This window comes from Coffea arabica, chromosome 10c (assembly GCF_036785885.1).
Source record: "Coffea arabica cultivar ET-39 chromosome 10c, Coffea Arabica ET-39 HiFi, whole genome shotgun sequence".
NCBI lineage: Eukaryota > Viridiplantae > Streptophyta > Magnoliopsida > Gentianales > Rubiaceae > Coffea > Coffea arabica.
This window is the reverse complement of record NC_092329.1, coordinates 20,953,304-21,025,392: the sequence shown is the minus strand read 5'-3', so window position 1 is coordinate 21,025,392 and position 72,089 is coordinate 20,953,304. Positions and strand designations below refer to the sequence as shown.

Below are 72,089 nucleotides of genomic sequence, written 5' to 3'. Positions count from 1 at the left end.
CTTCATGGATTCACACCAAATTTGAACTACACTTAGCTTGTCACTTGGAGAGATCATCTAGCTAGTAAAAGGAGGAGTTTCTCACGGTTTCTTGGAGCATCTTGAGGACCGAAATTTCTGGTTTAAAGCAACAAGGAGGTATAACCTCATCCTACACCTTAAACTTGGATTATGATAGTAGAAATGCATCTTTAAGCTATTGCATGTGTATGGGTGTCTTGATATTGTTGGAAAATTTGAAAAGTGGGCTCTATGGATTCCCACACTTGGGTTGTTGCAGATTTGATGATTGATGGTGGTTATATTGTTGGTTTAGTGGTTAAAATGATGGATTAATGGTGTGAAATTGATAGAAACTTCATTGGGTGCAAGAAGCAAAAGTTTTCGATTTTACCCCTGTTTTGTTCGGCCATTTTAAGACCAGTTTTAAATGATCTAATGGCTTGGATTGGATGCTTATATGATGTATTATATGTGTGAAAAATTTCAATGAAAAATAATAAGGTTTGGATGGGCAAATGAATATTTTTGTGGAACTAGCAAATCTGGAAACTGTTCGCGTATGGCTCTGACCAGCGGTGGTGTTTCGGCAATAACTCTGTCCTCGGATGTCGAAACCATGTGCCGTCAGTGGCGTTTGAAACTAGACATCCCAGGCTTTAATTTGAGATAAAATGCACATTCTGATTCTCTGTGAGTGAGCCGAACCAAACATTTTAAGATCACTGTCCTGTCTCTCGGATCTGCTGGAATGGTTTGTAGAGGCAGTAACTTGATGCTCAATTTCGAGCTGGTTGCTTACCAAATTTCAGAACACTTCCTTCCGTGAACTTTTATTCCTATGAATGTATTTTCCAACGCCATAAACCATGCTCAATTCCAAGTTAAAGTGACTGAGTTGTGACCAAAATAAGAGGACTGCCCTGTTTTAGAAAAACGTAATATTTGGACTGGTTTCGGACAAAACCCGTGAGTGATCTTTTTAATTGAAATTTTGATGCTAAACCATTACCAAAGGTATCATGGCTGTATCTTGGACTTTTATTTCACATATGAACCATGGTTGGATAGCTTTCTTGGTAAAACGATTTGAATTTGGGAAATGAAAGTCAAAAAGGCAGATTGCCTTAGAAATTTTCCGAAACTTTGGATGATTAGTTAACTACCTTCCCGAGGGTATTTTTCCCTGAAATTTGATAGAGAGATACCTTCCATATATTATTGAAATACTGCCAATTTTGGTATCAATCCAAGTTCGTTTCGATACCTAATTAAATTTCTAGTGTTGGAGGTTCAAATCTGGAAAATTCTTCTCCAGTCTTGAATTTCCCCAACTTTGAGCTACCGTATCTCGGTACTCGAAACTCCGATTCTTGATCCGCTTGCTTTTCTATAAACCTCACTTGCAACTCTAATTGAGCTACAAATTCCAGAGGCCGGTTTGCAACGTGTAAATCGTGGCAAATTTTCAAAGTTGGCCGAAAACCAACTTAATTCTGCCTTGTAATCTGAGTCTGCCCCTTCACGCTCATTTTTGAGCACTTTCCACTTCGATTCATGGAAAAGTGTCTTCTAGGAACTTATAGTACTTTCTAAGAGGTTTCCAATGGTATACAGTTTTCCAATTTTGGACTTATATCGAGAGAGATACGAATTTTCAAAGATTCATAACAAAATTGAATTTTTCAATTTTCAAGGCAAAGGAGTTTTTCCAAAAACTCTTAATTCTCTTAACATTATTCAAACGTTTTGCCCTCGATTTTCATGATAAAATCTCAAATAATATTGTACTTAATAAAAGGCAAGTTGAACCTCGATTTACGAGTAATTGAGGTTCATCTTTGTGAAATATTCTTTAGACTGTACTAGTGTACAATCTTCCTTGATAATTGGTTTATTGAGTGATTATCCACTATTAATTGCCAGGCGCACAAGGAGACATTCAAGAGGATTTTACAGTGGACACTTGAACTTCCAGAAATAATTCTTATTGAATTGCTCAGTGAGTGTCAAGTGTGTGAATCCTTGATACTTGCTTATTTGTGCTAATTGTTGGAGATTTTAAAAAAATAAGGGCGGGTGTGTACTTTATCACACTTGTTCTAATTTCAAATGAATGATTGAAATTTATTGAATGAATGAAATGCAATGGTATGTTATGACTACATACGTCGTTGGAGTAAATCTCCTCGACTTTCAAATGAATGGGGGACGCCCAAACTCATAGGCCGACCCTGGGACTCGAGCCGGCAATGGGCTTGGTCGGGGACTTGGGCGAGCCATGAGATATAAATAAGCTCGACCTAATAAGAGGTCTTGTTTGGCATACTCGTAGAGTATCGCCCTATAAATGACTTGTGGGCCCTTGAGGTGTACGGTGGACGGAGGGAAGTAAGTGGTGATCTACGGAAATGGAAATACCAACCCGGTTGACAGGAGGGTCATCGCGGGAAGGTATACGAATGATATCGGCAGAGCGAGTGGAACTTAGCTCCTGAGAGCTACTATATCCTTGAATTGTTTTTGATTACTTTTCCTGCTCGAATGATTGATTATTGAAATATCACGGTTTCATGTAATAAATTTGGGATTGCTATTTGAACAATGTGCTTGCATGCGTGTTCTTGGCCTCACGAGCGTTTTTGCTCACCCTATAGATTTGTTTTCCTTAACAGGTTGGAACTCGGAGGTGTACTGGAGAAACTCTCCTGATGGGCTTTTGTTTAGGACTCTATTATATTTTTGGCTATGCCTTGGCTTTGGGTTGTACTTTTAGAGTTGAAATGTAACTTTTTGGACATGATGTATATTTGGGAATTATGATGTACTTTGAACACCCGACATGCGAGCTGGATAATGAGTAACTATTGTTAAGCTTGAACGCTTCCACATTTGTTGTATTTAAGTTATATACGTGTGTTGTGTAGGTGGATAATAAGCTTGAATTGAATTGCTTGAGTTCTGGCGAGAGCTAGGCAGGCGTCCCGCGGATACCCTCTGGTTCGCCTTAGGGAGAAGTGGGGGCGTCACACTACTGACGTACCTACCGACGCTCCTGTGGTCGAGCCATATCTAGAGGGGCCCGTATGCCACGTGATTACATACCAGGAGATCCCCGGTGGGCTAGTGCAGCAGTGGTCCCCAGTGCGCAAGATCCGACGCTGCGATTGCTGGAAGACCTACTCCTACCCTGACCGAGTAGTGCTCGCAGTGGATGACGAGCAGAGACGATTGGGTAGCACCAATCGTAGGTGCTATGTGGAGATAGAGCGTCTTCGGGCTACACTCCGAGATCAGGGAGCCCGGATCCGAAAGTTGGAGGCCTCGGTTCTGGTGGAGCAGCAGCGGACCGATGCTTTCTGCGAGCAGGCTCAGGCGACGGCTGGACGTCTGATGCGAGTAGTTGGAGATATACGAGACCGAACCGACCACATCCTGACCGAGTGCGAGGCACTTGTAGAGGATGTGATACAGGACTTGGCCGAGGAAGATCAAGCGCCTGTAGTCCCTGAGGTTCCTGGTACTCCTGAGGAGGACCCAGAGGAGGAGCTGAGTGCATCCTCGGAGTCGGTTGGGTCGGCGTCTAGCCAGACCACTTGTTAGGATTGGGGTTTGGGGAGATTTTTGTGAGATAGTTAGGAACATAGTGGGACGACACGTCTCCTTTTGTTTTTGATTTTGACGTGTCATGGTGGATGTAAATACCTTTTGTTCTATGTTCCTTGGCTGTTATAGCCTCTGACTATGTGACTTGTTGGCTTGTATATATGACTTGTTTGCTATGTGTATAAAATATTTGTTTATTATGTGCTCGATTGCCTCTATTTATTCTTTTGCAACGTGTTATACGAGTCATACCTTACTTTGTCTGTATATTTATAGCTGGTTAAATCCAAAACATGAAGGGTAGAAGAAGTCAAATCAAGGGAACTAACCGAGGACGCGGTCCTAGTCGAGGCCGTGGGGATAGACGCGCTCAAGAACCTGTGCAAGAACCGAGGGAAGAGAGAGAGAGACCACGATTGAGCCACAACCTGAACCCCAAGCTGCAGGGGGAGATCAAGTGGCAACTGCTATCCAGCAAATGACCAATATTTTGGCTCGTTTAGTGGAACAACAGCCCCTGTAAATCAGCCTAGGGATCCCGAAATGAGACAAGATAGAGCTTTAGAGAGATTCCAAAAGTTCTCTCTACCCAAGTTCTTGGGAGGACCAGACCCGGAAGGAGCCGGTAAATGGCTAGAGGCCATGATCAACATCTTTGCCGCCTTAAACTATACAGAGGATAGGCAAATGCAGTTCGCTGTTTTCCAGTTTGAAGGGCCAGCTAGGGCATGATGGAATGTAATTAGGGCCAAGTGAGAAAGAGAAGAAACTGCGTGGATCTGGTTAAACTTTGTACAGGAGTTTAACGAGAAATACCTTCCACCTATCATCCAAGAGAAGCAAGAGGACGATTTTATTAAGCTTCGACAGGGCACTTCTAGTGTATCTGAGTATGAGACTCATTTTACAAAATTGTCAAAATTTGCTCCTGAGTTCATTGCTACGGAGCCAAGAAAAGTACGAAGATTCGTGCAAGGGCTCAATGTGGAAATACAGGAAGCTTTGGCGGCAGCCCAGATTAATACATTTACGGAGGTTTTGGAGAAGGCCCTAAGAATAGAGACTGCCAGGGCACAAGTGAAAAATTTCCACGCCAAACGGAAAGGAGGACCTAGTGGAGCCCAAGGGTCAGTACGGAGTGATCAAAACGCGCCACCTGCCAAGTCCGGTCGTGGGGCTGGAGGTGGACGGTTTTCAAGTGCGTCTAGAGAAGGTGCTCCGAGAGGAGGTACTCAAAAAGAGGTACTCAGAGGGGAGGCCAAAGTGGTAGGGGGCAAGGTAGAGGAATTCCACAAGGAGGCCAGATCTCTACTCCCCGAGTGACGTACGGATATTGTGGAAAACCGAATCATACAGAGGATGAATGCTGGAGAAAGGCTCGAAAGTGCCTAAGGTGTGGGAGTACGGAACACCAAATAATCAACTGCCCGTTGATCAGTGATACCCAGTAGACTGCCAGGTCAAACCCAAAACCGACCAATGCCGGAGGGACTAGGTCGAGAGTTCCGGCCAGAGTATGTTCACTGGACCAACAATCCGTGCCTGAACCAACGGAAATAGTTGAAGGTACGATCCCTGTCTTTCACCAGTTAGCAAAAATTTTGATAGATCCTGGTGCTACTCATTCTTTCGTTAACCCTACATTTATGCTTGGAATTGACATGAAAGTTGAAAAGCTACCTTATGACCTAGAAGTAAGAACACCTACGGGTAACCAAGTTTTACTTGTGAATGAAGTGTATAGAAAGTGCGATATTTGGGTTGGTGAACGAAAGTTAGTAGTCGACCTCATTAGTCTAGCCATAAAAGGGTACGATGTCATTCTAGGTATGGATTGGCTAGCTCACTACCATGCTCGGGTAGATTGTAGAATGAAGGTAGTGGAGTTCTGCATACCAGGTGAGGCAACTTTGAAGTTGGACGTGAGGGGTATGTTAGCCTCATTTGCGCTTATTTCAGGAATAAGGGCTAGGAAGTTGCTTAGTCGTGGGGCACGAGATTACTTAGCTTTTCTGATTAACACTCCGGGAGAAAAGATTAAGTTGGAAGACATACCAGTAATCAATGAATACCCGGACGTATTTCCGGAGGAGTTGGAGTCTCTGTCACCCGAAAGGGAGATTGAATTTAAAGTTGACTTAGTACCCGGAATTACTCCTATTTCGAAAACTCCTTATCGTATGGCACCTGCTGAACTTAAGGAGTTAAAGGTGCAATTGCAGGACCTGCTAGAACGAGGGTTTATTCATGAGAGTGAGTCCCCGTGGGGAGTTCCAGTGTTATTTGTTAAGAAGAAGGACAGGAGCTTAAGGTTGTGCATTGACTATCGAGGGTTAAATGCAGTAACTGTTAAGAATAAATATCCTTTGCCCCACATTGATGAGTTGTTTGATCAGTTACAAGGGGTTGTGGTGTTTTCTAAATTGCATCTGCGACAAGGGTATTATCAATTGAGAATTAGAAAGGAGTATGTGTCAAAAACGGCGTTTAACACTCGATATGGGCATTTTGAGTTTGCGGTAATGCCTTTTGGTTTAACCAATGCTCCAGCGGCATTCATGGATTTAATGCATCGAGTGTTTAAACCTTACTTGGATAGGTTTGTAGTGGTGTTCATTGATGATATCCTAGTATATTCAAAGTCAAGAGAGGAGCATGAACAACACTTGCGGATAGTGCTGCAAACCTTAAGAGAGCGCCAATTGTTCGCTAAATTCAGCAAGTGTGAATTTTGGCTGGAAGAAGTAGCGTTCTTAAGTCATGTAATCTCAAAGGATGGACTTGCTGTAGACCCGGCAAAAGTGGAGGCTGTAGCCAAATGGAAGCGACCAGAGAATTCCATTGAGGTACGAAGTTTTCTAGGTTTAGCAGGGTACTACTGCCGATTTATAAAGAACTTCTCGAGAATTGCGGGACCCTTAACTAACTTGACCAAGAAACAAGGAAAGTATATTTGGGATGTTAAGTGCGAAAGTAGTTTCCAAGAGCTTAAGAAGCAGTTAACTATGGCTCCAGTTTTAGCTTTGCCCAATGGGAACGATAGCTACACAGTTTATACCGATGCTTCAAAAGAAGGGCTAGGGTGCGTGTTGATGCAAAATAGGAATGTGATTGCCTATGCATCTCGGAAGTTAAAACCTCATGAGCAGAATTATCCGACTCATGACTTGGAGCTTGCAGCTGTAGTGTTCGTTTTGAAGAAATGGCGACATTATCTCTATGGTGTAACTTTCGAGATTTATACGGATCATAAGAGCCTTAAGTATCTATTTTCTCAGAAGGAGCTAAATCTAAGACAACGCCGGTGGGTAGAGTTCTTAGAAGATTATGACTGTACATTAACTACCATCCTGGAAAAGCTAACGTTGTAGCAGATGCTTTAAGTCGAAAGGCTCAACTAGCAAGTTCCATAGTGGGAGAGTGGAGCCTGTTAGAAGATGTCTGTGAGTGGAAACCTCGTTTGGAACCGGAGAAGGTGATTTTTGGAAATATTGAGGTGAGGTCGGCATTGATGGAGCGAATCAAAGAGGGCTAAGTAAAGGATCCAATAGTGCAAAAGTGGGTGGAAAAGTGAAGAAAGGGGAGTTGCCTAACTTTAACATAGGTCCTGATGGAATCTTGAAGTTCCGAAATCGTGTCGTTGTACCTAAGGATGAGGAATTAAGGAGGGAGATTTTGAAGGAATCACACCGCTCTAGGTATACGGTGCACCCAGGGAATAATAAGATGTACCAAGATATTAAAGGCCTGTATTGGTGAGAGAATATGAAGGCGGAAATTGCCCAGTTTGTACAAAAGTGTCTTACGTGTCAACAAGTGAAGACTGGGCATAAAAAACCGTCAGGTTTGTTACAGCCTTTAGAGATCCTTGAATGGAAATGGGAGCACATAACGATGAATTTTGTATCAGGGTTGCCACGAACACAAAAGGGGCATGATACAATTTGGGTAATAGTGGACCGATTAACTAAGACTGCACATTTTCTGCCAGTAAACATGAAATATCCTTTGGAGAAACTTGCTAAACTTTATATGGATGAGGTAGTGAGACTACATGGGGTACCAGTGAGTATTGTATCGGATAGAGACCCTAGATTTGTATCTCGATTTTGGCAAAAATTGCAAGAGGCTCTAGGAACTAAGTTGAACTATAGTACAGCGTATCATCCACAAACTGATGGACAATTTGAGAGAACCATCCAAACTCTTGAGGATATGCTGAGAGCCTGTGTTGTGGATTTTGGAGGAAGTTGGAGTCAATACTTAACATTGGTTGAGTTCGCTTATAATAATAGTTATCATTCCTCTATTCAAATGGCCCCATATGAAGCCTTGTATGGATGACGATGTCGATCTCCAATCCATTGGGAAGAATTAGGAAAAAAAAAGATTATAGATCCGGCTATAATACCATGGGTTGAGGAAGCCTACGAGAAGGTAAAGGTGATCCGCCAGAGACTTCAAACAGCCCAAAGTCGACAGAAAAGTTATACCGATCATAGGAGAAAGGATTTGGAATTTGAAATAGGAGACAATGTGTTTCTTCGAATTACCCCGTTGAAAGGGAAAATTAGAGCAGGAAAAGGGAAAAAGTTGCAACCACGATACATAGGACCTTTCAATATACTCCAACGAATAGGGAAGGTGGCTTATCGACTTGAGTTGCCCTCTAGTTTGTCTCGGATCCATGACGTTTTCCATATTTCTTTACTTAAGAAATATCATCCAGATCCAACTCACATTTTGCCACCAGAAGATGTTGAACTAAACGAGTTCTTGACCTATGAAGAACAACCTATTCAAATATTGGATCGGAAAGTGAAGGACCTGAGAAACAAGTAGATTCCATTAGTAAAGGTTCTATGGAAGCATCATGAAGTGGAAGAAGCAACTTGGGAGCTAGAAAAGGACATGCAATAGAAATATCCCGACCTGTTCACGACGAAAGGTAAGAATTTCGAGGTCGAAATTCTTTTAAGGGGGAGAGAATGTGAAGACTCGCAAATTTCTTATATTTTTCCTCAAAATTCCCTTTTATTTGAAAAGTATTTGGTAATTATTATTTCATGCCATCCTATAGTTCAACCACCCTAGAAAAGTGCAAAAAGTTATAAGAAATTAGGGTTTTCCTATTCGTTTTCAATTCAAGGTGAAATAAGAATTTTTTGTGTATCCGCAGTGTAATTATCCGGTACAGAGTACGGATCAAATTTGGTGCTTAAGAGTGATTTTTAAGTGAGAAATAATATGTGATTAGAAACAATGAATAAAAGTTAGTGAAAAGAAATTAAAAACCCTAGTACGGGTAATTTAAGGAAAAACGACGCGAACCAACGCGTACCGTGTACTACCGATTTAACCACCACCTGATCACCACTTTCTTACCCTAATTGAGCATTACTAATTGAGCAAAATATCCCCCCCTCATGGTCATCTCTTGGCCGAAAATTGGACAAAAAAATGCACGGAAAGAAAAGAAAATTTTGTGGTGAAAGTTGAGCCAAGTGTTGGCCCAACTTGTGGTTACAATTAGTCCTAATCCTCTTATCTTCTTATAAGACAAACTAAGCTCTTTCTCCCTCATTTTTTCTTGCTTAGGGCCGAGACAAGAGAGAGAGAAAAGAAGAGCAAGAGAAACAAATTTCCTTCTTGATTTGCTTCAACCAAGTGAGAAATTTTAATTCTAAACCGATTAAAGTGTGGGTTGTGAGTTGGGAAGCTTGAGGAACTAAGAAATTTCAAAGGGGGTGAAGTATCACTCTTCCAAGCCTTGTCTTTGAGGTATAAAAATCTGATCATGATCCTTGTTCCTTTAAATTTTGGTTTAAGATGTTATTTAGATCATGTTTTAGCTTGATTACAAGATAAGCAAGTTGTTGTGATGATTCTTGGATGATATACGCAAGCTAGGGTTTGATTAATTTCTGCCTAACCTTGTTTTATATTTAGTATATGTTGTATGTAAGAGTAGATAAGGGGCTTTGGTAGAATTGGAAGCAAGAAAATGGAAGGATTGACTTGAGATTTAAAAAATTCCAAATTTCTAGAATTTCAGGATTACATTCTGCCCGGTTTTAGTGCTCATAGTTAGAGGCCGAATTAGGCTTGGTCTAAAACATGAAAGTTGTAGAGAATGGTATTTTATATGTGACTACAAAATTTCAGCTCAATCGGAGCAATGTACCTTGTGAAAAGATGAAAATACCCTCACTGTTCTAGGTTACATTCCAGAGTTCTGCGTGGACAGTTTAGTCTATTTGGTTGTGTTTATTCACTATAATCCGTTCGGATTTAGCCATTTTCCAAAACATAAAAGTTTTATTACTCTGTCTTAGATTTTCAACGCTGCCAAGAACGTCCTAAACGGACCTTGTTAGACTGAGATATGGCCATTTGAATGCAGTACGGTTGATTAGCCGAATAGTTGAAACCAGATTATATGAATTGGGAATTTGATTAGGTTACACTGAAAATTAGACTAAGTGCTCTTCATGAAAATTGTAGCCCTGTATCTTAGCTTCGAAATTGTATAAGTTACGCCTCAATCCGGTAAGCGTAGCCTCGGATGTGTTCTTTCCGCAACCACACGTCAAATCTGTCTTTGCTAGGTTACATTTCCGCACTTGTTATCACTTTGATTTTTGTTCTTATGTTGTTATGAGCCTATGGAACAGTTATTTACTTGAATTTATGATATATATGACTTTGGGATTGGCTGATGGAAAATAATGAAGCCATATATGGCTGGAAAATTTGGTAAACACAAAGGGCATTCTGCCCAAATTTACGCTCGAGGACTAGAAAACTATACTTGCAACTTGAGTAACGGTTAGAAGTGATTATCACTTGAACTATCGAGGACCTTTGCTACTTTGTTTATCGAGGGTTATACGTTAGGACTTGGCCGAACTTGTACCCTTAGGAAAACGATATGAATCACTATGAAACTGTTTTACTTGCACTTTCGACTCAAAAGTCATCTCCAAGCAAACATGTTATCAAAAATTTTCCTTTTGAAAAACGAGCAACTATTTCACGACTATTTCTCAAATGAATTTCAATTTTTTGATTCTTATTGAACGAAACGCTTAAGTTTCGAACTTTAGTCGATTTTCAAAGTTCTCAAGTCCACTTTTATTGCAGATTTGGACTCCAAACCCGGAGTACCACCCAGACACGAGCACTAGAGGCACTACTTTTGGTGAGTGCTTCCAAATATCTGATTGAACTTGATATTTGCTATTTATCTCTGATCCATGTGAATACGTGAGATATATGTGATGTGATAGAGCAAGGGTGTACTTTATCGCCCTTGCCCTATCCAAATTTATTCTTGTTTATCAATTTCACTTGACTTGCTTTACATGCACATGAATTATATCATGCCTGGAATTCCAGAAACCCTATGGCTAGTTAATCGAATCGAACCGGTAAGGGCCTGGTCGATTAGATAACAAACCCTGGGTCACTAGTAAAGTCGAGTGGAGTGTTACCTCCTCGGCAAATCGATATACTCGAGTATTACCACCCGTGTTTCATGTGACGTTCGGGCCCGGTTGGGGGTTGATTGGTGGACGGAGACTGGCGAGAAGTGGAGTTTTCTTTCTGGACTAGTTATTACTTGAAAGTTGACGGAGTGTCAACTACTATTCGATCAAGCTGGAATGGAGCTGAGACATGAGCAACTGTATCCTTACTTGTGAACATGATCCATACATCTCTTGACTATTTGAAGTGTTATCTCTTTACTTGAACTTGTTTGCTCGCTATTTCACTATTACATTGTTATAATCTTGTTTGCTGGACAATTTGATATCTGGAACATCACTGAGCTTTGGCTCACCCTATTAGTTTTGTTTTCCTTACAGGGGTACGAGTGACGCGTGAGACGTATAAAGGCTAGTGTAGTCTAGTTATTTTGACTTTTGACTTATACTCGCGCTATTCCTTGACTAGAATATTTTGTAATGGGATTTTATACACTTTGAACCAATTTGGGTTTATCGAGACTTTGTACCTTGATTTTGTATCAATGTAAATTATAAGTTTGAACTGCGATATTATTTATGGTCCATGGATGTACGCATGTAATTCGTGTGAGTGAGTCCTGGCAAGAGTTGGACAGGCGATCCGCTGAACCCTCTGGTACGCCTTAGGAGGAGGTGAGGTCGTCACAGATACACTAGGACTTGCTCTAGGGAGAGGTAGGGGCGTCACACATATGGATTCATAGAACAAAAATGTTTGTTGGTTAATAATTTGTGTACACAACTAAGCATAAATATACATGAATAAGTAGAAGGAAAAATCGTTTCACTAAAATAGTCCGAATATTTATTTAGATTTATAGTGAGGTACTGCTGGAATTTAAAGTTAATACATTTTTAGCTAAAAATTGGTGAATTCTTCTCCTATCTTACTCTATTGCTTGTTTGGCATGAGAATAAAGTTCAGCATTTTTCATAAAGTGTAGAAACATAGGATATGATGATTCGAATATATCATACTTTATAGGAGAGAAAAAGTACTGCTGAGATCTAAAGCTACTTTAGAAGTGTAGAAGCATAGGGTGTGATGATTTGAATTTATTGTACTTCATCGGAGAGAAAAAATACTGCTAAGATATAGAGCTACTTTAGCTAGAACTTGGGAAATTCTTTTTGAATCTCACTCCATTTCTTGTTTAACATGAGAATCAAGTTTACTATTTTTCATGAAGTGTAGAATAGAGTGTGACCATAGGTATATATTATGCTTCGCAGGACAAAAAGGGAAATACTAAACTAAATATAAAGGCATCTTCATTGTACACAACAACATTGATCCAATTGTGATTATAGCAGCTTGAAAAAAAGTGATTGGGTTCTTAGATTTAGTTGACTATGAGTTAATTGAGCTAAACAGTAAAATTAAAATACAATGGGTACAGTCTTTGAATTCCTTTTCAGATGAATCGGATAACAATAAAAGAGTTCTAAGGTTGTGGAATATAAAGGAATATCTCGCTGGCACAAAGAGTGTGGTCAACAACCAAGCTGCATCAATTCTAGTGGAAAGTCATTTGGCTCGTACCAATGGTATAGGTTATATACCCACTTGTACAAATTATTGTCAGTGTCTTCTCATTAAGTCTAGACAAGCTGGCCTGCTCATGCATGCAGTCTACAGATATTAAAAAAGGGCAAAAACATTAGTGATTATCAGTATAGTAACCATGGTATATACGTTCCAAGTCGAAGCTATTACTTTGAGGCTCAAGCAACCAGTTTAGTGCTTGGTAGCATAATCAAAGTGAGCATCCATGTCATCAAAATATTTGACTGTGAAGTGCAAAAAGGCATAGAGGGCTTGGTAGCTCAAATTTCCATTTGTTTCGCAAGAAAAGCATGTTATTCTTACGAATCAAATTGTTAATACACTATGAACTTCACCCTTCTTGAAAACATTTATCCTTGATGTTTATTTCCCAGCTGCGAATGCCTTGATATAATTTAATTGTCATGCCATCCTAGAATTCAATTAATCAAAAACAGTAGCTAAAATGTCCTATAAGAAAAAACAAAACATGACTTATCATGTATTTAGCAAGCAAGAAATAGAGCTTTTGTCACTAAGTTTCAGAACTGCCTGTTTAAAATATGTATGGATTAAGGGCCATGGAAGACAATAAACTGAAGGTGTATGAAAAGAAGTTCATTGGGTGCGTTAAAGGTGATTCAGGGTGTTCAGGTGGTTAAAGAATTTTAGCCATGGGATTCACGATAACGGTATTTATGTCAAGTTTGATAATGGTGGAAAGAGAGGGAGTTCGAGTATAGGGCATTCAACTCCTAAAAAGGCACTTTTAAAGAGAGATTAAACAAATATCTTGCTCATGAGTCCCTTGAAGGATAGGAAGCCTCATTTGATGGGGGCTTCATCAATTGTATACTGAGACTGGAAAAATTATTACGGGGTGGAAGTTTGCAAAGGACGGTGCTAATATTACAATGAGGGACATTACTAATGATGGAAACAAATTAAGTTTGCTCCAGAAGAGCTATGGTGCTGATATTAGACAATCCCATCAAATAGTCCAAACACAAGATAAGAATTTCAAAATTGGAAAAACAACTCAACCGCTTCAGGCACAAAAGAAAAGCCAAAAGAAATTAAAAATTGGAAAACAACTTAACCAATGTAGGCAGGAAAAAACCCCAAAAGAACCACCACACAAGAGACGAGAGAAAACCCATTTGTAAAAGGGAAAAAAAAAAGGAATCATTGGCAAGATGAAAAACAAACCATAAAAGAAGGAAAAAAGACAAGAACTTTTTACTGAGTAAAAAAAGAAAGAATTTTAGGGGCAGTTGTATAATTCAGCAGAAACTACAAAGTAAGGCTAGCTTGTCAATCACAAATTAATCAGTAAAATAGATAAAAACAAAGAAAAGGAAAAATAACAATTTATCAAGAATTGTAACTGAGCACCACAGGCATCAACGTGAAACTCATCACACAAGTCTTTACTCAAGGGAGCATCCTGCAACTAAACAAATAACAGAAATGACATAAGAAGATCAGGGGAAGAATCGCCAAAAAGGAGATTAGAAAAACAATTGAATCATTGCAGCTTATTATTCTAATTAAGTGTTGTCTTGAGATCTCAATGTTTGTATGTCTGGAATGAATAGAAGTATAAAATATCCAAAAATCTTTATTTGACATGAGAGCAAGAGATCATCATCAAGTATTTCAAAATGATTGCCTGTGGTGGCCAATCTTTATGAATCCAGAAGAGAAAATGAGAAAACCTCCATAAAATGTGCATCAAAAAGGCTAATGAGGGAATTTAAACAGATTATATTATCTTTTTTTAACAAGTATATAAATATAGTCTACCAAACAGTGATAGGGAACACTATAGCCTAATAATGTGCTAAGGTTACAAAACAAAATCTACTTATAAACTGACAACCTATGTCGCATTTTTTCCACCAAATAACAGAGAGATATTTAGAGAATCATGGAAATTTGTCAACATTTAAAACAATTAGAAGTAAGTCCTAGACAGTAAACTGACACCTCAACACAAAACAAAGACACAACTCAAAAGAATGCACAATCATCAAACAACTACTCAACTAAAACAAGCCTAATTTGATCTTGAAACAGCTTGCAAAAAAAAACGATAGGGAAGAGAGGGGGGGATGAGAGGGCATACCATTTCCAATTGGGAGAGAGCTTCTTGCTTTCTTGATGGTACAAAGGAATCTCATATGCAAGTTCTGCTGGCCCAAAAAAATCCTTATGTTATTATAAAAGCTTTAACAGTAAGAATGCAACAATGAAGATGATGTTCGTTTCTTCCCAACAAGTGACAATTTTAAACTATGCCATACCTCGAGTCACACAAAATAGTACACCATTCTGAGATGTTGTCGTTCCTCTCTTTGCCAACTTGCAGATGTAACGTACACTTAATAAAAAAAAAAGAAAAATAGAGCAATATGAAATACATGTATGTACATCTAGAAAAGTAGTAAAATAATGGCAGCTATCCCTCTCTTGTTGCCCTGTCATTTGACAAATTTGTAAAACTTCTAGTCTAATGCATTGCAATGAGTACATTTGATTATATCCATTGGGAACACAATGATGCTTTGGATATTTGCTAAACTGATACAGGTCTTTGTAAATTGACATGTGAACTAACAACAAAAAATGAAATGCTCCAGGTACAAATGCTATTTGTTACTTTTAAAGTCAACTTCCAAGGATAAATGGAAAATACGTTGCTGCTTGTTAACACTAAGATGGATTTCATTGATTAGTCAAACATTCTATGATTAGATTCCATTTCATTTAAAAAAAATAAGTGAACAAAAGAATGCAAGAAGTGCGGTTGTCACAAATGATTGCTGTACAATTACAATCAAACTTGACACTATGATAAGCAGGTTTTAGCCTACCTTACTTATAGAATACTACCCTTACATTTCATTCGTCTAGGATAACAAAAAATACTAATAACCTATAAAAAACTTGGAGCATGTTGTGTCGTTAAGGGAGGCCAAAGGAAAATCAACTTCACCTAACATCAGGGCTAGTAATTTACCATCTAATGGAAATAAAACGCATGAAAAAAATCTTAACCAAAAATATTGTACAGTATAGGGATGCCCTCAGAACAATCAACTCTAGCAACTGAAACCACATGCATGTGTTTGTACAAAGCCATACAGTGCTATAAATTGTAAATCTAACAGATTCTTTTAAGCAACCTATTCTGTTCTACACACACCAACTACATCAATTATCAATTGCCACTGCTGAGTGCTGAGAGTATTGACAGAAGCATATTTAAGTATGGTGCATGACACAACATGCAATTGATCTCATGAATTAGTATAGGTCACATTAAAAACAAGCAAGAGGATTATAACAGAAAATTTCTAAGCATCGACATTCAAACTCCTTTTACACCAGATGGTTCATTCTCTGAGAATTTATCCACAGGATCTAACACCTAACGAGAGAGAAAGCGAGTGGGTCAGTCATACAAACAAAGTAGCAACTATTTGTTAGCCTGTGAGATATAGAGAGACAACAAACCTGCAATTGTGCATCCATAAACCTTTTCAAGTCTTAAGCCTAGCCAAGGAACAGGAAAAAAATATAAGTGTGGAAAAGAGAAAAAAAACATGCAATGGAAAATAAAGGTATCAGAAAAGATGAATTAAAAAAAGGGTAAAAAAGAAAGACTCTCAAAATTACATAACATGATGTTGAATAGGCGAATTATTGATGATGGCACTGGAACTTTCATCATCCATAGGGTTTTTCATACAACAATAACCTTTGAGGGGAAAAAAAACCATATATCTGTTAAAAAATAGACCAAAGAAAAAGTCTAAGGGAAAAGGACATAAAGTCACCTATTTTTTGCATGGCTAGTTGTGGTGGTGGAGAAGGAGCTTTACTTCGTTTATAGGTTTCAAAGCTTTAAATGACTTTCGGAAAACAATTAGTTTAGCTCTTTTAGGAATCTGGCAATTCATTGGGGCAAAAAGGAAAGAAAAGAGGAGAAACAACTAAGAAAGGTTAAAGATTGAAATCAAAGAATGAGAAAGTAAAGGAGGAGAAGAGATAGAGATTTTGAGAGGAAGGAGGAAAGGACAAAACAGGAGCGGCGTAGAGAACTCGATGGCCTTGATTCTTTACCCTAGGTTTTGGATGGGAGAAACACATGTCCAAACTCCTTAAATCTGATGGCCTTTAAAAATCATGAGCAACTCACGAGAGCCAATGAAAACAAAAAAAGTACTTCAGAGTTAAAGAGTTCCTTGGCTCTTATACTATTTATGTTGAAAAGCGTTTTATGGGTTCTGTTTCTCCTTCATCTTTTCTTTGCCTGTTTGAATATTGAATCTATACTTTGCCTTCTTTTTCCCCAAGTTCTAGTCCCTTCACTATTGCTTTCAGTTATGTTGACGATCCAGATATAAGTTTTTTAGATTCATGAGTAAAGGGTTATGTCTCACATTAGTTCGAGAGATCGAGAAAGAGCGGTTAATATGTAAATAAAGATTCAAGACCTAATGGCTTAAGCTTTTGGGTCAGAGTTGGCTTCTTGACTTACATATTGGGCTCTTTGGTGGACTCTCTCGAGGTGTTTCCCCCTATCAAATTGGTATTAGAGTTTGGTTGCGAGACTGGGCTGTTCATAAGCACTTGGACCCCAATAAATTGCATGGTTGGATCAAGAGTTTGGTTGTTCAAGATTGGATCCTGATTAACTATTGAGATCAAGCGGATTGGTGGCTATTACCAATTGAACAATTTAATAAGTGGTATTCTTGTTTCAATGGTTCGGTAAAAAGCATTGATGGAAAAGGATGGAAGTCGAAAAGCAAGGAGATACTTGACGGTGAATCTAGGCAGGTGATTCAAGGGTCAAGAAAAAGGTGTAATTCAATGTTGATTTTGGACGTGAATCGGTGGATACTTTCTCATACTTCCAACGGTTGATACTTCATCCTTGTGGATTTTAGATTTCGGTTATGGTTTTTGGGTGGTGTGGCACGTGTCCCAAAGAAACAAAGAGATCTAATTTTCATGTGCCAGAAGACTCTGATAGTTACAAGTTTTTCGTTTTAGGTAGAGTTTTGGGAACCACGTGTGGCGAGACAGTCATGAAAATGGAAAGAAATATGGTGATTTTACCACTTGGTTGCCTCCATGATTTGGGTTAGAGCTCATAGAAAGGGATCTCAGATTGCAAGTAGTGGTGAGAAGAAATCCTGCAAAAGGAGACAGTGAATTGAGGCACTTTCTCATGAGTCAACTGGAGGTTGGACTTGGGGTAACTGCACATGTTCATTTGCCGATTGAATCCATTTGGTGTTAGGACTGTATTGATTCGGGTGTGTAGTTCGGTACCATATTATTTGATAGTTGAAGGCAAATGGTTGCTAAAAGAAATTTTCGCCAAGGTGGAGATTTGTTAGGAAATTTGTTTAATTTCTTTTAGACAGGTTTCTTATTTTGTGTGGAAGTAACTAATTTCCTAATTGGTTTCAGTTATTTGAAGTAGTAGCCAAGAAATTTCCTATTTTGTTTAGGATTAGAAGTAATTTCCTATTCTGAATCAGTGTAGGAATTAGAATTGGTTTTCTATTGTTATTTGGGTTTTGACCAAATAATGTTATCTATAAATAAGTAAGTTGGCATACTACACAAGAGGTACACAAGAGGCACACAAGAGGCGACATGTAGCCTTATACATTGGGAGTGAGAGAAGGTTCTTGAAAGATGAGAGATGGTATATAAGGATTGAGTTTGAGTTCAAATTGTATTTTTGTATAAGGTTTTCCTCTTATAATAAAGAACGGGTTTCTCTCCATGGATGTAGGTTCAATGATGGAGTCGAACTACGTTAAATATTGTGTATCATTTATCTTTCATGCTTGTGAATTGTTTTCCACTAAATTGTTGTGTACTTGACATCTCAATAGTTGTTTGTTCTGCGCCTGGATCCTAACAATTGGTATCAAAGCTTCAGATTACGAGAGTGGGCTACTCATGGGCAAGTTGATTCTTCTCGGAGTTGGACCAGTAAAAATTCTCTTCTTGATGGTGGACCTAAGTGACAAAGTACTAAGGAGTTTGTCTAGTGTTGAACTAGGTGTGCCATGGATTTGGCAGGAGGTTCAGTTGGGTTTAGACCAAGGAGCCAAGGGTTAGCAAGGGTCCAGAATGTAGTTTAGATCTTGAATAAGAGTGGGTCCATGATTGGAAGAAAAGGTGACTTTAGGTGATAAGGTGGGTTTTTATTGAGTATTAAAGTGAGGTCGAAGAAAGGCTTGTAAATTTGGGTTTAATATAGGGGTCACTCATGAAAGGGGAGATTTGTTAGGTTCACGAGTAAAGGATTATGTCTCACATTGGTCCGAGAGATAGAGAAAAAGCAATTAATACGTAAATAAAGGTTCAAAACCTAATGGTTTAAACTTTTGGATCAGAGTTGGGTTCTTGACTTACATATTGGACTCTTCGCTGGACTCTCTCGAGGTGTTTCTCCCTATCAAAGTTGGTTGACTATCAATATAAAGTTCTTGTACAACAACAAAGTTCAGAAGTTCTCCATCGTATAGCATTTGAGTTTGGGCTTACTCATCTTGAATTCAGTTTGTCAATGCAAGGAACATTAAACAGCAGTAGATGTTGTCATTTTTCTGAAATGGTTTGCCACTTGTTGATACATAAAAATGTAATACATGGCAACATAAGCAGGAAACAACCCTGTGTCTTAATGGAGGATTCAAGAAATGATTCTGCTGATCGGGAGATCATAGAAGAGAACCTGGACTACTTCCCGACTCTCGAGTTGGCAAATTAGATCCAAGTAGTTCAGAAACGCATAATCCTAGACGGTGAGATACTAGAGTCAGTTGGCAAATTCAGGAGGAGTTGGATAGGTTTTTAACCAACAATGATGATGTTTTAGAGACAGGACCTTCCCCCTTCACCCTTGACCTTTCACCCTTGACCTTGGAAATTGAAGAATTCCCTTCACCTACTCGATTCAAATTGCCATCTTTGAAGTCGTACAGTGCAATGCCTTCACCTCAGAAATTGAAGAATTTCCTTTACTTGCTTACTTGCCATCTTTGAAGAATTTCCTTTATTTGCTTGGTTCACAAATCCCACCTTAGGACTCTCATCATCCAATTGCAGATCCAAAGAGCCACCTCTTCAACTTTCTTTAAGAAATTAGTTGATGAGATTAAATGTAGGGCTTTGCGATGACTTCAAAACTACGATATAGTTCCAGAGTTCACCCGCATGGTCAATATCCTCTTTTTGAAGCATAGTTTGGGATTGATAAACTCAAAACTGCCTTGCACTGGTCTTTGCTCTAATGATTTATAATCCCTTGGACTTCTTAAAATTTACAAACTTCTCAAGAATCTTTTTCTTTAACACCATCTTTTTACTTTTTCTAATATAAAAGAAAAGACATTTTTAAAATAAGAGATAATTGGATGTAACATGTTAAAAATAAGGGGCAACCTTGTAAGTCTCTAGATTAAGACCAATTAGGTTATTTCATTTTGGGAAGACTCGAACAAGATCATTACAACTAGGGCGAGCCCTTTCTTTTAACTCCTATGGTTTAAGCGTCCACTCCCATGATTATCCGAATAATTTGAGAAAAACAACTTTAGCCCCTTGTGTTGTTGGAGTAAAATACCACCTTTAACTTATCCATCTAAACTAACAATTAAAGCAAAAGCTCAAAAAGACCAACTCATAACACTATAGTGTAGAGTGGATATTTCTACACAATGTACAGATGATGAAACTCAAAACTGCAGGAGGTAACAGGTGACTCACCTCTCCATTATGAAAAAGCTTAAGGAGGCTAGAGTTGGATATACTAGGTATAGGTATATTTCATTAGGCGAAATTTGCTCCAATGACGGTAACAATTCAATTTCATCCAGAATCAAGCGAAAAAGCACCTTGGAATCTGAAAATACTTATCTTTTTCTTGCACCTTAATAAGAGTGGTAGCACAGGGTTAAATCTGAAGATGCTGACAACTCTTACTTACCTAATGGTGGTCAGTGGATGACATATTCACAAGAATAAAGCAATCAAATGAAAAGCGAGAAAAGATCTGACTGTGCTTTACTTCAGAAACATCAAGGTTAACTTGTATCCAGTTAGTAAATACACTTGTACATGGCAATCGTGCGCTTTAGATACCAAGCTTGATCAAGTAAACCACACATGCACAGAGTATGTAGTATACAAATCTAAAGCCTCAAACATGTACACTCCACCTCGTTTTACTCCGTATGTGAAGTCCAATAAATCAGCCCACTGCAAAGGAAAACATGCAACCACCAAAATTCAGACAGGGTCGCAAGTATGAGTATTCATAACATGCTTAAAAGCCACAATATGCATGTAATTACACAGATTCTGAAGTTTGGACAACTGAGCTGCTTGTCACTCAACTGACAAAAAAATTCGTACTGCAACATTTTTTCAAGACACTAGGGCAGTAAATTAGGTTGAGCTTAAGCTTGAGCTCAATAACTCCCAAGCCCAAAGGTTTTTGTTAACCTTAGGGTTAAATGCAGAAAACCCCAACAAACTATTGCATCAATTGCATTTTACACCCTAAAGTATTTTAAGAAGCACTTTACACCCTTGGTCAACTGAAAAATAATGAAAAAATTAACTCTATCCAAGCAATTGATTAAGTGACCCACTTATCCTCCACTAAAAGTTCAAGTTGCAAAATACCCTTTAGGTGAGAAAAAATTTTCACATTACATAGACTAATTATTTTTGCTTTATAAAAAGTTCAAGTGAAAACACGTACTTAAAGGGACAAAATACAAAAAAAAACTGAAAGATTACTGTTACAATTTCTTAAATCTCATCATTTTGTTTAGTGCACCATAATGCCATATCTTCATGTAACAGCAAAAATTATTTGTAATCTCGCAAAATTTAAATGAAGTAGTACCCGAAAATCTTTACATGAATTTAGCACAATAATAGTAGCAAAAATTCACCACTATACCTAAATTAGAATTTAGGTATTAGTAACAAAATATTGGAATTGAAAGTTTCAAAAGAAAGAAAAACCCAAATTATTCAATTAGTTGTGTGCATAAAAAAATAGAAATCAAAAGTACAGTTCCAAATTAGAGGAATAATTGTTAAAGTGATCCAATATATTTTTTTAATATGTTTTTAATTAGACTTTTGTTATGATGTGAAAATTAGTTTATTGAAAGTGGAAGTTTTTTCCCACTGTATAGTATTCTTGCCGCTTAAACTTTTAATGGATGATAAGTTCATCATCTCTCTGATTAAATAAATGAAGTTCATCTTTTAGTTAACTAAGGGTGCAAACTACTAATTAATATAATCTAGGATGTAAAGTGCAACTTCTGTGATGGTTTTTTTCTTTTTTTTTGGGTTTTTGGTTGGGGGGGGGGTGTTGTGGGTGTTCTCATGCTCCTTGTTTTACTCCCAAAATCATTCAAAACCATATAATGAAAAAGCATAGCACAAAAATTGGAGTTTTCATATACAGTTATTTACATTTAGCAGAAGCTCAATGATAGAGATAAATGGCAGAAGTCGCCTAAGGTTTATAGAAGGCATGGCAAAGATGCGTGGAATGCACAAACTTAGGTTTGGCACGCTCTTGATGACAAGGAACCTACTTGGGAGTTGGTTTGAGTCCTAAAAAGTCTATTTTCTGATTTTGGTCAGCAGGGTACTTTCATAAATTTAGTTGGTGGCAGGAATTTATCTTGTCGTAGTTGTCTGGTCAGTAATTACTTCCAAAAGTGATTAGTATATTAGTTGTCAGCCCCAGGAGTGATTAATAATAAACTAAGAATTCTATTCTAGTTAGGAGTTTTAATTAGAATTGGAGTCATTTTTTTAGGTGTCTATGAGTATCGACTTTTCCATAAAGAGAAGTCAGATTCTTGACTAAAAAAACTTCCTGCAGACTCAATGTCTTCTTGTGAGATTGTGAGATGCAATCCAACTTTAGGTGGGATGCCTGAAAATTTCTAGCAGTGATTCCTGGAGTTCCTAACCTGATTTCTTTCTCATTCGTGTTTTTCTGCTATTAAATTCCAGTTTTCTGATTGAGTTTTAGAGAGTTTGATACCTGCAATTCCATCAGTGAGTTTTTCTTGAAAGACCAAAACCTATCTAAAGAAATCTGATCAGCCTACCAAGCTTTTGTGCTGCGCTAAAACTAGTGAAAATATGCTTTCCTTAGATATGGGCTTTGACTGTTCGTTTGAGGTTTTATTTATAAAAGTAGTTGTATATATTTTCAAAGAACAAAACTGGAAACGTTTGACTTGTTCAGGGAATTTCAACTTATTTGCTTTGGTTAGCTGGTAGGGGGATGGACGCAGCCCTGTTGTCATTTTCTGCTTAAGTTGTTCCTTCTTTTTTGTGAGAAATCTGTTTGAATGGATTAATTTGATCAACCAAATGAATTGAACGACAGAAAAGAACTTGATTCTAACTCCAAGCCAGCCTAGTATCTTGACTTCAAAAGCTAGAGCAGAAGTATAGTTAAATTGAGTCAATAAAGCTCTACCAGGTGGCAACTTTTAGCTTATTGGCCTAGTTGCAGTCCCCCTTACCTATCAGTGCACGATTCATGCAAAGGATGGAAAGAAGAGGAGAGGAGAGGAGACAAGAGCCTCAAAAAGGGAAGGATACAAAAAGGTTCAAGTCAATGTCAGGTAGCTGACACAATGAAACTTTGAACCCACCCACCATGCTGTATTATCAATATAACTTTTCCCATTTGCATTAAGATCAAGTTTCATAGAGACAGTTCGAGTATAGAAATTCACTCTTGGAGCAGATGCCAAAGAATTTTGCACAGAGCAAGGAACACTATATGAGAACGTTAGTAGCAAGGGTTTCTCAAGTTGATGACAAAGCCAAAGGTGACGGAATTGCATCAAATGCTCAGAGGAAGAAAATACCTGAATTTATCAAGTGATCAGAGAAGGCAAGCACATTCCAACTATTTCAGTAATAAGCGAAATCCTTCGAACCAAACCAACCCCAGAAGCACAGTAAAGGAAAGAAAACTAGATAGTATAAGTCAAGCTAGAGGTAAATCTTACCTTATAAGCACAAACACACATTGGAGAACGCCTGCAACTCCTGTCCATGCAGACGGACCAGTTTTCACAAGAGAGTCTTGTATTAATAAGCCCACTGAAGCTGCCAATGAAACAAAAGATACAACATATGCAATGAAAAGCCACAGCTTCAACCTGCAAATTCAGAAAAGGAAATCATCAAATTATTAGTGATTTGAATGACATAATTTGAATCAAAAACAGATGTCCAAATTACCAAGAGGTTTACAGACCAGTAACACAAATAGAAACCCAAAACACAAAAACCACAAAAACCACAAAATCAACTGATTTGAGGGATTCTTGTCTCCTTGTAAGGAAGAAAAAGATCACCCAAAATGTGTTGGACTATACTGCGCAAACAAATTACAATCTCTTCGATCAACACCCATTTCATAGGATTGCCAATGAGCTGATAGTACCCTCCCCAATCCACCTGAAAAAATCACATTCTGCCATACTCAAAACACATACACCCTGCCTCACACTCTTGGATCCCTGTTGGGCATCCGCTTTTGGTACTTTTTGTCTCCCAAAGATCATAGAATCGAGATTATGAAGATCATAAAATTGAGATTACCTTTCAAAGATAACAAATATGAAGCCCAGTAATTCAACCATAATGTAAACACTAAGAAGCTGTTATAGGCTTTACTAGTTATTTAATTCAAACTACAAAAGTACTTAGCACACGTAAAAACAAAAAAAAAAATTATTGTCAGCCTCCAAGTTATTAAAAAAGTATATTATCTATGACTAAATGAATGTGGCAAAGAAAACAAGAAGCTATGACTAATTAATCTGCATGTTTATCCGTATACATATATGACATAATTATTATACCTAAATATACTTATATACAAGATATGAAACATTTACTATGGTTTCATTTTAAGTGGGAGATAGAGTGGCAGTAGCCTCCCCCATACTCCTGTTCCATTGAATGCAGGAGAAATTTCTCCCCACATTGCTATCACTTAATTCCCCTGCCACATTGCCATCCCTAGTCTTTTAAAGTTGCCACCTGTTTTTTGAGAAGGTAATAATTTTACTAATAGGAAACAAGGAGTTAAAACCCAAGAGAAACAAGTACAGGCTAATAGCTATGTGCATTTAAAGACGGGCGATCCCCGCTCCCCAACTTTGAGGGGGCGCTTAGTTCAAGCTTAGGAATCCGAATTGTAAATGGAATCATACAAAAAATGTTAGTATGGATTTTGGCCAAAGATATGATTAGAAAAGGGGTGCTTGGTAAATATTGGTAAGGAATGGGTATCAAATTTAATAATCAGTTTTTACCTTTAATTTCTTTTTTCTTTTCATATCTTTCCTCTTCCTCATTCAGATGCTTATCCCACATACATACCCACTATAATACCATTGAACCAGCACCGAACCATGACAACACCCATTGAACCAGTACCTAACCACCACCAATTAGCATCTATATTCAATTTTTAGTAAAGACAATGGAGCTTCAGAAGCAACAGTCCCAGTGATGCAGCGATAGCTGAAGCAGATCCAGATTTGATTTTGTCGAAGTTGATGACCAGAGATTGGAGTATACCTGCATAATTTCAATCCCCCGATCAACACAAAGGAAGGCTCCCACAGCAGCTATACTTCAGCAAAAATAAAAAAGGCAAGTGGGTTGGTAGTCAAGAGGAAGAGCCCTGGGAACCTCGGTGCTGCCATAGAGGATTGGAAAAGTGAGCGACAAGAAGAGGGAGGTGACAGCCATGGAGGATGGGAAGAATAAGAGACAAGGAGGTAAAGAAGTAGAGAGAGATTGGCTTGCCATGGAGAGCAAGAAGAGAGAGCTATGTGAGGAAGATAAGGGACCAGAAGCTTTTTTTTTTTTTTCCTTAAGATTTTGGAATCAAATGTGGGATTTATCTCCAATCTAGTTGGGTATTGAGAGTGGCTGGTTTTTTATAATTTATTCCAAGATTTCAAAACCCATACCCATCAGCCAAGCAACAATTATGGGACTCAATCCAATTCTTGATTCCTATACCCTCCAACCAAGCACCCCCTGAGAATTACAGAAGAATTACAGAATAGGCGAGGAAATTTGATAATCTACTTTGTCCTATAATTGCACTTTCTAAAATTTGTGAACTTTCTCTTTTTCTTTACATTGCCCCTTGCGAAGTTGAAGTATTGGAGAGTTAAAGAATAAGTGCCACCTAGAAACATAGACACTTGAAGAATTTGAAGCTTAACACCTCATATGAACAATGTGTGGTTGTCTCAAATTCTACTATGTTATTTGATTTTGTTTAAAGTTACTCCCTTTAATTATATGTAGCATTTGCTATTGTAAGAAAAAAAAACCATTTTTTTCCTCTCAAGGTTGTTTCAGCAACTATCAAGCAATTGTTAACATGTGGTACAGGGAAGCTATGTGGTATGCATAATTTAGAAAATGAAAACATGTCAATGGTGGCAGAAAAAGAGGAGTCAACCATTACACCATGACTTCTTTTAGAAAGGCACGGTTTCAAAATAGCAAATTTCCATAGTGAAGAGTTACACTTTCTCCTACCAAATCGAATATCTTACTTTTCATTTTAGCCAATTCAGACAAGATTCACTTTCCTTCACTGGAAAAACTAAGCCAATTTTCCCTTCAAATACTTGTGGACCAAAACCGTAGAGCAAATGTTCTCCAGTATCTCCTTAAATTTCAATTAACTAATGAAATAGCAAGTGTTCCCGATTTCCTCACCAGAATATTTATACATTCCACGACTATAACCACATATGACCCAATCAAACTAAGAAATTCAATTTTGGGACCAAGGAATAAAGAAAGCAGTTAAAGTGCACAAAGCGTGTAAACTAAATACTTTCTTTGCATTTCATTTATTTTTTCAAGAATTGAGTATGAAATTCAGGAAAATTGTGCTCAGAATTGACAGACAATTAAATAGAGTTGAGAAGATGCAGCATACATCAATAATCATCTTTAAGCATGGTAACAGGAAGTAAGAAGTATCCTCAAGGTACTCTTACAAACATTTAAGAAGAATCAATTGCCTATCATAAGATCTTTGAACTCAATCTAGAGATAAATACTAACCACCTTATAATTTTGTTACGGAAAGTTTGTCACTGCTACAGAAAAAGTTGTTCCTAAGCACCTAGACCCCCTATATAGATAACAGATCATCTGCACTAAATCAACATAGACGCACTAAACAGTAGAGTACACTCAGAAGATTAATAAAAAATTAAAGGCACAAATAAGATGATAACGAGTAAAGTACGTATCCAAACTTTATAATGAGTAGGATTTTTAGTTTTCTTCTGAAAGTAAAGATGCTCCAGAAGTTTTACAAAAATATTGCTCTTTAGCCTTCAACAGAAAGTGTTCTGTAAAGTATTTCAAATTGATATTCAAGGAATTAACTTCTCCAGAGAGTACATTCCAGTGGACTTCCCTTGAACAGTCTATCCAGATCCTGGACCTCGATTAAAAGTCAATTGTAGAATTAACCCTTACCTACATTTATTGAATCACTGGCACCACCAAATTGAAACTTTCATCTAATTTACACATGCAACTTACAGAGAGTAATATTTGTCAAATGTAAGAAGAATGTCAAGTTGCAATTTATTTTCCCAAAATGAATTTCATAATTCCTAAAAAATAATTGTATTGATAGTTTTTCTTATTCCATTTAAAAATTATCATCATCCTTAAAAATCGTCCCAATTCAATTTTATATGTTAGTTTATTGATAAGCAAGGATAGCATTGTCAAGTGGCTAATTGTTTGCTCTCTATGCATTTATTGCCCAAACAGAATCTGACTGAACAAGGGACATTCACATTTCTACGAACTTAAAATAACTCATATTCACCAGAAGCCTCTTAATTTTAAATGCCCATTTTCTGAAACTCATTTCAAAAAGGCCCTCTCCAAAAAGGATTTCCATTACAAAGGAGCTACTGCCAATTGCGGCCACAAACATCTATAGTGCCTTAACAAATATGCCCAAATAAATGTTTACACATCAAGTATTAAAGCATTTTCCAACTCATCATCACCTTAAAAAATATGTTTGGATCGGGTATGGGTACCTAAAACGGGTATGATCAAGGTGTCTAATTCATCAACCAACTAAAACAAGGATATGGGACACTTCTAAATACTCAAAGAACTTAACTTGATTCCTGGAGATTTAGAATGCCTGTGAATATCCATTGCATTATCTTTTTCACTTCTCTTATCATTCCCAAGGAATAATAGACTCTTATGCAACAAGGCATCCTAGGAAAGTCAAGGCACCCAAGTAAAATTGGCCATTCTAGGTATGTATTCAGTACCAGTACCAGGGTCATGAAGCGTCCACATGGATATGGAGGGCATAAATGAGGAGTCCAGGTAAGATGGCAAAGAAGATAGCAAAGAAGTCACATGGCTGTAAAGAAGCACCTATATATAAGCCAATCATTACAAAATCTGAGATCCAATACCCCATGACATGCACACCGAGGGAATTCACAAATTATGCAATGAACTAGCTCTCTGATAGAAATAGTTGCCAAATGAGAAATCTTCATACGTAGACTCAATAATGCTTAAGTATATATTATCACCACAATCTTCTTCAAATAATTATCATATTTAAGATTCTATATGTCAAAGCTATATATCTAACCAGTATTTCTTTGACTCCTAGGGTTCAGGGCAGCTTCTGAGAGCTTGTCTCAACAATATATCGTAAAGGTGGTGTTTACTGCTCTTTCATGACAAATAATACAAGTTTCATGAGGAATGGCATATCAAAACTATCTTGGCTCCTACAGGATTGGAAATCTCATGCGTTTTTGGCATGCTGGTGGCTTGTCAAGTCCTTTTCTAGCCTGACATTTATCTAAGCAGTATTCATAGGTGAAACTTGCGAAGAAAAATGAGACCTCTGATTAGAAAACCAGCAAAACTATATCAAGTGGACATGTGGCACCATGCTGGAGTACACCATAGTGTGACTGAAAGAAAAATGTAATTGGCTAATGTTATCTCAACTTTCCCCGAAAATGCATCTCTTGTTCCAGTGGCAATCCAATTCAAGGATGTCTGGTATCTCCTGCTTCTAGAAGGTAAGCAGGTAACCAGTGAAAGGTCTCACAGTCAAGATCAAGATAAAAATAGAAAAATTGGACTCCTGCTGCTGGCACAGAAAGAGACAGCGAATTTTGAACCTTAGTGGAATGAAAATGTAATCTTCTACGTGCAACAAACTTTTCTTTTCCTTTTTTTTTGGGGGGGGGGGGGGGAGGGGGATTCTAATTGTAGAGGAGTTAGATTAGGGATCTCTTTTGGTCTAATTGTTTTAATAGTTAATAATGACTACCAAAATACAGCTACTGAGTTATTGTTTCAATCACTGCTTTTATCTGCAACATTTCTGTTTTCTACATTTTTGTAGAATCTTATAAACATCGATGTAGAAAAAAGGATGTACTTTGCAGCAAAGAACCTAGTATAGTGGACAGTGGCCAATACGAGTGCACGTTGGATCATAAATTCAATTGTCAATTCATTTTTCATTTTATTTTCAACAGAAAAATCAGCAAATTCACATATTTTAAGATGCTGTCATATTTCTATAACTAGAAGACCAAGAATTACATCTATGAGCTGAATCCCAGAAAGCCCAAATGCTTGTTTCAATTACACTAGAAAATGTGCAAACAGTGAACTAAAACATGAGAAGAGTTGTAGAAATTTTCTTTGCACGGTCCTGCCCATTTTCTACAATCCAGAGCTTATCTAGAAATGCTATATCATTATAACCACACATTCAGCAGCGTGTTAATGCAAAGAATAAAGTTGTAAGCAATTATATTATCAGCCACTAAAATGATAAGACTGCAACTTCTAACTTGCTTTTAGAAAATGAAAATGCATTTGTCACAGTATTTCTTATGGTTGTTTTTCTATGGTCTTCTTATTCATCTTAACTCATCATCTTGGTTCTTATCCTGTGTTTATAATCAAACACTACCAATGTACTTCAATACAGTTACAAACCAAAGAAACCAACCTGACTTTCATAGTGGGTTCTTCAAGAATTCTTTTGCAATCACGTTGAGTCAATGATTAGCCCATCAACCTGACTTTTCCACCCTTCTTGAAGAAATAATCATGACACTACCCACACATACTAAATTCTACTTTTTTTGAGTTCAAATGCTAAACTAATTTCACTACTGACTAATGTAATTCCAGGACAAGAAAATAGCTTCTTTGAGCTCTTTTATTCCTCTTTCTTTTTACGTTTATTTGCTTCTAATAAACTAAACTGAACCTTGGCATTTCATCTTTTTGTCTATGATCCTAACATAACCATAGCATAAGCATTATCATGCTTTCATTGCCACTATGAAAGCTGAAACGGTTTTACATTCATCTACATGGTAAGATTTGACCAACATTTATTGTGTATATTGAAAAACTAGTCAGGTGCATCCTGTGAATGAATTCTGCAGGCTTACGACATGTCGTTAACAAAGAGGAAAAATTTTCAATTCCAGCAGATGGACATGGTCACTTGACCTAAAAAAAGGTATGTGACTTCAATAGTTATTATACTCCATAGAGAATGTTGTAAAATTTCTTTCTTCTACAGCATCCCCTATACGGACGCTAGTCTTACTTGTCCTCTGCACAGAAGTACAAAACAGAATAGAACTTATAACCAAATATAAACACTGTATGACAGCTGAATAAAGAGATTTTCTCTTCTTTTTACCATCCAAAATATCCAATCTTCAAGATTACCTCTAAGTCAAAAGCATAAAATTATTACAAACACAAATTACAATAAGTTGCTGCTTGCACCTCTAATTGTCACATAATTCGACAACATGATAATCTGAGTACCTAAGAGCCTAGGCTACAACTTGAGAAGTACATTTAGACAGTTAGGATGGATGCCAAAAAAAGTTTCTGACATGTTGCAGCAGCAAGTGGTTTCCCTCTATGAAAATTACAACATCAAATATGATATATTAAAGCATGCATCTGGATCAATCTACGTAATCATTTCCAAATAAAGCTCAATAACCTTACGCAACAGCTCATTCTACCACTCACCCCACCCCCTTCAGGTGGCCCTGATGCAGGTCAACACCACTTGAATATTATGGAAGTCAAGGAATTCCAAAATGCTAAGCTCTTTTTTAGAAGCCTATCTAGGATTTTGTTTATCAAGTCATCTAGGATTTTGTTAATCTAGGCCATCTAGAATATTGTTTATCACGATGATTTAGCAATTTGGGATATATGATCTGCTAACATGCTTCTAGGAAGCTCGAGCCAGTCAAAGGGACTGCCCTTAACCGTCAATAAGAGATTACCTACAACTAACAAACGGCTCAATTAACTAACTTCATATCAAAATTTTAAACACCAAAGATCATAAATCTTCATGGAAGTGGGAAAAAAAAAAGATAAGAACTCCAGTAAGGAACACTTTAAATTACATGAAAAAAAAGGGTACCTCCACTCGCCTTCCTCGTACGGAGAGTAGTCAATGTCCTCTTTCCTAACGCAATTGAACATCAAGGCAGCCAAAGATGCAAATATTCCTGCAAGAGAACGCTGAAATTAAAAAATGAAATGTTGATCCAAAACCCTAATATTGAAACACTATTTACTAAGCTGTACAAAAAATTAAAAAAGTCAACCTAGTTAAAAAAAAAAAAAAACATGCCTGGAAGGTAGTGGACAAAGGAGACCTTGACGGAGCTGCAAACGACGGCATCCACCCAAAACCACCAGCCGGCGCCGAAAACTGCGCCGGAAACTCCGGGTCCGAATATGGCCCACAGCTCCCCCAAATCCATTAGAAATTTATGTGCTTCGTTCCTTTCTGGGGGAATTTCAAAAATTTATTTTAATTATTTTTCAATTATTGAGTTTCTCAAGCATCAAATAGAAAATCGTTTGGACTTTACTAATTCTCTGGGTTTGACAAAAGACAGAGAGTTGCTACATTTACTAATTCTCTGTTCCATCATATGCGAGGCACACGTAAACATGGGGTTTTGGTTTGGATTTAGGGTTAATTTCAGAAACCTACCCTGAGGTTTCTGACACTATTGCTTTCCTCCCCTAACTTTTAAAAATATCGCATACTTCTCCTATTAATCAATTGGAGCCATTGTCGAGGTCAATAGTGGTGAAATAACTCTTATATCCTACCTTTGATTTAGATATCTATTTTGGATTAATTACAAATTGCACCAATATAAATAGGAGTCAATAGCAATTTTCTCCATGTTTTCACAAATAAAAAAAAATTTTGCCTCACAATGAGTCAATGACTAACACCACTAACCTTCTAATGATTCTCCACTCATATATCGGATAAATGTGACCATGTTGCTATATATTTTTCTTTTTTTTTAAGGCAAACCTTGTACACAATGCTAGCCCAAATTTTATGAATGCAAAATAAAATAAAATAAAATTGATGGAGGGAGACAAGCACCTAATCTGTAGTACATGTGAAAAAACTAGAATTAAAGGGCAATTTGAAAGTTAATATATTTATATATATATATATATATATATATATATATATAATAAAGTTACATTCCAATACTTATCCATTTTCCTATTCTCGATCCTTAAACAAGTGAGTTTATTTTACTCGCTCTCACATTAATCACGCTATCTCTCTCATGTCTCTCCCCTAACAACCTGGCATGGTTATTTTTTTTCCATATCTCTCATCCTTTTTATCAATCTATCATAATCTTTTTCATGCCAAATTTTAAATACAAAACCATCTTATCACATAAGTCGTATTCTTTTTATGCTTATTTATAAGATTGATCGCTTTCCCATTCTATTTGTCCGCAATTTGCAGGTGCATAAGAATGTTTGCCAACCAAAGAAAAATAGTACATGAAGAAGGTTTGTTCAATGTTTTTCGTATTATTTTTTTATTTTATCAATCAATCATAATTTTTTCCATATGAAACCGTATCATAATCTTCACGTAAGTCCTTTTTTTTGTGCTTAATTATAAAATTGATTCCTTTTCATTTGTATTTGTCAAAAATGCACTTTGTAGGTACATTGTGAGAACCCTGAAAATAGATATATAAGCCAGTGCATATTTCATTTGCATCTCTTTTATTCTTTAATAATTTCTAACATTACTTTTACTTGTTCGCAATTAAGTACGTAAAAATAGGTTTATGTGATGTAGACACCAAATTTTCAGTGTTTTTAGTTTTTTAGTTTTTATTTTAGTTTCATTATTTAAAAAATGTAAAGAAAAATGAAAAATTGAAAATAAGAAAAAATGGAAAAAAAAAAAAGAAAAAAGAAGAAAAAGAAAAGAGGAAAATCTTAGCTTTTTATTTTATCTTTTGGTTATTAATTTTGTACATTTTATTTATGTTTAAGTTTGTTTGAATTATTTTGGTTTTTATTGTGATTTAAATTAAGTGAGTAAAAAAAAAAGTGATCCGCGCCTGCAAGCCACGTATTGTCGTGGCTTGCAAAGAAGGACTTGGCAGCCCTTTGGCTGCAATTTCAGAGCGTATTGTCGCAGCTTGCAAAGAAGGACTTGGCAGCCCTTTGGCTGCAATTTCAGAGGAAGTGGCTGGGGGTTTTAGGGTGGAATGCCCCATATAAATAGAATAAAAAACATCAGCCGCAAGGAGGAAAACTGGGGTCAACAGAGAGAGATCAGAAACAAAAAGGAAAAAGCTACGACGAGCTTGAGGGGGAGGAATAGAAAAACAGAAAAAGGGGCCGAGAGAAATTGGGAAAGGGAGTTTCAGCAGGCAGAAACGAAGAAAAACAATAGCAGAAAGCAAAAGGGAGCATCATCGGAGGAAAATGGGAAAAATGGAAAAGCTAGAGAAAAGGCCGAGAGGGCTTCGTGGGATAGAAAAAATCAGAAATGAAAACAGGACAGAAAAAGGGAGGAAAATTCAGGACGGCGGCGGACGGAGGTTTGGAAGATCGACAGCAAGGGAAATCTGGAATTTGGGGAAGGTGAAATTTGGGGGCAAAACGAGAGAGACTGAGAGAGATAGAACAGAACAGGGGCAAAAATCTGAAAATTGGGGAAATAGTTTTCGACTAAAAACTGGGGAGGCTTACGGCTGGAAAAAAGAAAAACCAAGCGAGTGGCGGCTGGAGGAGAGGAAACCAAAAGAAAGCAAGGGAAAGCTAGGGAGCTTCGTGAGGCTAGGCAGGAAAGAAAAGCCAGGAAAACAAGGAGGCAAGGAAGAGTTTCGGGCAGAGGTAAAAGAACCAGAGGAAGGAAGTTTCGGCAAAGTGAAAGACGAATTTGGGAAAAAACAGAGCAGCCGGAGCTTCCGCCATTCTGTCGGAATCCACCACTGCCATCTGCGAATCTTCACCGTGGGAGACCACTGTAAGTCATCCGTTTCCTTCACATTTCAGCCTTCTCTCAAAACATGTCTTTCGTGAGTTGTTGTTTCAATTTTCATGTAGATTGCTCATGGATGTTAGAATACACATGCGTTATGTATCTGATTGGAATTGAAATTGTTTTGATTGTTTATGCTAAAAATTTTTGGGGTCGGTTATAGCTTCCATCAAGTAGAGAATCAATGACCTTTTTTCTGCTCATGCGTTGTTCGACAAAATGCCCAGATGAAAATTCCCCTTGAATGACGATTTGTCTGTGTCGGTGTGAGGAAAACAAATGGGCAACAAGCTCAAAACCTGATAGTCGATTCTTCATGGTAGCGAGAGATGGGTTTGTTCAAATAATGCTTTGATTCTCTCCGTTGTCTGATGTGGCTATGCTGGTTCGCACAAGAATCTTGATTTACTAGACCGCAGGATCTTGTTTTAAATGCTTGTAGACTGATGTCTGAAGCTGTGATTTTTTTGTGCCTTGGTAAGTCATCGGAGAGTGGCATTAGCAACCCAAAATTGCATATGAATAAGTTAAAAAACTGTTCTTTTGATCTCCCTTGTGCTGGTCTGGGTAGAAGATTGCTGGGGAATGCATAGCGTACGGTTGGTTTTGGAGGCTAAAGATGTATAAAGGGTCATTTTTATTCGGGAAATTGCTGCATGAGAGTGTTAAACCTGTAAAGAGTCTTTTTCTGGCTTTGTTGTTGAAGCTTTTAGTTTGATGTAAATCTATGATTTGCTGTCCAATTGATATGCCATGTGCACGTTCATCCTAAGTTTCCTCCTCCTGTACCTTCGCTGCATTTATGTCTAGCTGCTGTGATTGTATTCTCCTGGGATAGATGATCATGCTTGGATGATGTTATTTGACTGGTTTGAAACTTTGTTGGTCTTAGATTGATAACCTAGTGAATTTTGCTTGGGTTTTGCATTCAATCTACCCGGTAGAATAAGAGAGCAAGTTGCAGCAATAAAATTGTGAAAACATTGGTAATGAGGAAGAAACCTGTTCTTCGTAAGCTTGCTTGGGTTTTCCAAAAGAATTGCAATTTAATCCCTCAATTTCAGTCTAATTTCATTGTGGCTCAAAATCTGGAAAAACCAAACTAATTTTGCCCTCTTAAGCTTAATCCTCTGTTTGCATATTTTATGTGATTTTCTGGATAGATTAATGCTGGGATTTGATGCATAATCAGAGTTTTAGTTGGGTTTTTATTTTGTTGGGGCTTTATTAAATAAAATTAGACTTGGTTTGGACATTTTGCTTGGGTTTAAGGAGGTGGTTTTAGTTTATTTTGTTGGGATTCTGATTTGGGCCTAGGAAGATAGAGCCCAACACTTTTGATTGGGTTTTTGGGATTGGGTTTGTGATTAATTTAATTGGGTCCAACTCGTAAGAACAATTAGGCTAACCCATCTGTTTTGGCTTGGGTTTCGATTGGGTTAGGGAAGGTTCTGGCCCAAATAAATAAATACAAAGGCCCAATGGCCTGTCTGACTAAGAATCTGGTAACTAAATTTGCAAATCAGTCCCTGTACTTTTCTTTAATTTCACTATGGCCCTACAAACTTTCAATGCTGTCAATTGGGCCCTTAAATTAATTGCAAATAGGTCCCTGAACTTTATTTTTCTTTAATTTAGACCTCCAAACGTTGTTAATTTGTGCAATCAAGTCCTTTCTTCTTTTGACTTCTTGAATGTGGGTTGCTTACATGATTCAATTGATTCAATTTCAAGTTTGCCATTTTATTTTTATGATTATTTGATAAATAAAGTGATGCCTTGACTCTTTTATTATTTTGGAGGGTAAATAAGTACTTCACCCCATTAGAGCTCCATTTCAAGGGAGGTATAATTTCTTTTATCCCTTTTTGTGTCTCTCCTATGTGATCCAACGTGCTAAGTGAGAATTGCATGCCTACTTTGCTTTCCTAGCCTTTCCTTAATTCTTTTCATTTATGTCATTTACTTTCATTTTCATTAAGTTATTCTTTTAATGGGGTATGTGTACACCTCTTGGCTTGTAATAGATAGGGCTTTGGCGAGCAATTTGGTCCATTTTCCCCTTCCCCTTTTGTTTGAGTTAGTGAATGTAATAGGTTCATTAGCTTGGTTGCATGCCTATGTGTTACGTATTACTCGCTTTATTAGGTTTTTGCATCTAGTCGAGCATGTTAAGTGTTACGTGCCACATGTTTATGAGTGTTAGGCATGTCTACTTGCTTTTCGTAGTATAGATGAATGGAATGGATGAATGTACGTCACCACACTAGTCCAACGCTAGCTGTGGCTCATTGACCCGTTTCCACTAGTCCAATGCTAGTAGGAATTCATAGAATGGGCTAGTCCAATGCTAGATCCAATAGGCCATTCCCTTTTCGTAGGTGCATATTTGCGTGTTTCATTTCATTTCACGCATTTTTCCTAGTTTTTCTATCATTTGGCATGCCCCTCTAATCTCTTCCCTCTCACTTTAGGATTTTTGCACCTCATGCTAGTTATAGGATACATTTGCTTGAGAGCCCCCTTTCGATAAGGGAAACGAGCGAGTGTGGCTACAAAATAGCCTTAGCACGCTAGTTCTCCCTTTCAATCAAAGGGAAAATTAAAGTCACAAAGTTAGGACTCCCCGTTCCCATCTTGATGCATTCCTATAGGATTCACGCGTTTTACTCATTCACTACCACATACACTTCTACTTTATATTCTATCCCTTTTTCCATATTCTCACTTCACACGACTTTAATTTTGCACGTTTTCACTCAACTATTTATACTTTATAATATCACTTGCACACATGCACTTTATGTATAATACATTTTCACATTATCATTTTTACTCACCTTATCTTGTACATCCATTTGCACACTTTCACTTATACACTATTGTTTTTATCACTTTTTCACTTCACACAAACCCACATTTTCACATGGCATACATTCATTTCACTAATTTTTACGTCATTTAGGATTATATGTGACCTCTCCAAAGAATCATTATTGGGCTTCACAATTAATGTGATTGGCACCACTCAACCTTTGAAGAGAAATTTTCCCATCTACCCCTAGGTCTAGGGTTTGCATTCACGTAGTACACCCAAATGTAATAAATTCTTTGGTTAAAACAAGAAAATCTTTGATTAAATCACGCAACTAGCCTTGGCTAGGTCGAAGGGGTGCCTTGGATTTTATCCTTGCCTTCCCCTTCGTCAAATGTGACTCCCGAACCTTTTTCGTTGGTTTACGTGGACTAGGAGTCGTTTAAAAGGGGTTTCTTACTACTCTTTTCCATTTTTTCTTTAAAAAATTCATTTTTAGGTGACTTGGTACACCTTAACTCATTACCAAGTGGCGACTCCATTTTTTTATTTCAAAAACCCTTTTTAAACTATAATTTTGGGTCAAATCGTCGCATTCTCAAACCCCCATTTAGACCCATTTTTCTTTTAAATCACAATTCATTTTTTCAATCACAAATTGAATCAAAAAATACATTTTTAAAACCATTTATTTTATTTATCAAAAAATGGGGCGCGACATGTGAAAAATAACATAAATTTTCCTACCTTATGAAATTTCTTGGTTTTGTTAGACTAAATTAATATCTTTAGGGTTAGATTAATTTTTCGCCTTAACATAATATGTTGGAATACTTAAATTCCTTTATGCTAAATTAATGATACTTGAGTCGATAGCCTTACTATCTTAAAATAAATTATTTAAATTCCAATGATTAATTCCAATTAGTTGCTAATGTTAAATGTTAATAAGAATTTCCGCGTTAAGATAAAATCAATAAATTTTAGATAAATATGATATTAATATACTAAACATATTTAAGGCGTAAAAATTTCGATAAATATATCCATATCTTTCTTTGTTTTCTAAATAAGTGCGTAAAAATAATTTTTATGTGCAAATTGACACCCTTGGATTAAATTATTATTTCACTTGACTTTATATTACTAAACCAATAAATTTCGAGTTAGACTAACTCTATTTCTTGAGAAATAATAATTGGAAATTCTAATAACTAAATTAATCACTAAATAATGTAGAAATTACTAGGAACCTTAATATTAAAGTTTAATCGATAATTATTCGATAAAAATGGTTTAGGTATACTAGTGTATAATTAGGCGTTCAAATCACACTTGGGGATAATTTTTAGAATTAAGTTAGAATTGAGAAATTAAGTTGAGGTTAGGGAGCAAAGTGAAAAGACTAAAATGCCCTTACATTTCCATGCAAATCAAACAAATCCTCTGACCGCAAATTCCAATCACCGCAACTATTGGCCAATCACATTTTATCCAATTCGATACGTAACCGATTCGCACACACGCAACCTCTACTCCTAATACCGCGGCACCTTATACCATTCTCTCCAATTCATATCACAAACTGCAAAACCATTTCCTTTCCTTCTTAATACCGAGATACCGCCTCTTTACCATTCCATTTCCTCTGCACAATTCCACCGCAACCACTACACTTCCTCTCCACAACCGCATCTCAGCTCTTCCTCTGCCTTGGACCGAGAGTAAAGGAGAGAGAGTTACCTTGTGAGCTGCATCCGAGAGCAAGGGAGGAGGGAACGCAAGCTGCCATTTCTTTCTTTCTGTTCTGACCGTAAGCCGAGGCAAGATACCAGGAGACCATCGCACCTTTTCCTCTCCTAGCTGTGGCCATTTCCAACTCCAACCAACCGAACTCAACCTCACCACAACACCACTCCAGCCGCAACTCAGGAATCAGGATCAACCGACCTTTGTTGGATTGTGAAGCCGAGAGGAAGGAAAGAAAATTCTGGATTTTCGTGTGTGAGCTTAGCTTGTATCTGAGGTAATTTCTGGACTAATTAAGTTGATTACTAGTAGAGGAAGCTATATCAGAGCTTGCATGTATGGATTGTGCAGTCGGTTGTTGAAATCAAGCCATTAGAAAAATTTCTGTTTTGATGAAATGTTGCTGCCGAGAAACTGAGGTGATAATGCAGCTCCATTTTTGTTTTTTCGTGGCAATCTGAACACCTAAGTGTCTATAGCTGAGAGAAAACTTGAAGATTAAGACCATGCATGTTGATTTGTGCATTCGGATGATGTTGTTAAAGCATACAAAATTCTGTTTTGGCTAGAGGTTTCTGCCGAGGAGCTGGCTTGGAATTGTAGCTTCATTTCTAATTTCCTGCGATAATCTGAGCTCGATTAAGTGTTTGACCAATTAATAACAAGAAGGTTAAGCCATCTAAGAATATGCATGTTGATGTTAGGCAGCCGGATGAGAGTTTTAAGAAGAGAATTTCTGTTATGTGCAAGCTTTGGAGCTGCCGAGAGCTTAGCTAGATTATTGCAGCCTGATTTGGTTTAATTTTGTTGTTTGAGTTTATAACCATAATTAGATAGTTAATAACAAGTTAATTAGGCTCTGCATGTAGTTAATTAATTAGTTTAAACCAGAAAAAAAAATAATAAAATCAAAATGCAATCCTACCACATGCATGTTCATCCGAGCCAAGTTGGAATAATTTTTGGAAATTTTGATGTTAATGGTTGTTGTTTGAACTTGATTTCTGAACTGGAAATGTTCATTGTCTAGCTAAGTAATTGCATGAGAAAGTTGAGAGTTTAAAAGCATGTTTAAATCCAGAAAATAAAATGAAACCAGAACGTTCCTTCATGCATGTTCATCCGTGGCTGATGGACAGATTTCTGGATTTTTCTGGATGATTTTAGTAGCTGTGTGAATCCGGTTTTGAAGTGGAAATCGTTAATAGCTAGCTAAGTGTTTATATGCTGAATTTGAGTACCTAACACCATGTTTAAACCAAGGGAAAATTTGATCTAAAGTATATTAGTTGCTGGAATTTCTTTTGTGATAGCCAAAGGTTGAGTTGGAATCTCAACTTGGTTTTTTTTTTAAAATTTTTCCTTGAAACATGATGGATGGAAATGCCTGGAACATGTTGTTTTGAAGTTCTATAAGAAATGTATGGATGGTTTGGATAAAAACATTTTGGTGTTAAAAGAGAAAAAGGAGGTTTCACAAGTGAAAAATGAAATTTCAGATTTTCGGATGTCCCTGACCAGTTTCAGTGAAATGTTTATATCTTGGTGTAGGAAAATCCGTTTAAGGTGCCGTTAGTGGCATTTGAAACTAGAATCATAGGCCTTTGTTCTGTAGAAATTTCATATTTTTCCTCCATGGGTACTGCTGTCTGTGAATCCTCAAAGTAGACTGTTCTGTATTAAGGTCCTGTTTCTTCATGAAACTGAATTTTTACTTGGATTGAACTTTTAGCTTATTTGTGGTTTGAATCCCTGATTGAATTGTGGTTGGAAGTGTTTGATGTTGTCAAGGGCTAATGATTGATGAAGCCTTGGTCATTTATTTTATTCTTGATTTGATATGAACCTATTGAAACCTAGGGCTAATGATTGACGAAGCCCTAGTGAGATTTCTATTGGAAATATTGGTTTGTTATATTGATGGATCTGAAACATTACGTGCTTATAAATCGGAATCGTAGGAAATCCTTTTTGGTACTGTGAACTTGAAAAAAGCTCTAAAACAATCTATTTATCTATATCTTCACTCTAGTGGAGTGCGATAAAAATCTAGCACTGTATGTTAATGTTAGAAATGTCATGTAGGGATTTTCTCAACCTTGCCAACTCGATATTTCTTCCTTTAAGTTTAAACTAGCCTTATTACCTTTGGAAAATGATTTCCCTAGTTTCTAAAACGCTAGCCTTGTTTTACTCCTTTTCTTTCCTCTAAGAATTGTTCTTGGCTAGTTAACTATAGGAAAAGTTCCAAAATACGAGTTTTAATAATTTTAGTTAAAAGCATAGAAACTTGCTCGGCAAGAAACCTTATTTTTTTAGGTAAAATAGTTTTAGTGATAATTTTTGCAAGAACCATAGCTTTAAAGAAATTTTCAAATATATCTTTCTAGCTTTGATCTTAAGAGGTTGTCGACTTATTTCAAGAAAATAATACTAGTTACCTTTTATAAGGAAAAGTATCTCAAGGAAAACTATAAGAAACATTTTTACTACTTTTGTCAAGTTTCAACCTAAGTGGATTCTTAATTTTTCTAAGGGAAAGTAAACTAGTAGTATATCAGATATACCTCGATGTGTATAAGCTTAAAAACTGAATAGAAACTTATAGTTTCAAAATTTTGTATTCTAGGATATTGCGAGGACGCAGAATTCGATTCCGAATTTGACATCTGAACTTCACTCTTGGTGAGTGTCCCTGCCTGTTCTATGCTTACCTGGTTAAAGTGCTTTCTTGACTCGATATGTGATAATTTGCAAAACTGGTTTTTGATCCATCGAAGTGAGTTGTGTGTACTTTATCGCACTAGCCGTTCGAGTGGTGACTTGTGCAAAACATTTTTCTCCTGAATCCTTGAATCTAAATGTAGTTGCGTCGTTGGGTGAATCCCTCGACCAATCATCTACGGGTATATCTCGAATATACTGCGTCCTTAGTCGGTGAGCGGGCCCGGGACAGGGGTATGAATGGTGACGGGTTAGGTATCAAAATGAGACGCTCTACATGGATTATAAGTAGTGAGAGTTGACGGAGGGTCAACTACGATAAATGGTGATCAAGCGAGGAAAATGGCTCCTGAGAGCCCCTGTATCTTACCTTGTGCTGTTATACGTTTTCGTAACTGTTTAAATTTTGCTAAGTTATTAACCGCTGTTTGATATTATGTGATTGCATGTTTTGGGGCACCACTGAGTTTTAGCTCACCCCATGTTTATTGTTTTCCTTAACAGGTTCCGGGAATTGAAAGCTTGGATACTTATTTATGTTTTCCTTTTGAAATGTATTCGGATACTATGACTTATTTTGTGGGCTGTAATGCGTTAATTGGGATAATGTACCTTCCTTTTGGATTGCCACTTGAAGCTGGAAAATGTGTAAACCCTAATTTGATTGTTTGGCTTGTAAGTTTGTATTAGGGATTTATGTATTTATCTATCCGGATTGGTACGACTTTATACATTGGTATGTGAGAACCTGTACTTTTCCCATTTTCTAGGGTTTTATTTATTTAATGGTTTGTTTTCTGCATTTTTTTTAGTAGGAAAATTTTCTAGATATTTTTAATGAGCAGATATAATTTTTAGATGATTTTCCTAGTATTGGATAGTTTTTGAAAAATTAAGGATATATAACGGACGTGGGACCCGCTAGTGCGAAAAGTTCGGAAAAATTCGGCCAATAAGGTTAAGTTTCGGATACTGGTTGAAATTTATCGGGTGTTAAGTGTGACGACCCCACTTCTCCCAAGGGCGAACCCAAGGGTATCGGCGGGCCGCCTGTCTAGCTCGCGCCAGGACTCAAAACTTAAAGCAATAAAAGCCAGAAAATCCAAAAGAGTACTATACATACTATATACAATCCCAAAAGAGTTATAATTACATTCTCCAAAAGTACCTGCTCTTACTATTACATCCGTATAATTACAACCAAAACCAAAAGGGAGACCCTAAGAAGGGTCCTAATACAAACCACTAGAATAAAAACAAACATCCTAAAAGTTCAACTATTACAAGCCAATCTACTAAACTAGTGTATGAGCCCCAAACGTACCCGCGTCGGCCCCTGCTAAGGAAAACAAACGGAATGGGGTAAGCTAAAAGCTTAGTAAGTAAACAGGGGCAAAAGCGTAAATTTCACGTAGCAATATTTACACAGTAAGAGTAAAGCAAAAGCAGAAAAGTAACATCACATAATAAGGATACGAGTGGCTCCAAAGCCAATTCATTTGCCATGCTTGATCTCCTGTCGACACTCCGTCGACCATAAATAAGGTCCGTAGAACTTCACTTGTACACCCACCGACACCTTATCACCCTCACTGGCCAGTCACCTCACAAACTTGCCCAGGCGAACGAAATCACAAACTTGAGCTTTAATCATAAGCTCGGGTCACAAACTTGGTGACCTCAAACCAAGTTGGACTGACTTCGACCAAGCCCTAACCGGCTCGAATAGTCCATCTAGGTATTGAATTCAACCGCAAACTCACAAAATTCACAAAATTATTCAAAAGTCACCCCGAGCCACAAGCTCAAGGGTTTTTGTTCCAAAATTTCTCAAATACATATGTCATGTACAAATTGGTGCGTAAATTAGGGTCTAGATCGAGTGCGATAAAGTACACCCTCGCCTAGGTACCCTTTTTACACATAACGAAACACATAAACAACTAACACATAAGAGCGGCCTGAATACTTACTCAAAATATCAAAAGTAGTATAAAGGCGGAATTCACTTTGTGTGTTGGCTAGTAGTGGGCCCCACCGGCACCGCCTAGCTCACCACTGTCTGAAATCGAAGATTATGTCACAATATATCATAAACGGCAACTAACGTACTTAAAACAAGCAAAACGGCAAAATTGGCACGCGCAAGTGCGGGAACGGCAAAACGGCCGCACACGTCCGCGCGGAACGGCAAACGGAAATGGCCAAGTCGGCCATCTCAAACCGTTTTAGTCAAAAATTAGGCTAGGAATATCGGATCAAGGTACATGAGGTACCGTTACGAAGCTAAGAGGAAGGGCTACAATGTTCATGAAGACATCGTAACCCAGATCTCAATGGGTATAGGTGAAAATTGCGTGAAACAGTTCCAGCTGTTTCATTGCGAGTTACCAAACAGGCCCTGTTTGCAAGGCCGTAACTCACGGCTCAGAAATCGAAATTAAGAAATTCCAAAGGATGTGACGACCCCACCTCCCCCTAAGGCGTACCAAAGGGTTCGGCGGACCGCCTGCCCAGCTCTCGCCAGGACTCACTCACTATCTCTATCGAATAATGTACACACAACCATGAACCATAAATAACAATCCCAATTCAAGCTTATAATTTACATTGATAGAAATCGAGGTACAAAGTCTCAATATACTCAAACTGGTTCAAGGCGTATACAATCCAAATACAAAACATTCTATTCGAGGAATAGCACGAGTACAAGTCAAAAAATCAAACAACTAGTCTATGCTAGACTTTACATATCTCGCACCTCGCTCGTACCCCTGAAAGGAAAACAAATGGAGTGGAATGAGCTAAAAGCCCAGTGAGGTTCCAAATAGCAAATTGACCATTATTTAGAAGTACAAGTTTTCGGTATAGCAAAGTAACAAGCATGAAGAGTTCATAAAGGTGAGCAATAACACGTCAAGTAGCAATCTTAAAATGAACGAATGTAGAAAATTTTTCAAAAGAAACAATAATCCAATAAACAATAATTACTCCAAAGTATAAGGATACGGATGACTCTCAGGAGCCAAATTCCCATTACATTACCAGAAGCTTGATCCCGTAGTAGTTGACACTCCGTCAACTTTCAAGTAAGTAACCAATCCAGTAGAACACCACTTAAACGACTCTCCGTCCACCGTTCAACCCCCAGCTGGGCCCAAAATCCTCAAGAACACGGGTGGTAATACTCGAGTATACCGATTAGTCGAGGAGATATCACTCCACTCGACAATACAAGAGACCCAGGGTTCGTTACCCAATCGACTAAGCCCTTGCCGGCTCGACTAGAGTAACTCGCCACAGGGTTTCTGGAATTCCAGGAAGTGCGCGCATCATAATCAAGTATATCCAGTCAATTGCAACAATAAACAAGTATATCACGTAAGGGCAAGTGCGATAAAGTACACTCTTGCCCTATCAATTCACGTATATAACATGTACTCATATTGGTCACGTATCAAGTTCAAGTATCTAGTGCAATTCGGTATTTGAAAGCACTCACCAAAAGATATAGTGCCTTTACTGGTCACTTTCAGGTTATACTCCGGGTTCGGAGTCCAAATCTGCGATAAAACTCAGTTTGAGAACTTTGAAACATGACTAAGATTCGAAACTTAGACGTTTCGTTCAATAAAATCAAGAAATTGAAATTCACTCGGATGGTAGTCGTGAAACACTTGCTCGCTTTTTAAATGGTAAAACTTTGTAACATTTATACTTGAAAATGCCATGCAAGTCGAAAGTATAAGGAAAAACATACTCCGAGCAATCATTATTTCCTTTCTCAAGGGTACAAGTTCGGCCAAGTCCTTCCTTATATACCCCGGAACAAAAATACTCAAGTACCCTAGATGGTTCAAGCACTATTCATATCAATTCGACCCAAGTCGCAAGTGTATTTATATAGTTCTCGAGCGTAAATTCGGGCAGCATGCCCTTTGTGTTTACCTAATTTTCCAGCCATTTAGGCTTCATTATTTTTCTCAACCACAACCCAACATCAAATATGTCAACAATTCATGTCCAGAGCCGTTCCATAGGCTCACAATATCATAATAACAAGAATCACAACAATGACAAGTGCAGAAATTCAACTTAGCACAAGACAGATTTGACGTACGAATGCGGAAATAACATATCCGAGGCTACGCTTATTGGATTGAGGCGTAACCTATGCCGTTTCGAAGCTAAGATATAGGGCTGCAATGTTCATGAAGGTCACTTAGTCCAGTTCCTAATGTAGCTTAGTCAAATCCTCAAATTACTAAACCAGAAACCAATTCGTCGGCTATATAACCGCATTACCCTGTAATGGTCATATCTTAGAGTACAAAAGTCCGAATCAGGTGTTCTTAGAGGCATTTAAAAGCTAAGTCAGAATACTACAACTTTCATGTTTTGGCCCAGAGCTAAATCAGTACGGCTCCTAGTCAAAAAACGTGATAAACTGGACTTAACTGATGAAACGGACTGCTGGGAAATATTTGAAACAGTAAGGGTATTTCGGACTTTTCATGACCTACGTTGCTCCGATTGGGCTGAAATTTTACAGGCACCTACAAAATACCATTCTCTACAACTTTTCTTCTTTGACCCAAAGCCAATTCGGCCTCTAACACACAGATACAAATTCGGACAGAATGTAAGCTAGAATTTCCAGAAATCTGAAATTTGTAGTTTCTAGTGCAACTTTCCCCAATTTCTCACCTCTCACACTACCAAAACATCTTATACAACATTAATTGTAACATACAAGCATCATACATCAAGTTGGGCAGAAATTCCACAGCCCTAGTTCATCAAATAAATTGGGGAAAAACTTCTACACATGCTAGCATCCATGAATCCACCACCAATCAAGCTACTAAGCTTACTTTAACCATGATTGAAAGAGAAAGTTAGAGAGATATCATCCTCTTACCTTGATTAGAGTTCACCAAGTGTAGCCCAAGCTTTCTCTTTCCAAAATTTCACCAACAATCACTAACTAATCACTCAAAGGTAAGTTTAATCGGTTTAGAAATTTAATTTGTCACTTGGTTGGTTAGAATCAAGAAGAAGGAATTGTTTCTTGCTCTCACTTTCTCTCTCCCTCTTGGTCGACCAGCTGCTGGAAAAATGAAGAGGAAAGTGCAGAAAATTGGTTTAAGAAGGCTAGTTAATCACTTGGCCAAGAAACTCTAGGGTGGCGACACTTGTCGCCACCACCACCTTTCATTTTTCTCTTTCTTCCTTGCTATTTTCTAGCCTCAAATTTTCGGTCAAAGCAGCTGCCAAACAAGAAGATATTTTGCTCAAAAGTCAATAAGCTTGTATGGTAAGAAAGTGGTGGTCAAGTGGTACGTTCAACCGGTAGTGCGCGGGACCCGCCGGTTCGCGCCGTTTTTCTTAAAAACTCACGTACTACTATTTCTTTTTTCTTCCCATACTCTAACCTTATATCATTGCTACTACTCACATATGATTTTTCACTTAAAAGTCACTTTTAATCACCAAATTGATCCTTGGTCAGTACCGAAAATTCATCCGGCGAAAAATCGCGAAAACCCTAATTTTGCTCAAATCTTGAAACCGAAGTGTAAAACCCTATTTCCAGGTTCATCTCCACTTATTGTTGAACAATTGGGTAGTAGGGCCTTAATAAATAATAATTTTCAAATAAAAGGAAATTTTTTAAGAAAACGTGAGGAATTTACAATTTCAATAATTAACATTAGAATCTCTAGTAAAATATGAAAGATTTAAGAAACCGTTTAGTCACAAGTAAACTAGGGTTTTTGATTAAAACATTAGGGTTTCTAGTCGTTTAAAACGAAATAAGGTTTTAAATCAAACCCGAAGAAATATACTTTAATATTTTCTTCACAAACAACCTCCTAATATTCGGGATGTTACAATCTCTCCTCCTTAAAAGAATTTCGCCCTCGAAATTCCAACGGGTACTAAGAGTCATTTAAAGTCAATCAGGTACTAGAAATCACTCCAATCCCTTATATATGACCTTATCATTTAGTAAAGAGCTAAGAGATAATCAAATAGATCATGCAAAAAGGGCTCAATTCACATAACTAGCCCTGAGTTGAAAGTAAAGTCTCAGATATTCGAAAAATTTAGAACATGGCTTAGCCTCAAGTCGAAAATTTCTCAAGTCGAAAATTTTACCCCTGGCGGTGCTTGGAAACACAACAGGCAAAGGCTCACCAGAGAGTTTTAGTTCAACCGCTACAGAGGAGAAGTAGCTGGTCTACAGCCCCACAAATACGAATAAGTTCAAAAGCAAGGTCAAAGCAGAGTTCAAACATATAAGTTCAAAAGTAGATTCAATTACTTCAAGTTCAAGAAGCACGGGTACAAATAAGAACTCACTCGACTAGCCTATACCCAGCAATTCACATTCTCAAACAGTCGCCGAATTCAAATCCACATATAGGTCATATTACTCATGTGTAAAAATCAAATCAGGTCCATTACATGTACGTAAGAGCACACTCGCCAAAACAAGTTCAAGTCCCAAATGAGCTCATTTTAGTCTGTCTCAGACAGTTCAAGTATTGCAAACCCCTTTGATCGGTCCAATAACAAGGTTAAATGTTAGAATCATCCACACTTTAACCTTTCCATCAAAACTCACCTCAAGTGCAATCAAGATACAGACCCTTATTCTAACGCTCTTCACTATATGATACCCAAGTACAAGAATCCACAATAAGACAATTCACAACTCGAGCCGGCCGGTCCCAAGAGTAAATTACCCATATTAGAGATTCCTACCCAGCATACATATCTAAGGTCCCCAACAATAGACAATTGTTCCACACTTAACAAGTCAATCCCCACAGTCCAAGAACCTTCTCCCGGCACGAGCTCAAAAGGAGCTCTGATACCATCTGTGACGACCCCACCTCCCCCTAAGGCGTACCAAAGGGTTCGGCGGACCGCCTGCCCAGCTCTCGCCAGGACTCACTCACTATCTCTATCGAATAATGTACACACAACCATGAACCATAAATAACAATCCCAATTCAAGCTTATAATTTACATTGATAGAAATCGAGGTACAAAGTCTCAATATACTCAAACTGGTTCAAGGCATATACAATCCAAATACAAAACATTCTATTCGAGGAATAGCACGAGTACAAGTCAAAAAATCAAACAACTAGTCTATGCTAGACTTTACATATCTCGCACCTCGCTCGTACCCCTGAAAGGAAAACAAATGGAGTGGAATGAGCTAAAAGCCCAGTGAGGTTCCAAATAGCAAATTGACCATTATTTAGAAGTACAAGTTTTCGGTATAGCAAAGTAACAAGCATGAAGAGTTCATAAAGGTGAGCAATAACACGTCAAGTAGCAATCTTAAAATGAACGAATGTAGAAAATTTTTCAAAAGAAACAATAATCCAATAAACAATAATTACTCCAAAGTATAAGGATACGGATGACTCTCAGGAGCCAAATTCCCATTACATTACCAGAAGCTTGATCCCGTAGTAGTTGACACTCCGTCAACTTTCAAGTAAGTAACCAATCCAGTAGAACACCACTTAAACGACTCTCCGTCCACCGTTCAACCCCCAGCTGGGCCCAAAATCCTCAAGAACACGGGTGGTAATACTCGAGTATACCGATTAGTCGAGGAGATATCACTCCACTCGACAATACAAGAGACCCAGGGTTCGTTACCCAATCGACCAAGCCCTTGCCGGCTCGACTAGAGTAACTCGCCACAGGGTTTCTGGAATTCCAGGAAGTGCGCGCATCATAATCAAGTATATCCAGTCAATTGCAACAATAAACAAGTATATCACGTAAGGGCAAGTGCGATAAAGTACACTCTTGCCCTATCAATTCACGTATATAACATGTACTCATATTGGTCACGTATCAAGTTCAAGTATCTAGTGCAATTCGGTATTTGAAAGCACTCACCAAAAGATATAGTGCCTTTACTGGTCACTTTCAGGTTATACTCCGGGTTCGGAGTCCAAATCTGCGATAAAACTCAGTTTGAGAACTTTGAAACATGACTAAGATTCGAAACTTAGACGTTTCGTTCAATAAAATCAAGAAATTGAAATTCACTCGGATGGTAGTCGTGAAACACTTGCTCGCTTTTTAAATGGTAAAACTTTGTAACATTTATACTTGAAAATGCCATGCAAGTCGAAAGTATAAGGAAAAACATACTCCGAGCAATCATTATTTCCTTTCTCAAGGGTACAAGTTCGGCCAAGTCCTTCCTTATATACCCCGGAACAAAAATACTCAAGTACCCTAGATGGTTCAAGCACTATTCATATCAATTCGACCCAAGTCGCAAGTGTATTTATATAGTTCTCGAGCGTAAATTCGGGCAGCATGCCCTTTGTGTTTACCTAATTTTCCAGCCATTTAGGCTTCATTATTTTTCTCAACCACAACCCAACATCAAATATGTCAACAATTCATGTCCAGAGCCGTTCCATAGGCTCACAATATCATAATAACAAGAATCACAACAATGACAAGTGCAGAAATTCAACTTAGCACAAGACAGATTTGACGTACGAATGCGGAAATAACATATCCGAGGCTACGCTTATTGGATTGAGGCGTAACCTATGCCGTTTCGAAGCTAAGATATAGGGCTGCAATGTTCATGAAGGTCACTTAGTCCAGTTCCTAATGTAGCTTAGTCAAATCCTCAAATTACTAAACCAGAAACCAATTCGTCGGCTATATAACCGCATTACCCTGTAATGGTCATATCTCAGAGTACAAAAGTCCGAATCAGGTGTTCTTAGAGGCATTTAAAAGCTAAGTCAGAATACTACAACTTTCATGTTTTGGCCCAGAGCTAAATCAGTACGGCTCCTAGTCAAAAAACGTGATAAACTGGACTTAACTGATGAAACGGACTGCTGGGAAATATTTGAAACAGTAAGGGTATTTCGGACTTTTCATGACCTACGTTGCTCCGATTGGGCTGAAATTTTACAGGCACCTACAAAATACCATTCTCTACAACTTTTCTTCTTTGACCCAAAGCCAATTCGGCCTCTAACACACAGATACAAATTCGGACAGAATGTAAGCTAGAATTTCCAGAAATCTGAAATTTGTAGTTTCTAGTGCAACTTTCCCCAATTTCTCACCTCTCACACTACCAAAACATCTTATACAACATTAATTGTAACATACAAGCATCATACATCAAGTTGGGCAGAAATTCCACAGCCCTAGTTCATCAAATAAATTGGGGAAAAACTTCTACACATGCTAGCATCCATGAATCCACCACCAATCAAGCTACTAAGCTTACTTTAACCATGATTGAAAGAGAAAGTTAGAGAGATATCATCCTCTTACCTTGATTAGAGTTCACCAAGTGTAGCCCAAGCTTTCTCTTTCCAAAATTTCACCAACAATCACTAACTAATCACTCAAAGGTAAGTTTAATCGGTTTAGAAATTTAATTTGTCACTTGGTTGGTTAGAATCAAGAAGAAGGAATTGTTTCTTGCTCTCACTTTCTCTCTCCCTCTTGGTCGACCAGCTGCTGGAAAAATGAAGAGGAAAGTGCAGAAAATTGGTTTAAGAAGGCTAGTTAATCACTTGGCCAAGAAACTCTAGGGTGGCGACACTTGTCGCCACCACCACCTTTCATTTTTCTCTTTCTTCCTTGCTATTTTCTAGCCTCAAATTTTCGGTCAAAGCAGCTGCCAAACAAGAAGATATTTTGCTCAAAAGTCAATAAGCTTGTATGGTAAGAAAGTGGTGGTCAAGTGGTACGTTCAACCGGTAGTGCGCGGGACCCGCCGGTTCGCGCCGTTTTTCTTAAAAACTCACGTACTACTATTTCTTTTTTCTTCCCATACTCTAACCTTATATCATTGCTACTACTCACATATGATTTTTCACTTAAAAGTCACTTTTAATCACCAAATTGATCCTTGGTCAGTACCGAAAATTCATCCGGCGAAAAATCGCGAAAACCCTAATTTTGCTCAAATCTTGAAACCGAAGTGTAAAACCCTATTTCCAGGTTCATCTCCACTTATTGTTGAACAATTGGGTAGTAGGGCCTTAATAAATAATAATTTTCAAATAAAAGGAAATTTTTTAAGAAAACGTGAGGAATTTACAATTTCAATAATTAACATTAGAATCTCTAGTAAAATATGAAAGATTTAAGAAACCGTTTAGTCACAAGTAAACTAGGGTTTTTGATTAAAACATTAGGGTTTCTAGTCGTTTAAAACGAAATAAGGTTTTAAATCAAACCCGAAGAAATATACTTTAATATTTTCTTCACAAACAACCTCCTAATATTCGGGATGTTACAATCTCTCCTCCTTAAAAGAATTTCGCCCTCGAAATTCCAACGGGTACTAAGAGTCATTTAAAGTCAATCAGGTACTAGAAATCACTCCAATCCCTTATATATGACCTTATCATTTAGTAAAGAGCTAAGAGATAATCAAATAGATCATGCAAAAAGGGCTCAATTCACATAACTAGCCCTGAGTTGAAAGTAAAGTCTCAGATATTCGAAAAATTTAGAACATGGCTTAGCCTCAAGTCGAAAATTTCTCAAGTCGAAAATTTTACCCCTGGCGGTGCTTGGAAACACAACAGGCAAAGGCTCACCAGAGAGTTTTAGTTCAACCGCTACAGAGGAGAAGTAGCTGGTCTACAGCCCCACAAATACGAATAAGTTCAAAAGCAAGGTCAAAGCAGAGTTCAAACATATAAGTTCAAAAGTAGATTCAATTACTTCAAGTTCAAGAAGCACGGGTACAAATAAGAACTCACTCGACTAGCCTATACCCAGCAATTCACATTCTCAAACAGTCGCCGAATTCAAATCCACATATAGGTCATATTACTCATGTGTAAAAATCAAATCAGGTCCATTACATGTACGTAAGAGCACACTCGCCAAAACAAGTTCAAGTCCCAAATGAGCTCATTTTAGTCTGTCTCAGACAGTTCAAGTATTGCAAACCCCTTTGATCGGTCCAATAACAAGGTTAAATGTTAGAATCATCCACACTTTAACCTTTCCATCAAAACTCACCTCAAGTGCAATCAAGATACAGACCCTTATTCTAACGCTCTTCACTATATGATACCCAAGTACAAGAATCCACAATAAGACAATTCACAACTCGAGCCGGCCGGTCCCAAGAGTAAATTACCCATATTAGAGATTCCTACCCAGCATACATATCTAAGGTCCCCAACAATAGACAATTGTTCCACACTTAACAAGTCAATCCCCACAGTCCAAGAACCTTCTCCCGGCACGAGCTCAAAAGGAGCTCTGATACCATCTGTGACGACCCCACCTCCCCCTAAGGCGTACCAAAGGGTTCGGCGGACCGCCTGCCCAGCTCTCGCCAGGACTCACTCACTATCTCTATCGAATAATGTACACACAACCATGAACCATAAATAACAATCCCAATTCAAGCTTATAATTTACATTGATAGAAATCGAGGTACAAAGTCTCAATATACTCAAACTGGTTCAAGGCATATACAATCCAAATACAAAACATTCTATTCGAGGAATAGCACGAGTACAAGTCAAAAAATCAAACAACTAGTCTATGCTAGACTTTACATATCTCGCACCTCGCTCGTACCCCTGAAAGGAAAACAAATGGAGTGGAATGAGCTAAAAGCCCAGTGAGGTTCCAAATAGCAAATTGACCATTATTTAGAAGTACAAGTTTTCGGTATAGCAAAGTAACAAGCATGAAGAGTTCATAAAGGTGAGCAATAACACGTCAAGTAGCAATCTTAAAATGAACGAATGTAGAAAATTTTTCAAAAGAAACAATAATCCAATAAACAATAATTACTCCAAAGTATAAGGATACGGATGACTCTCAGGAGCCAAATTCCCATTACATTACCAGAAGCTTGATCCCGTAGTAGTTGACACTCCGTCAACTTTCAAGTAAGTAACCAATCCAGTAGAACACCACTTAAACGACTCTCCGTCCACCGTTCAACCCCCAGCTGGGCCCAAAATCCTCAAGAACACGGGTGGTAATACTCGAGTATACCGATTAGTCGAGGAGATATCACTCCACTCGACAATACAAGAGACCCAGGGTTCGTTACCCAATCGACCAAGCCCTTGCCGGCTCGACTAGAGTAACTCGCCACAGGGTTTCTGGAATTCCAGGAAGTGCGCGCATCATAATCAAGTATATCCAGTCAATTGCAACAATAAACAAGTATATCACGTAAGGGCAAGTGCGATAAAGTACACTCTTGCCCTATCAATTCACGTATATAACATGTACTCATATTGGTCACGTATCAAGTTCAAGTATCTAGTGCAATTCGGTATTTGAAAGCACTCACCAAAAGATATAGTGCCTTTACTGGTCACTTTCAGGTTATACTCCGGGTTCGGAGTCCAAATCTGCGATAAAACTCAGTTTGAGAACTTTGAAACATGACTAAGATTCGAAACTTAGACGTTTCGTTCAATAAAATCAAGAAATTGAAATTCACTCGGATGGTAGTCGTGAAACACTTGCTCGCTTTTTAAATGGTAAAACTTTGTAACATTTATACTTGAAAATGCCATGCAAGTCGAAAGTATAAGGAAAAACATACTCCGAGCAATCATTATTTCCTTTCTCAAGGGTACAAGTTCGGCCAAGTCCTTCCTTATATACCCCGGAACAAAAATACTCAAGTACCCTAGATGGTTCAAGCACTATTCATATCAATTCGACCCAAGTCGCAAGTGTATTTATATAGTTCTCGAGCGTAAATTCGGGCAGCATGCCCTTTGTGTTTACCTAATTTTCCAGCCATTTAGGCTTCATTATTTTTCTCAACCACAACCCAACATCAAATATGTCAACAATTCATGTCCAGAGCCGTTCCATAGGCTCACAATATCATAATAACAAGAATCACAACAATGACAAGTGCAGAAATTCAACTTAGCACAAGACAGATTTGACGTACGAATGCGGAAATAACATATCCGAGGCTACGCTTATTGGATTGAGGCGTAACCTATGCCGTTTCGAAGCTAAGATATAGGGCTGCAATGTTCATGAAGGTCACTTAGTCCAGTTCCTAATGTAGCTTAGTCAAATCCTCAAATTACTAAACCAGAAACCAATTCGTCGGCTATATAACCGCATTACCCTGTAATGGTCATATCTCAGAGTACAAAAGTCCGAATCAGGTGTTCTTAGAGGCATTTAAAAGCTAAGTCAGAATACTACAACTTTCATGTTTTGGCCCAGAGCTAAATCAGTACGGCTCCTAGTCAAAAAACGTGATAAACTGGACTTAACTGATGAAACGGACTGCTGGGAAATATTTGAAACAGTAAGGGTATTTCGGACTTTTCATGACCTACGTTGCTCCGATTGGGCTGAAATTTTACAGGCACCTACAAAATACCATTCTCTACAACTTTTCTTCTTTGACCCAAAGCCAATTCGGCCTCTAACACACAGATACAAATTCGGACAGAATGTAAGCTAGAATTTCCAGAAATCTGAAATTTGTAGTTTCTAGTGCAACTTTCCCCAATTTCTCACCTCTCACACTACCAAAACATCTTATACAACATTAATTGTAACATACAAGCATCATACATCAAGTTGGGCAGAAATTCCACAGCCCTAGTTCATCAAATAAATTGGGGAAAAACTTCTACACATGCTAGCATCCATGAATCCACCACCAATCAAGCTACTAAGCTTACTTTAACCATGATTGAAAGAGAAAGTTAGAGAGATATCATCCTCTTACCTTGATTAGAGTTCACCAAGTGTAGCCCAAGCTTTCTCTTTCCAAAATTTCACCAACAATCACTAACTAATCACTCAAAGGTAAGTTTAATCGGTTTAGAAATTTAATTTGTCACTTGGTTGGTTAGAATCAAGAAGAAGGAATTGTTTCTTGCTCTCACTTTCTCTCTCCCTCTTGGTCGACCAGCTGCTGGAAAAATGAAGAGGAAAGTGCAGAAAATTGGTTTAAGAAGGCTAGTTAATCACTTGGCCAAGAAACTCTAGGGTGGCGACACTTGTCGCCACCACCACCTTTCATTTTTCTCTTTCTTCCTTGCTATTTTCTAGCCTCAAATTTTCGGTCAAAGCAGCTGCCAAACAAGAAGATATTTTGCTCAAAAGTCAATAAGCTTGTATGGTAAGAAAGTGGTGGTCAAGTGGTACGTTCAACCGGTAGTGCGCGGGACCCGCCGGTTCGCGCCGTTTTTCTTAAAAACTCACGTACTACTATTTCTTTTTTCTTCCCATACTCTAACCTTATATCATTGCTACTACTCACATATGATTTTTCACTTAAAAGTCACTTTTAATCACCAAATTGATCCTTGGTCAGTACCGAAAATTCATCCGGCGAAAAATCGCGAAAACCCTAATTTTGCTCAAATCTTGAAACCGAAGTGTAAAACCCTATTTCCAGGTTCATCTCCACTTATTGTTGAACAATTGGGTAGTAGGGCCTTAATAAATAATAATTTTCAAATAAAAGGAAATTTTTTAAGAAAACGTGAGGAATTTACAATTTCAATAATTAACATTAGAATCTCTAGTAAAATATGAAAGATTTAAGAAACCGTTTAGTCACAAGTAAACTAGGGTTTTTGATTAAAACATTAGGGTTTCTAGTCGTTTAAAACGAAATAAGGTTTTAAATCAAACCCGAAGAAATATACTTTAATATTTTCTTCACAAACAACCTCCTAATATTCGGGATGTTACAATCTCTCCTCCTTAAAAGAATTTCGCCCTCGAAATTCCAACGGGTACTAAGAGTCATTTAAAGTCAATCAGGTACTAGAAATCACTCCAATCCCTTATATATGACCTTATCATTTAGTAAAGAGCTAAGAGATAATCAAATAGATCATGCAAAAAGGGCTCAATTCACATAACTAGCCCTGAGTTGAAAGTAAAGTCTCAGATATTCGAAAAATTTAGAACATGGCTTAGCCTCAAGTCGAAAATTTCTCAAGTCGAAAATTTTACCCCTGGCGGTGCTTGGAAACACAACAGGCAAAGGCTCACCAGAGAGTTTTAGTTCAACCGCTACAGAGGAGAAGTAGCTGGTCTACAGCCCCACAAATACGAATAAGTTCAAAAGCAAGGTCAAAGCAGAGTTCAAACATATAAGTTCAAAAGTAGATTCAATTACTTCAAGTTCAAGAAGCACGGGTACAAATAAGAACTCACTCGACTAGCCTATACCCAGCAATTCACATTCTCAAACAGTCGCCGAATTCAAATCCACATATAGGTCATATTACTCATGTGTAAAAATCAAATCAGGTCCATTACATGTACGTAAGAGCACACTCGCCAAAACAAGTTCAAGTCCCAAATGAGCTCATTTTAGTCTGTCTCAGACAGTTCAAGTATTGCAAACCCCTTTGATCGGTCCAATAACAAGGTTAAATGTTAGAATCATCCACACTTTAACCTTTCCATCAAAACTCACCTCAAGTGCAATCAAGATACAGACCCTTATTCTAACGCTCTTCACTATATGATACCCAAGTACAAGAATCCACAATAAGACAATTCACAACTCGAGCCGGCCGGTCCCAAGAGTAAATTACCCATATTAGAGATTCCTACCCAGCATACATATCTAAGGTCCCCAACAATAGACAATTGTTCCACACTTAACAAGTCAATCCCCACAGTCCAAGAACCTTCTCCCGGCACGAGCTCAAAAGGAGCTCTGATACCATCTGTGACGACCCCACCTCCCCCTAAGGCGTACCAAAGGGTTCGGCGGACCGCCTGCCCAGCTCTCGCCAGGACTCACTCACTATCTCTATCGAATAATGTACACACAACCATGAACCATAAATAACAATCCCAATTCAAGCTTATAATTTACATTGATAGAAATCGAGGTACAAAGTCTCAATATACTCAAACTGGTTCAAGGCATATACAATCCAAATACAAAACATTCTATTCGAGGAATAGCACGAGTACAAGTCAAAAAATCAAACAACTAGTCTATGCTAGACTTTACATATCTCGCACCTCGCTCGTACCCCTGAAAGGAAAACAAATGGAGTGGAATGAGCTAAAAGCCCAGTGAGGTTCCAAATAGCAAATTGACCATTATTTAGAAGTACAAGTTTTCGGTATAGCAAAGTAACAAGCATGAAGAGTTCATAAAGGTGAGCAATAACACGTCAAGTAGCAATCTTAAAATGAACGAATGTAGAAAATTTTTCAAAAGAAACAATAATCCAATAAACAATAATTACTCCAAAGTATAAGGATACGGATGACTCTCAGGAGCCAAATTCCCATTACATTACCAGAAGCTTGATCCCGTAGTAGTTGACACTCCGTCAACTTTCAAGTAAGTAACCAATCCAGTAGAACACCACTTAAACGACTCTCCGTCCACCGTTCAACCCCCAGCTGGGCCCAAAATCCTCAAGAACACGGGTGGTAATACTCGAGTATACCGATTAGTCGAGAAGATATCACTCCACTCGACAATACAAGAGACCCAGGGTTCGTTACCCAATCGACCAAGCCCTTGCCGGCTCGACTAGAGTAACTCGCCACAGGGTTTCTGGAATTCCAGGAAGTGCGCGCATCATAATCAAGTATATCCAATCAATTGCAACAATAAACAAGTATATCACGTAAGGGCAAGTGCGATAAAGTACACTCTTGCCCTATCAATTCACGTATATAACATGTACTCATATTGGTCACGTATCAAGTTCAAGTATCTAGTGCAATTCGGTATTTGAAAGCACTCACCAAAAGATATAGTGCCTTTACTGGTCACTTTCAGGTTATACTCCGGGTTCGGAGTCCAAATCTGCGATAAAACTCAGTTTGAGAACTTTGAAACATGACTAAGATTCGAAACTTAGACGTTTCGTTCAATAAAATCAAGAAATTGAAATTCACTCGGATGGTAGTCGTGAAACACTTGCTCGCTTTTTAAATGGTAAAACTTTGTAACATTTATACTTGAAAATGCCATGCAAGTCGAAAGTATAAGGAAAAACATACTCCGAGCAATCATTATTTCCTTTCTCAAGGGTACAAGTTCGGCCAAGTCCTTCCTTATATACCCCGGAACAAAAATACTCAAGTACCCTAGATGGTTCAAGCACTATTCATATCAATTCGACCCAAGTCGCAAGTGTATTTATATAGTTCTCGAGCGTAAATTCGGGCAGCATGCCCTTTGTGTTTACCTAATTTTCCAGCCATTTAGGCTTCATTATTTTTCTCAACCACAACCCAACATCAAATATGTCAACAATTCATGTCCAGAGCCGTTCCATAGGCTCACAATATCATAATAACAAGAATCACAACAATGACAAGTGCAGAAATTCAACTTAGCACAAGACAGATTTGACGTACGAATGCGGAAATAACATATCCGAGGCTACGCTTATTGGATTGAGGCGTAACCTATGCCGTTTCGAAGCTAAGATATAGGGCTGCAATGTTCATGAAGGTCACTTAGTCCAGTTCCTAATGTAGCTTAGTCAAATCCTCAAATTACTAAACCAGAAACCAATTCGTCGGCTATATAACCGCATTACCCTGTAATGGTCATATCTCAGAGTACAAAAGTCCGAATCAGGTGTTCTTAGAGGCATTTAAAAGCTAAGTCAGAATACTACAACTTTCATGTTTTGGCCCAGAGCTAAATCAGTACGGCTCCTAGTCAAAAAACGTGATAAACTGGACTTAACTGATGAAACGGACTGCTGGGAAATATTTGAAACAGTAAGGGTATTTCGGACTTTTCATGACCTACGTTGCTCCGATTGGGCTGAAATTTTACAGGCACCTACAAAATACCATTCTCTACAACTTTTCTTCTTTGACCCAAAGCCAATTCGGCCTCTAACACACAGATACAAATTCGGACAGAATGTAAGCTAGAATTTCCAGAAATCTGAAATTTGTAGTTTCTAGTGCAACTTTCCCCAATTTCTCACCTCTCACACTACCAAAACATCTTATACAACATTAATTGTAACATACAAGCATCATACATCAAGTTGGGCAGAAATTCCACAGCCCTAGTTCATCAAATAAATTGGGGAAAAACTTCTACACATGCTAGCATCCATGAATCCACCACCAATCAAGCTACTAAGCTTACTTTAACCATGATTGAAAGAGAAAGTTAGAGAGATATCATCCTCTTACCTTGATTAGAGTTCACCAAGTGTAGCCCAAGCTTTCTCTTTCCAAAATTTCACCAACAATCACTAACTAATCACTCAAAGGTAAGTTTAATCGGTTTAGAAATTTAATTTGTCACTTGGTTGGTTAGAATCAAGAAGAAGGAATTGTTTCTTGCTCTCACTTTCTCTCTCCCTCTTGGTCGACCAGCTGCTGGAAAAATGAAGAGGAAAGTGCAGAAAATTGGTTTAAGAAGGCTAGTTAATCACTTGGCCAAGAAACTCTAGGGTGGCGACACTTGTCGCCACCACCACCTTTCATTTTTCTCTTTCTTCCTTGCTATTTTCTAGCCTCAAATTTTCGGTCAAAGCAGCTGCCAAACAAGAAGATATTTTGCTCAAAAGTCAATAAGCTTGTATGGTAAGAAAGTGGTGGTCAAGTGGTACGTTCAACCGGTAGTGCGCGGGACCCGCCGGTTCGCGCCGTTTTTCTTAAAAACTCACGTACTACTATTTCTTTTTTCTTCCCATACTCTAACCTTATATCATTGCTACTACTCACATATGATTTTTCACTTAAAAGTCACTTTTAATCACCAAATTGATCCTTGGTCAGTACCGAAAATTCATCCGGCGAAAAATCGCGAAAACCCTAATTTTGCTCAAATCTTGAAACCGAAGTGTAAAACCCTATTTCCAGGTTCATCTCCACTTATTGTTGAACAATTGGGTAGTAGGGCCTTAATAAATAATAATTTTCAAATAAAAGGAAATTTTTTAAGAAAACGTGAGGAATTTACAATTTCAATAATTAACATTAGAATCTCTAGTAAAATATGAAAGATTTAAGAAACCGTTTAGTCACAAGTAAACTAGGGTTTTTGATTAAAACATTAGGGTTTCTAGTCGTTTAAAACGAAATAAGGTTTTAAATCAAACCCGAAGAAATATACTTTAATATTTTCTTCACAAACAACCTCCTAATATTCGGGATGTTACAATCTCTCCTCCTTAAAAGAATTTCGCCCTCGAAATTCCAACGGGTACTAAGAGTCATTTAAAGTCAATCAGGTACTAGAAATCACTCCAATCCCTTATATATGACCTTATCATTTAGTAAAGAGCTAAGAGATAATCAAATAGATCATGCAAAAAGGGCTCAATTCACATAACTAGCCCTGAGTTGAAAGTAAAGTCTCAGATATTCGAAAAATTTAGAACATGGCTTAGCCTCAAGTCGAAAATTTCTCAAGTCGAAAATTTTACCCCTGGCGGTGCTTGGAAACACAACAGGCAAAGGCTCACCAGAGAGTTTTAGTTCAACCGCTACAGAGGAGAAGTAGCTGGTCTACAGCCCCACAAATACGAATAAGTTCAAAAGCAAGGTCAAAGCAGAGTTCAAACATATAAGTTCAAAAGTAGATTCAATTACTTCAAGTTCAAGAAGCACGGGTACAAATAAGAACTCACTCGACTAGCCTATACCCAGCAATTCACATTCTCAAACAGTCGCCGAATTCAAATCCACATATAGGTCATATTACTCATGTGTAAAAATCAAATCAGGTCCATTACATGTACGTAAGAGCACACTCGCCAAAACAAGTTCAAGTCCCAAATGAGCTCATTTTAGTCTGTCTCAGACAGTTCAAGTATTGCAAACCCCTTTGATCGGTCCAATAACAAGGTTAAATGTTAGAATCATCCACACTTTAACCTTTCCATCAAAACTCACCTCAAGTGCAATCAAGATACAGACCCTTATTCTAACGCTCTTCACTATATGATACCCAAGTACAAGAATCCACAATAAGACAATTCACAACTCGAGCCGGCCGGTCCCAAGAGTAAATTACCCATATTAGAGATTCCTACCCAGCATACATATCTAAGGTCCCCAACAATAGACAATTGTTCCACACTTAACAAGTCAATCCCCACAGTCCAAGAACCTTCTCCCGGCACGAGCTCAAAAGGAGCTCTGATACCATCTGTGACGACCCCACCTCCCCCTAAGGCGTACCAAAGGGTTCGGCGGACCGCCTGCCCAGCTCTCGCCAGGACTCACTCACTATCTCTATCGAATAATGTACACACAACCATGAACCATAAATAACAATCCCAATTCAAGCTTATAATTTACATTGATAGAAATCGAGGTACAAAGTCTCAATATACTCAAACTGGTTCAAGGCATATACAATCCAAATACAAAACATTCTATTCGAGGAATAGCACGAGTACAAGTCAAAAAATCAAACAACTAGTCTATGCTAGACTTTACATATCTCGCACCTCGCTCGTACCCCTGAAAGGAAAACAAATGGAGTGGAATGAGCTAAAAGCCCAGTGAGGTTCCAAATAGCAAATTGACCATTATTTAGAAGTACAAGTTTTCGGTATAGCAAAGTAACAAGCATGAAGAGTTCATAAAGGTGAGCAATAACACGTCAAGTAGCAATCTTAAAATGAACGAATGTAGAAAATTTTTCAAAAGAAACAATAATCCAATAAACAATAATTACTCCAAAGTATAAGGATACGGATGACTCTCAGGAGCCAAATTCCCATTACATTACCAGAAGCTTGATCCCGTAGTAGTTGACACTCCGTCAACTTTCAAGTAAGTAACCAATCCAGTAGAACACCACTTAAACGACTCTCCGTCCACCGTTCAACCCCCAGCTGGGCCCAAAATCCTCAAGAACACGGGTGGTAATACTCGAGTATACCGATTAGTCGAGAAGATATCACTCCACTCGACAATACAAGAGACCCAGGGTTCGTTACCCAATCGACCAAGCCCTTGCCGGCTCGACTAGAGTAACTCGCCACAGGGTTTCTGGAATTCCAGGAAGTGCGCGCATCATAATCAAGTATATCCAATCAATTGCAACAATAAACAAGTATATCACGTAAGGGCAAGTGCGATAAAGTACACTCTTGCCCTATCAATTCACGTATATAACATGTACTCATATTGGTCACGTATCAAGTTCAAGTATCTAGTGCAATTCGGTATTTGAAAGCACTCACCAAAAGATATAGTGCCTTTACTGGTCACTTTCAGGTTATACTCCGGGTTCGGAGTCCAAATCTGCGATAAAACTCAGTTTGAGAACTTTGAAACATGACTAAGATTCGAAACTTAGACGTTTCGTTCAATAAAATCAAGAAATTGAAATTCACTCGGATGGTAGTCGTGAAACACTTGCTCGCTTTTTAAATGGTAAAACTTTGTAACATTTATACTTGAAAATGCCATGCAAGTCGAAAGTATAAGGAAAAACATACTCCGAGCAATCATTATTTCCTTTCTCAAGGGTACAAGTTCGGCCAAGTCCTTCCTTATATACCCCGGAACAAAAATACTCAAGTACCCTAGATGGTTCAAGCACTATTCATATCAATTCGACCCAAGTCGCAAGTGTATTTATATAGTTCTCGAGCGTAAATTCGGGCAGCATGCCCTTTGTGTTTACCTAATTTTCCAGCCATTTAGGCTTCATTATTTTTCTCAACCACAACCCAACATCAAATATGTCAACAATTCATGTCCAGAGCCGTTCCATAGGCTCACAATATCATAATAACAAGAATCACAACAATGACAAGTGCAGAAATTCAACTTAGCACAAGACAGATTTGACGTACGAATGCGGAAATAACATATCCGAGGCTACGCTTATTGGATTGAGGCGTAACCTATGCCGTTTCGAAGCTAAGATATAGGGCTGCAATGTTCATGAAGGTCACTTAGTCCAGTTCCTAATGTAGCTTAGTCAAATCCTCAAATTACTAAACCAGAAACCAATTCGTCGGCTATATAACCGCATTACCCTGTAATGGTCATATCTCAGAGTACAAAAGTCCGAATCAGGTGTTCTTAGAGGCATTTAAAAGCTAAGTCAGAATACTACAACTTTCATGTTTTGGCCCAGAGCTAAATCAGTACGGCTCCTAGTCAAAAAACGTGATAAACTGGACTTAACTGATGAAACGGACTGCTGGGAAATATTTGAAACAGTAAGGGTATTTCGGACTTTTCATGACCTACGTTGCTCCGATTGGGCTGAAATTTTACAGGCACCTACAAAATACCATTCTCTACAACTTTTCTTCTTTGACCCAAAGCCAATTCGGCCTCTAACACACAGATACAAATTCGGACAGAATGTAAGCTAGAATTTCCAGAAATCTGAAATTTGTAGTTTCTAGTGCAACTTTCCCCAATTTCTCACCTCTCACACTACCAAAACATCTTATACAACATTAATTGTAACATACAAGCATCATACATCAAGTTGGGCAGAAATTCCACAGCCCTAGTTCATCAAATAAATTGGGGAAAAACTTCTACACATGCTAGCATCCATGAATCCACCACCAATCAAGCTACTAAGCTTACTTTAACCATGATTGAAAGAGAAAGTTAGAGAGATATCATCCTCTTACCTTGATTAGAGTTCACCAAGTGTAGCCCAAGCTTTCTCTTTCCAAAATTTCACCAACAATCACTAACTAATCACTCAAAGGTAAGTTTAATCGGTTTAGAAATTTAATTTGTCACTTGGTTGGTTAGAATCAAGAAGAAGGAATTGTTTCTTGCTCTCACTTTCTCTCTCCCTCTTGGTCGACCAGCTGCTGGAAAAATGAAGAGGAAAGTGCAGAAAATTGGTTTAAGAAGGCTAGTTAATCACTTGGCCAAGAAACTCTAGGGTGGCGACACTTGTCGCCACCACCACCTTTCATTTTTCTCTTTCTTCCTTGCTATTTTCTAGCCTCAAATTTTCGGTCAAAGCAGCTGCCAAACAAGAAGATATTTTGCTCAAAAGTCAATAAGCTTGTATGGTAAGAAAGTGGTGGTCAAGTGGTACGTTCAACCGGTAGTGCGCGGGACCCGCCGGTTCGCGCCGTTTTTCTTAAAAACTCACGTACTACTATTTCTTTTTTCTTCCCATACTCTAACCTTATATCATTGCTACTACTCACATATGATTTTTCACTTAAAAGTCACTTTTAATCACCAAATTGATCCTTGGTCAGTACCGAAAATTCATCCGGCGAAAAATCGCGAAAACCCTAATTTTGCTCAAATCTTAAAACCGAAGTGTAAAACCCTATTTCCAGGTTCATCTCCACTTATTGTTGAACAATTGGGTAGTAGGGCCTTAATAAATAATAATTTTCAAATAAAAGGAAATTTTTTAAGAAAACGTGAGGAATTTACAATTTCAATAATTAACATTAGAATCTCTAGTAAAATATGAAGGATTTAAGAAACCGTTTAGTCACAAGTAAACTAGGGTTTTTGATTAAAACATTAGGGTTTCTAGTCGTTTAAAATGAAATAAGGTTTTAAATCAAACCCGAAGAAATATACTTTAATATTTTCTTCACAAACAACCTCCTAATATTCGGGATGTTACAAGATTTCCATCCATTTTGATACCAAATAACCTTATGTAACTTAGTTCTTAATTGGTCCGAAATTCCCTTCCCAAAACAGTCCAAATTTAACAATCATCAACCACAATCCCTAACCAAATTTCATTTGCACCAATGAACTTAATCCAACCTCTCACTAACCAAACTCTATCTCACTAACCATAAGCTAAGCTAAATTAGTCTAATAGAGTCTAGGGTTTCTTAACCCAAATCAGATTTTTTTTCAAGTAACCAACCAATCACATGAGGCAATTCATCAAACACCACCACTACAAGTCCACTTCTCAACTAAAACAAGTAAGGAAAGCATTACAATAAAAAGCCCTAATTCTCTTTCTCTTGACCGAAATTTCCAGCAGCATAAATCACCAAAAATTAACCAAAGTACTCCATAAAAACAAGTGATAGGCATAAGAGGTACCACAATCAAGCACAACTAAGGTCCTATGCCAAAATAACCACTAGTTCATCAAACAATAATCAACTTAAGTCTTCAAATAGACTTTCTTACCTTTGATTCAAGCTTTGTAGATGATCACCTACAACAATCAAGTGCTCAAGTTGTTTCTCCAAGATCCAAACTCAAGATTGAAGAGCAAAAATGATGCACCAAAGCAAGCTTTCCTTTTCTTTTTTTCTTTCTCTTCTCACGGCTCTCACTCTCTCTTATTCTCTTAGTTTTTGTTTTGTTTTATTTCTCTTGTCTCTCTTATAGTTGTAAGACAACATATTAGTCAAAGCTTTGGAAGATATTTCTTATGGCTAGCCAATCACATAAATGCTTTATTTGTTGTTTTCACCCTTGCACTTCAACTTTCTCTTTCATATACATTTTCCCTCAAACATTTGATAACCTTTCAATTTACTCCATAAGTCATAACTTAATCTAATCTAAAACATATAATCACGCTTAATTATTTCACTAATCACTTTCTCATCTTAATCACTTACACTTAAGCATACTTTATCCCACATAAAAGTAGTTAAACAATAACCTTTTTGTCAAGGGCAAAATTAGGTTTAAACCCACTTAAAACTTCTAATAAATCATAACATTAGGGATTTTGCTCACTTAGGGTTTCTAACCTTCTTAAACTTAATTAATCTATACAAAATGGATTAAACCTATTCTTACCCACACTAAGACACACATTAACCTTACTAACTTTAATCACCACTCGAACTTGTAACCAATACATAACTAGGGTTTAAATCTTAAATCCCTACTTAGGGTTTTCGAAATACTCCCGAAACCAAACGTTACCGCCCAACTAATGAATATATTAACATAGAACGGACTGGGGCCTCACATTAAGAGATAAGTAGAGGTTGAGATGTGATTGATGTGAGAGGGAACCAAAAGGATAGAGATGTTTTAAATGAGTGACAAGTGTCACTTTGTGAGAAGTTGTGACTTGTTGACAACTATTCACCTTTTTTACTTTTTACCCTTGGATTAAATATCTCAAAAATTACCCAAAATTCACTCTTTTATTCACCATTGTGGCCGGTCCTCTCTAGCAAAGAAGGAAGAAAAACTCTTCAAAGTTTGGCATCCATCTAGTGCAAATCATCCAAAGCAATCACTTAGACTTGATTCTACTCCATAAAATCTCTTCTTTAGGTGTTAGTAAGTGGTTTGGTGAAGTGTTTTGGGAAGCTAAGAGGACAAGCAACTCTTCCTCTCTTGTTTACTAGGTGAGTGGTGATTGAACCTTCTCCTTCACTTAATGAAGCTTAATTAGTGCCTAGTGGTAGTTAAAGTGATGAATTTTGTGGTTTATTTCTTGGTTTGAGATGAATTGGTGAAGTTTTCAATTTATTGATGAATTTTCTGGTTTAATATGAATGTGATGTTGTGGCTATCCTTGATGATGGGAACTGATGTTTAATGACTCTAGTAGGTGTATATGATAGATAATTGTAACCAATTTCTGGTTTGGAAGGAATTTGAGAAAGTTAGGGTTTTATATCCCCAATTCTGTCCGGTTTTATATCTCATGGTTAGAGGCCGAATTGGCCTTAGCTTAAAACATGAAAGTTGTAGGGAATGACATTTTAGAGGTGCCTACAAAATTTTAGGTCAATCGGAGTAGTGTAGAATGACATAAGTCGAAATTACTATTACTATTCTGGATTCATCCGAAAGTAAGAACTGCGTCTGAAATTGGTTATTTTGGCTGGAATTGCTTTGGATTTGGTTGTTGAGGTCTTCTGATGAAATGTAGCTTGATGTCCTAGCTACCATATGCCTTTGTAATTTCTGAATTTGGACCTGTATAGACTGAGTTGTACTGATTACAGCAGAATGTAGTTTGTGAACCCGTTATTGTGGTTCTGGTTTAGTATCTCGCATATTTGACCTGGTTGTGCTAGGAATTGGACTGAGTGATCTTCTACATTATTGTAGCCCTGTTTCTTAGCTTTTAGCTGGTTTTAGAATTTCTGGATTTGGACTTGTAGAGCCTGAGTTATGATGTTTCCGCTAGAATACATTTTGGTGAATCTGTTTTACGTTTTTGATGTAGTATATTGCATTTTTGACCTGTTTGCACTCAAAACTGGGTTGAGTGACCTTCTATGATGTTGTAGCCCTGTCTTTTAGCTTTGAGATGGTGGGTCTTGCACCCTCATCTGATAATCGTAGTGAAATTGGTACCATTACCGTAAAATGAGGACAAAAACTATTTTTCAGGGCCAAAGCTGGTTACATTTCCGAAATTTCTGGTTTCCTTTAATGCTTGTATATGCTTATGAAACCCTATTGGGATTGTGATTGGTATTGCTTTATGACTCGTTATCGAGTCTCATTGTGCTTGTTTGCGTGTTTTAGGGCGTGACGGTGGTTCACGACGTACTTTTGACGACGGTGCATGAAACATCACCTACTTGATTGGTGAGTGTACTACTCACATGAATGTTTACAATGTGGCTTTGATATATGTGATTGTGAGGCCGTGAAGGCTTACTTGGCCATTGGAATTGGTTAAGGTGAGGGTGTACTTGACCGCCCTCACCCCTTTTGACACTGTTAATGACTGTTTACCGTTTCACTGTGATACTGAACTTGATATATGAGTTATTGAATTCCATTTCATGGAAACCTGATTTGGTGTCGTTTGGACGAATATCCAACGGCCTTACTGTGTTACTGAGCTCAACCCCGTTGGTAGTCAAATGAATCGAGCCGGCAAGGGCTTGGTCATGAAAATTGACATGCCACGGGGACTGTACTGGGAAATCTTGTAGTAATGAGACTCTTGATTCCGGTAAACTCGAGTATTACCAAAAGTTACTGATTGGAGTGCGGGCCCGGTTGGGGTATGTTGGGTGGAAGGAATGGAAGTGAAGTGAGGTCTACGGTTGGTACTCTTAAACATTGACGGAGGGTCAATGAGGTTGGATCAAGAATGTAAGCGTGGAAAGGGGCTCTTGAGAGCCGTCCGTATCCTTTTACCGATTTGTTTTATTCCTTAATTGTGTACTTGAAATGAAAGGTTATGCTATATGCTCTTCGTTGCTTATGTGGTAGTAACTCATTGAGCTTTAGCTCACTCCGTTCCATTTGTTTTCCTTACAGGAAAATGACTATTTTGGGAAAGGTTGTGCTAGTTGGTTGTCAAGTTGAGCTCATGTAAATGTATATTTTGAATAGCTCCTTGAGGGTGAAAACCCTAAGTGTTTTGTTTCAACCAATGGTTGGTTTGTAATTGGCTAATTGCACATGTATGAACTTGTTGGATATTTTGGTATGCCGCTTTGGCTTGTAAATGTTAAATTTCGATGTGTATATGTTGGATTGATGTTTGGTTGAACTCCGGATTCTGAAGTGGCCGGTACTGTTCATCATCGGCTTCGCTTTTCATTTTTTTTTTATTTTGTGATTTTGACTTGTTGCGCGCGTTGGTGTGTTCCGGGACGTAGTAGAGCGACGTAAACTGATCCGTTAGTCCTGGCGAGAGTTGGGCAGGCAGTCCGCTAACCCTTTTGGTTCGCCTTAGGGGAAGGTGGGGCTGTTACAAGGTACGTAGCACGTGGGACGTTTAAGAGCCTCAATTGGCTATTTATATCACTGTTATCTCTGAAGTTAATGTGGTTTTAGTGATGATATTATTCGGGGAAATTTGTTTTGTGATAGATTAGGTTATTATTCGAAAGGATTTGGGTTAGAATGCTTGCGTGAGTCCTGGCGAGAGTTGGGCAGACGGCCCGCCAATCCTTTGGTTCGCCTTAGGGGGAAGTGGGGTCGCCACAGGTGGTATCAGAGCCTAGGTTAGAAAAGTTATTTAAAGGACATATTAGGTGTGCTAGAAACCCTAATCCTCTCTAGGAATAAGAATTGAGACCATTAGAAATACCTTAAGTAATATACGATCCGGTTAGCTATTTAAGTTCTAACCTTTAAGTGTTGATTATTTTGCAGGTATGGAGAATGGTAATGGGCATGTTAATGGTAGTAGCGAGGCTAATGGACATGTAGAGCCGCTAAGATCCATTTCCTATAGACCTCGAGGTGGGGGAGACCGAGTTAGATACTCACCAGCTGATAGGCACCCTAGGTGCCAGTGTAGAGCCACGTACGCGTATCCCAACGCGTTGGTGTTATCTCTTGACGATGAGCGCCGCCACTTGTGGAACGCTAACCACACCTTGACCCAAGATGTAGAGGAGCTGAGTATCATGGTGGATACCCAGTTCGACCGCATAGCCGATTTGGAGATTAGGCTAACTGCTGAGCATAATATGCTGGAGGCTGCTCGTTTGGAGATAGAGCGACAGAGGTCTAGAGTGACCCGACTTGCTGAGGGGATTCGTGATAGGAGTGCTGGCATCAGGGCTGATGCCGTTATGCTTATGGGCGAGACCACTAGTTACCTTCAGGATAACGAACAGGCGGGCACGGAGGAGGATCCGGCTGAGGACGTCGCTCCTGATAGGCCTGCTGAGGGTTAGATTAGGTTGACTTGGCAGTATTAGATATGTAGGATCAGAACAGGGACATTAGTCAAGTCATCAAATTTTGTCTAGGTGAATGACTTGTTTCCGAGGCACCATATCCCTACTTTTTGTTTAAAGGATTATCTGTATGTATTTTTGCTAACTTATGTGCCTTACTTTTGGAAATGTTCCAACTTGTTAATTGTATGACTGTTCCATGGAAATATATGTTAAGTGTTTCATTTTCTTTTCCTCTATTTCAATGTTGGTTTTTAATCACAAAACGAATCATAATAATTAAAAAAAATAAATAAAATTTTTGCCTAATTGTCTTACCCTTCAGTAATAGGCATAATTAGGCAATGAATCGCCAAATGATAGGAAGGAGCCGTGGGAGACCCACTAGACAACACCCGGAAGCGGGTGGTGATAGGGGACCCGAGGTCAATCAAGGCCAAGGGCAAGAGGGCGTGGCCAGAGACCAAGTGGCCACCGCAATTAACCATATCACTGACGTCCTAAAGCGCTTGACTGAACACCAAGCCGCTGGACCAGTGCACCGCCAAGGAGGCCCAGTCGATTTCGAGGATCGGGCACTGGAAAGGTTTCTAAAGTTTGGACCTCCTAAGTCCTACGGAGGACCCGAACCTGAGATAGCTGAGGGATGGTGGGAGAGAATCTCCGACATCTTCGCAGCTTTAAACTACACGGAAGAGCGGCAGGTGACTTTTGCCGCATTCCAGTTTGAGGGAGCTGCTCGCTCCTGGTGGAATCTGGTTAGGACTAACTGGGACAGGAATCATACTCCAAGGACTTGGGCAAACTTCACAAGGGAGTTCAATGCAAAATTTCTTCCACCTCTCATCCAAGAAAAGAGGGAGGATGATTTCATAAAATGTAAGCAGGGGGCGATGATTGTCGCCGAGTATGAAGTCCAGTTCACAAAGCTATCCCGTTTTGCTCCTGAATTGGTAGCCACGGAGCAAAGGCGAGTCAGAAGGTTTGTGCAGGGTCTGAATGTAGAAGTGCAGGAAGGTTTAGCTGCCGTGAGGATAGATACTTTTGCAGATGCCGTCGAGAAAGCCCAGAGAGTTGAAATAGCTAGGGCTCAAGTGAAATCTTTTCAGGCCAAGAAAAGATTTGCTCCTAGCAGTAGTCGGGAGCCGACGTATGGAAATGCTCCACCGGCCAAAGTGGGCCGAGGAACTATTGGAGTGAATAGTCCTGGAGCACCATGAGGCGCCCAAGCAAGGGGAAACGGGGCCAGGAATGCAGGGGGACGAAATAATGGAACTAGAGTGGGACCGATTGGAAGGGGACAACCTAGGAATACCTCGCAAGGAGGCCGAGCAATAGTTTCCCAAGTGAGTTGTGCATTTTGTAAGAAACCTGGCCATACTATAGATGGTTGCTGGAAGAAGCAAGGGAAGTGCTTGAGATGCGGAAGTAGCGAGCACCAAATTGCTGGATGTCCAAAAATGCAGGAAGGGAGTACTCCGAACGCTAGACCAAACACTTCTGGAGGGAGCCGGCCAACAGCTCCTGCCAGGGTGTATGCTATAGATGACCAACCTGTACCTGATTCCTCGGAAGTCGTGGAAGGTACTCTCCCCATTTTTCATCGATTAGCTAAAGTATTAATTGACCCTGGTGCAACTCATTCATTCGTAAATCCATCATTTATGTTTGAAATAGATGTGAGACCTGTTAGATTACCCTTCGATCTTGAAGTTAGGACACCAATGGGTAATAAGAAGATAATCGCTAGCTTAGCCTATAAGAATTGTGAATTCTGGATTGGAGAGCGTAAAATGCTAGTGGATCTAATCAGTCTAGACATAAAGGGGTACGATGTTATCATAGGAATGGATTTCCTAGACCAATATCATGCTAAACTTGATTGCCGAGCGAAAGTGATGGAAATCTGTATACCTGGAGAAGCAACTCTGAGGTTAGATATTAAGGGTAGGTTAGCATCATCTGCTATGATCTCAG

General features: G+C 38.2%; 2 protein-coding genes and 1 long non-coding RNA gene across 4 annotated transcripts in view; 2 read left to right on the top strand and 1 right to left on the bottom strand.

Moving 5' to 3' along the window:
- Positions 1-20,752: 20,752 nt before the first annotated feature.
- LOC113711066 (uncharacterized) lies at positions 20,753-31,989 on the bottom strand. 2 transcript variants are annotated; one of them, XM_027234208.2, is made up of 4 exons: positions 31,532-31,926; positions 31,319-31,406; positions 23,784-23,936; positions 20,753-20,976 (listed from the first exon to the last, which is right to left on the bottom strand). In XM_027234208.2, the coding sequence occupies exons 1-4, from the start codon at positions 31,662-31,664 to the stop codon at positions 20,943-20,945; spliced, it is 408 nt and encodes a 135-aa protein (XP_027090009.1). In that variant the 5' UTR covers positions 31,665-31,926; the 3' UTR covers positions 20,753-20,942. The 2 variants fall into 2 exon arrangements, 1 of the variants encoding a protein (XP_027090009.1); XR_011822445.1 differs by lacking the exon at positions 20,753-20,976 and adding an exon at positions 25,101-25,368 and having other exon boundaries at positions 23,845-23,936; positions 31,532-31,989.
- A 1,410-nt stretch (positions 31,990-33,399) lies between these two features.
- LOC113713425 (uncharacterized) lies at positions 33,400-42,284 on the top strand. Its single transcript, XR_011822496.1, has 2 exons — positions 33,400-36,080; positions 42,027-42,284. It is a non-coding gene; the product is annotated as an uncharacterized lncRNA (long non-coding RNA).
- A 29,288-nt stretch (positions 42,285-71,572) lies between these two features.
- LOC140015862 (uncharacterized) overlaps positions 71,573-72,089 on the top strand; it is a 1,764-nt gene continuing 1,247 nt past the window's right edge. Inside the window, exon 1 of the mRNA XM_072068688.1 lies at positions 71,573-72,089. This exon is cut by the window's right edge and continues 284 nt beyond it. Within this exon, the coding sequence (XP_071924789.1) occupies positions 71,573-72,089 (517 nt within the window).

Coding starts and splice junctions, on each gene's coding strand:
- LOC113711066 (XM_027234208.2), bottom strand. CDS start 31,664: ATGGATTTGGGGGAGCTGTGGGCCATATTCGGACCCGGAGTTTCCGGC. Junction 23,937..31,318: donor TACGAGGAAGGCGAGTGGAG/GTACCCTTTTTT, acceptor CTGAATTTGCAG/GTTGAAGCTGTGGCTTTTCA. Junction 20,977..23,783: donor TGTGTGTTTGTGCTTATAAG/GTAAGATTTACC, acceptor TTTCCTTTGCAG/TGGGCTGATTTATTGGACTT.